Raw genomic sequence first — 71,454 nt, forward strand, 5'->3', positions numbered from 1 at the left:
GATTGGAACATTTCTCGGTTACGCAGACGGAATAATTGCTCAATTACGGTGTTTTTATTTTAAATTCGTGGCATAAAAAAACGGTGCTAAAACGGCTTCGTACATGTATTTATGTTCACTGTCGAACACTGTTAGCACCAACACGGCGTCGGCGCTTTCCAGCAGGGGGGATATACGGACCAAACGAACGAAGGACATGGCAAAACCAAGAGAAACGTAAAAAACTACGCAGTAACACTGGATAAGTAACTTCTTCTGCATGCATACGATCAAAATTAATTGAAAGTCACGTAATAAAGTTCGATTTGCAATAAATTTGATTGCTTTATTCAGTTCCGTAGCAACTTGTTTTTGAATGGGAGGGGGCGGGGCAAACCAGATTAACTCCCCCCCCCCCCCCCGGGCCGGGGGACGGTACCCTTCGTATCCCTCGGGCGCCGCCGGGAAGTGCCTGCCCAATAACGGCTGTTTCAGCGGGGGGAGGCAAGACACATGCCTTGCCCCCCCCCCCCCCGGTTGGTACACCCATGGCTTTATTCTTTCTGCTCATGAATATGTGCGAAGATGCTTGTTCTGCGTTCAACGTCACCCGCATGCCCGATATTCTTGAAAATAGAGAGAAGCCAGGGAACAGGTGCCCGATAAAAGCTGCCCGACATAAGGAATAAAAAGACACACCTTTCATAGCCAGCGTACTTTATTCTTTACGTTTCGAATGTTTAAACCGCTCGTAAAGATGCACGACGGAGTCATTTTCATATAGTGACAGGACGGGCATATTAGCAGTATAGAAGCACGACCGGAATGCTGACGAACCTTGAACACATTCTATGTACAGTGCTAATCACACTTGTCTATAACGCGCGAGCGTGCGGCTTTCTCCGGGGAGCGCTGGACTGGTGGCATTCGCGGAAACTAAGCTAGTCACGTGGCGCAACATGGAACGGCCCGCTCGAGGGGTGTCCCGCCCACTCTATCAGCTTGATAAGCGATAAAAGTAAAGTGCTTTATGATATATTTTTGCTTTTTGATGACGACATACGTTTTCATGCTTTAGTGTGTTTATTGTTCGAGCAATGATGTTTGTAAATAGCGTGCGAGCAGCCTTCCGCGTTCGCCGCCAGCTGATAGAGTCGGGTGGACACCCCTCGAGCTGGCCGTTCCATGTTGCGCCACGTGACTAGCTTAGTTTCCGCGAATGCCACCAGTCTAGCGCTCCCCGGAGAAAGCCGCACGCTCGCGCGTTATAGACAAGTGTGATTAGCACTGTACATTGCTTTTGGTTGTTATTTTGCTTAGAATCGTCGCTCATTTTTACATACCTGCCATGGAACAAAGGTTTGGGCCATGAAATATAGCGAAGTGGAACATCGTTCAGTGGTAAAGAAAAATGCTATAACTAAATATATTACACTTATACAATGTTATTAAAAATACATTCTATACGGTACGACCCAAAATTAAGTGACAAAAGTAAACTCGTTGCTGCCTGATTCAACTCGCCTCCCGGAAGTCGCATAGACACTAGCACTATTATGATAACTCTTAGTCACGGGCCTCAGGTTTCGTGGGGTTGCAGTGCAGCACCAGCGGGACGCATACAAGGCTTGAAAATTAGAGCGAACTCTCGAGCCCGTAGCGCCATCGTGCTGTACGTTCTCGAACTAGTGAACAGGACGCCTGTGCCGCTACCTTTTGACTGAGATTCATGCAGCTCGCGTCGCGGGCATTTGCAAGCGTGATAAGGATTAGGGATGTCGCGAATCACCCTAGGTTCGATTTCGGAAGGTTTCGACATTTGCGAAGCGAACTGAGGTTTGATTCCGAAAAATTTGGATATTTTCGTACCGACCGAGGTTCGAATTTAAAAAATTCGCAACTTTCGATCACAGTGGAGTTTCGATTTCGAAAAGTTCGAAGCTTTCACGGTTTCTAAAATTTTGGGTTCGAATATTTCGAATATTTATTTACTTGAGGTTCGATCAATTCGAAGATTTTTAACTTTCCTAACTTGAAATTTGAGATATTCGAAAAATTTGAATTTCTTGGGATCTGAAGTTCGAAAAAGTGGAAGATTTTGAAATTATTTGGAAATAAAATCGAAAACCTCGAACGCTTCGAATATTTATGGACATGAAGTTCGAACAATTCGAAGATTTCGAATTTCTTTCTGCATGAAGTTCGAAAAGTTCGAAGATTTCGATTTTTTTTTAACGCTAAATTCGAAAAAAAAAACTTTGAATATTTTAAATTTCTTTAAAGTCGAAGTTTTCAAAGTTTGAAGTCCGGTTTTCAAGTTCTTCCACAGTTTTAGTTTCAAATAACGTTTTCACGACTCACTGGCTTTTACGAAATCAGGTTTAGAAAAGTTAGGGTATGATATCTAGACTTTGCGAAGTTGGTCAGGCAATTAAATGAGACGACGAGTGTCCCGAATGTGCTGGCCTCCACCCCCTTCCAAATATTTCGGACTGTTAAAGAAAACAATACGGGGATAGAGGGCGTGGTCGAGCTTTTTTTAATTTGAAATTATTTATCCATATGTATAGCTACTGTCGCTCTTCACTGCATAAAAGATCGCATAGATGGTCATTGTTTGAAACTCGTTGTCAGAAGGCACTACTCGTCACATGCTTAGTGGTTCGGAAGTTCACAGGTATGTCTTTTCGATTTAAATAACTGTGCCAATGGTAAAAAAAAAAACATCAATATTTGCGGGAACTAAGAAGCTGGAAAAAAAAAACCTATCAAGAATTCACCGGAAGTGCTGTATTCTTGCATATTCAGAGGTTCAGAACTTCGAAACAAGTTTCTCCTACCAAAATGTGTACAGGTTAAAAGAAACACGTCCCAGGAACGTAAAGAGCAAAAAAATAAAAGTTTCCTTTTGATGACGTGCTGAACCTGAACAATATTAGAAATCTTCTCCCATGAGTTAATTTTTTCCTTACCGTCAAAAAGCAATAAATACATTATTTTGTATTCTGCAGATGGCAATGATATGTACTGTCTGTGGTGTTAATTTAAACGCAATACCTCAAACAACTTAGATGAAAATAAATACCAAGTTTAGGGCATAATTGCATGTAGATACATGTTTCGACATTTCTTCGAAACTCACCTTGAATAACAATAATCACATCTTAAGAGGACACTTACCTAGGCTATACATAGATCATTCTTAAAAGTATAACATCTCTACCATAAATAGCTTCATCTACAGCACGCTTCAAACCTGGCACAAACGACAATCGTCAAAAAGCTGTCGTCCTTCGCCCCTTCGGGAATTTATTTCTTTAAAACAAAGCATGCCAGAACATTGAAATAAACGGCATTGTCTTTCGTAAGGAACGCAGCACAGCATGCGAAAGTTCAAGAAAAAAGATTACGAATGTACCTCACTACTTGAATTCAAATGAAACCGTCCGCCGGTTTTTCGAAGTTCGACGAACGTCGAAATTTAGCCTAAAAGTTCGAAGCTCGTCGAACTTCTGGCTGTCAAGAGGTTTAAAGTTCGAAACTTTTCGAATTTTCTTGTTAAATAAGTTCGAAAGTTCGAAAATTATCGATTTCCTTAGCATAGGAAACTAAAATTCGAAAAGCTTCGAGCTTTTTAGTGCAAGAAGTTCGAAAGTTCGAAAATCATCGATTTTTTGGTCAGTCAAGTTTGGAAGTTCGACAAGCGTCACATTTTGCAGCGTAATAAGGTCGAAAGTTCGAAAAGGATCACATTTTTTCGCGTCATAAGTTCGACGGTTCGAAAGCGTCAATCTTTATAGCTTAACAAGTTCGAAAATTCGAGTTCCGGCGAATTTTACGATATAGAAAATAGGGATGTCGCGAACCACCCTAGGTTCGCTTTCGAAATGTTTCGATATTTGCGAAGCGAACTGAGGTTCGATTTCGACGATATTTTCGTACCGACCAAGGTTCGAATTCGAAAAATTCGCAACTTTCGATCACAGTAAAGTTTCGAAATCGAAAAGTTCGAAGCTTTCACGGTTTCTAAAATTTCGAATTCGAATCGTTCTAATATTTTTTTACTTCAGGTTCGATAAATTCGAAGATTTCGAAATTCTTTGGAAATAAAATTCGAAAACCTCGAACGCTTCGGAATTTTATAGACATGAAGTTCGAACAATTCGAAGATTTCGGATTTCTTTCTGCATAAAGTTCGAAAAGGTCGAAGGTTTCGATTCTCTTTTAACGCTAACTTTAAAAAAAATAAGTTTGAAGATTTTGAATATGTTTCTAGTCCAAGTTTTCAAAGTTCGAAGTCCGGTTTCCAAGTTCCTCCACAGTTTCAGTTTCAAATAACGTTTTCACGACTCACTGGTTTTCACAAACGGCGAAGATGGTCAGGCAATTAAATGAGACGACGAGTGTCCCGGATGTGCTGGAATATTTGCCAGTGCAGAGTGACGTGTGACCATAGAGGCTCAGAAAAACCTTGAAGCGACCTGGCAAACTACCTCCCCACCCCTTGCACGCTGGTAGATCGAACGCCGCCCGAGTGACGCTGACATAGAGTAAGGAATCGCCTCGCAAAAAGCCGACACAACTCGAGGTCGAGGAGCGTTCTATCATACAAGTGGCGTCGGAAGAGGAAAAACGGGGGAAAAGAGGGCAGCGGGGGGGGGGGGGGGGGGGGATGGAAGGTGTTTGATGTGGGAAAAGGGCAAGCTTTCAACATGGAGTCAGGCACGCAAAAAGCCCTTTATTTACTTCTTCCTTTTCCCTCGTGTCGGCCAAACCGATACGAGAGGTGAATTACCTCACACATCTCCCCTACTAAGTCTCACACCAACAACCAATCACACATCTCCCCTCCTAAGTCTCACAACAAACACTCACACCTTTCTCCCTCTAAGTCACACCTGCATCGTTCATTGTTCTTGATACCTCTTTGGTGCTCGAACACATCTTCCACTTTTTGTGTGAGCGTGGCCGCCATCGGCGCAATGAGGCCCAGCCTCTGGTGAATCAGCACCGTCTTCTTGCACATTCTCGGGTACCTGTAGTTCTGATCCAGAAGCCTGACTGGGTAAGGGAATCAGGTGTGTTCTGTTTCTGCGGATAGAGTCTCCGGCGTCAATGTCGATCCAGTATGATCTGGGTTCATTTGCACTGCTTTGGACGACTCCTTGTCGTTGCAGGTCGACTACCCACACGTCAGTTCCCTCGTCCAAGTCGACTAAGTCTCGGACGCCATGCCGGCGGTCGAAGTCTTCTTTTTGTTTTCGTCGCTGAGACTTTTCAAATTTTCTTGCGTTGTTGAGATCTGGAAGGCAGGGAACGAGGCGGCTAGACGAGACTGGGAGATTTGTTCGTAACCTCCTGCCCATCAGAAGTTCTGCCGGACTGTATCCATTTTTCAATGGACTCGTTCTATAAGCGAGTAGGGTCTTGTACGGGTCTTCTGTTTTCTTCAGAGACGACTTTATTATTTTGACCGCGGCTCCTGCCATTCCATTGCTTTGAGGGTACCTTGGACTGGAAGTGATGTGGTGAAAACCATAATCCTTTGCGAATTCATCAAATTCGCGATTAGCGAACTGGGGTCCGTTGTCGGGTACCACCACGTCCGGTATCCCATGCCTCGCAAAAATAGACTTGCAATGGGTGATCACAGTTCCCGATGAGAGACCACCAAGGCGGACCAGTTCTGGGTACCGTGAAAAATAGTCAGTTATGATTAGCCACCAGGCTCCGTCCCAGAAGAACAAATCCATCGCTATTCTTTCCCAGGGACGCTGTGGGAATTCTGTTTACAGAAGAGGCATTTTGCGGTTGACACTCTGTTTGAGGCATATGTGACAGTTTTTGATGAGCCGCTCAATATCAGAGTCAATTCCAGGCCACCAAACAGAATCAATTGCTCGTCCTTTGCATTTGTCTATGCCGAAATGACCTTCATGAAGTTGGCGAAGGACGGTGTCGCGCATTTTCTCAGGGATTCTCACTCTAGAGGTACGAACTATTACGTCGTCAACGAGAGAGATGCTGTCTTTATCTTCCCAATAGGGTTTGAGCTCCTGCTCGAGATCTCTTCTTCTTGGCCACCCTGCTAGAATGAGTTGACGAAGCCGCGCGAATACTCCGTCTTTCTGTTGTTCACTGGCGACCTGCTGAACAGTGTATGATGTCAGCGGCATAGAGGAGACGATGTGTTTGATGTAGCCATCGATCTCATTTTCGAGGTCGAAAGGAGACCTTGGCAGAGCGTCGGCTGCCGTTAGATCCTTGCCCGGGACATAGACAATGGCATACGTGAAACGCATGAGTCGCATGCGCATTCTTTGTAACCTTGGTGTCAAGTCATCGAGTGCTTTGGACCCAAAAAGTGAGATGAGAGGCTTCTGATCAGTTTCGAGAGTGAAGACTCTTCCTACGAGGTAGTCTCGAAACTTTTCACTGGCCCACACGAGTGATAAGCCTTCTTTTTCTATTTGTGCATATCGACGTTCGGTCTCTGTCATAAGCCTTGACGCGTAGGCAATTACCTTGAACCGTTGTCCCTCCTTCTGGCGCAAGACAGCACCTAGTCCGTATGCTGATGCGTCTGCACTTACAACGGTTTCTTTCATGGGATCGTAGATACCCAAAACTGGGTCTGAAGAAAACATAGCTTTCCACTGGTCAAATGCAAGCTGTTGGGGTTGGTTCCACACAAATTCATGTTTTGTGCTTAACATCGATGACAGTGGTTCCAAGACCTGTGCACCATTGGGGACAAAACGTGCAAGATACGTAGCCATTCCCATGATGCGGCGTAACTCCTTTTTTGATGTGGGACTTGGCATCTGCAGAATAGCAGACAGCTTTGCTGGATCCGGACGAACCAGATTGTTCTCGATCAGGTGTCCTAAAAAGGAAATCTTCGTAACGCTGAAGAGACATTTCTCTTTGTTTAGCGTGATCCCAGCTTGAGTGAGGCGCTCCAGTACTGTTCTTAGACGACCATCGTGTTGATCTTGTGTGGACCCCCAGATTAGGACGTCGTCCATATGGCATGCAACTCCTTCTAGTCCTAAAAGAACATCGGCCATCCTCCTTTGAAATTGTTCTGGCGCCGAAGAAATTCCAAACGGCAGCCTGTTAAAACAGAACCTGCCAAAAGGTGTTATAAAGGTCGTCAGGGTTTTACTGTCCTCGCTTAAAGGTATTTGCCAAAACCCTGAGTTGGCGTCAATCTTCGAGAAAACGGTTGCTTTCTGGAGCATTCCCAAAGTGTGTTCTACAGATGGAATCGGATGCCATTCCCTCTGGACGTACTTGTTCAGTTGCGTAAAGTCAACGCAGATACGTATGGCTCCTGAGGGCTTAGGAACCACTACCATCGGTGCACACCACGCCACTGGTTTTGTCACTGGTGAAATTACTCCGAGTTGTTGCATCCTCTCCAGCTCCATCTTTGTCTTGTTGAAAAGAGGCAGGGGCACCCTGCGAGGCGATGTCAGGGCAAAGGCCGTTGCATCAGGTGCTAGCTTTATCTCGTAGTCTCCTTTCATAGTGCCGAGCCCTTCAAAAAGAGAGGGAAACTCCACCTCGGGGCAGAGGCTCCGCACCTGGCAAATCTCTGGGAGAACCTTGAGCTTTTCTATAGCTGGCCTTCCAAGAAGCGGTGTTTTGAGGCCCCGGAGGACGTAAACTTCCTCTTCGTTCGTGTAGTTTTTGAATGAGAGGTTCAGGTTTACGACGCCCAAGACGTGAAGTCGTCTTCCGTCGGGCCCCTGAAGCTGGCGCCTCGGCGGGTTTAGAGTAAGGTCTTTGAAGAGACTCCTAAAAAGGTCTTCGGGGACTACTGTTTCGTCTGCCCCGGTGTCTACCTTGAATAGTACTGGGTGGTTCTCAACCAGTATCATTAGTTCCCACTTTAAAGTTTGGGTGTTTGACGTTGTACCGAGGAATCCTGGCTCTTGACCGTCGTTTCTTGTTTGGGTAGCTGGACCTGAGGCCGTCATCAAATGTCCTTTTGAGAAAAATCCTTCTTGCTCGGTGACATTTCTGAGAGAAGACGTCGACCGACAAACTGTCATAAAGTGCCCTCTTTTTCCACAACCTCTGCACACCGCGTCTTTTGCTGGACAACTTGCCCGAGAGTGTGTTGCGTGTCCGCACCAGGTGCAGGATCGTTCTGGATTTTTGGCGTCATGCTGGTGACGTTTTGACAAAGTCCTATCCCAAACGACCGCAGCCTTTTGTGGCACTGTAAATGATCTGCTAGTGCGAACCTGGTGTACTGTCTCTGGGCTTTCTGTGGGACGTAGCTCTTTCTGTTGTATTCGGACTGTTTCATGCTGACGGGCGATCATGAGCGCCTTCATCAAGTCTAACGAAGAGTCCAACTGTAGTTTTTCTGAAACTTTCTTGTCCTGCAGGCCTTCTACCAAGCGGTCTCTGATTAGTTCTTCTCTGAGTTCGCCGAAGTTGCACGTGTCGGCTAACGTGTGCAGGGCCGTTGAAACTTCCTCCACTGATTCACTCTCCCCTTGAGTTCAGGTGTTGAATCGTGCTCTTTCATAGATTATGTTGCGTTTTGGAAAAAAGTAGGCTTCGTAGTTGGCTAGCACATCGAACTTCTTGGCGTTTTCTGTACTTAGCTTGAAAGTGTTGAAGATATCTTCTGCTTGAGTGCCCATCAAATAGACGAGCGTGTCAACTTGTCTTTCTTCAGCTGCATCTTGCAATCCAAAGGCTGTGCGGTACCGAAGAAAACGTTTCTTCCATGAGGGCCATTCATTAGGAGTGGCGTAGGAAAAAGGCTCAGGCGGATCTATCTGGAACGATGCCATGGCGTACCAGGGGGGCTATGTTGCGCTTTTTGCACTCCCAGGAGACTAGGGAGAGGGAAGTGACGTCAACGACACAGCAAACGCAGATTGGGTGTTGATTTCGTTTTCTTCTGTCAACATCCAATCTGCGTTTGCTGTGTCGTTAACGTCACTTCCCTCTCCCAAGTCTCCTGGGAGTGCAAAAAGCGCAACATAGCACTCCTGGGGTGCTATGTTGCGCTTTTTGCACTCCCAGGAGACTAGGGAGAGGGAAGTGACGTCAACGACACAGCAAACGCAGATTGGGTGTTGATTTCGTTTTCTTCTGTCAACATCCAATCTGCGTTTGCTGTGTCGTTAACGTCACTTCCCTCTCCCAAGTCTCCTGGGAGTGCAAAAAGCGCAACATAGCACTCCTGGGGTGCTATGTTGCGCTTTTTGCACTCCCAGGAGACTAGGGAGAGGGAAGTGACGTCAACGACACAGCAAACGCAGATTGGGTGTTGATTTCGTTTTCTTCTGTCAACATCCAATCTGCGTTTGCTGTGTCGTTGACGTCACTTCCCTCTTCCAAGTCTCCTGGGAGTCCAAAAAGCGCAACATAGCACCCCTGGTGTCCGATTTCGTACCTTGAGCTTGACCCGAGATATCGCCCGTAGCAGCTGCTTTAGCGGTCGCTTCGGCGTCTGAAGAGGAGCCGGTTGCTTCGCGAGCTGACGGGTTAAAACAGGTAGTATTCCGATCCCACTTCTGACACCATGTTCGATGTGGGACAAGCTTTCAACATGGTCAGGCACGCAAAAAGCCCTTTATTTACTTCTTCCTCTTCCCTCGTGTCGGCCAAACCGATACGAGAGGTGAATTACCTCACACAGAAGGGGGCTTCAGACCCCCCCCCCTCCAGATATTTCGGACTGTTTCGGAGTGTCAGAAGGCACTACTCGTCACATGCTTAGTGGTTCGGAAGTTCAGAGCTATGTCTTTTAGACCTAAATACCTGTGCCAATAATAAAAAAAAAAAAGATGAATCAACGCGGGGATAAAAAGCTGGAGAAAAAAAAAGACTATCAAGAATTCGCCGGAAGTGTTGTATTCTTGCATATTCAGAGGTTCAGAACTTCGAAACAAGTTTCGTTTACCAAAATGTCTACAGGCTAAAAAAAACACGTCCCAGGAACGTGAAGCGGAAAAAAAATGTTTTGTTTTAATGACGTGCTGAACTTGAACGCTATTAGAAATCTTCTGCCATGAGTTAATTTATTCCTTAACGTGAAAAAAGAGTAAATACATTATTTTGTATTCTGCAGACGGCAATGAAATGTACTGTCTGTGGTGTTAATTTAAATGCGATACCTCAAACAACTTCGACGAAAATAAATATCAAGTTTAGGGCATAATTGAATGTAGATACATGTTTGGACATTTCTTATAAACTCACATTGAATAACAATAATCACATCTTAAGACGGCCCTTACCTAGGCTATACATAGATCATTCTTAAAAGTATAACATCTCTACCATAAATAGCTTCGGCTACAGCGCGCTGCAAATCTGGCACAAACGATAATCGTCAAAAACCCGTCGTACGTCCTTCCTCGCCCCTTCGGGAATTTATTTCTTTAAAACTAAGCATGCCAGAACAATGAAATAAACGGCATTGTTTTTCGAAGGAACGCAGCACCGCGTGTAAAAGTTCGAGATAAAAAAAAATTCGAATGTACTTGAATTCAAATGAGTACAAATACTTGAATTCAAATGAAACCGTCCGCCGGTCTTTCGAAGTTCGACGAACGTCGAACTTTTACCCTAAAAGTTCGAAGTTCGTCGACCTTCTGACTTTTCAGGATTCGAAAGTTCGAAACTTTTCGATTCTCTTGATAAATAAGTTCGAAAGTTCGAAATTCATCGAATTTTTTGGTCAGTCAAGTTCGGAAGTTCGAGAAGCATCGAACTTTGCAGCGCAATAAGTTCGAAAGTTCGAAAAAGATCGAACTTTTTAACGTAATATGTTCGACGGTTCGAAAAGCGTCGAACTTCTTAGCTTAACAAGTTCGAAAATTCGACTTCCGTCGAATTTTACGATATAGACAATTCGAAAAATCGAAATCTTTCGAACCTTTCGAACCGCTTGATTCGATCATCGAAACTTCGATCGAAAAAAGTTCGCGGCATCCCTAATAGAAAATAAGAAAATTCGAAATCCATCGAACCTTTTGAACCGCTTGATTCGATCATCGAAACTTCGGTTCGAAAAAAGTTCGCGGCATCCCTAAGGCCAGGGTAGTGCACAGTAAAGGCCTCTTCACACATGCAGCGGAGCGCTACAAGCATAGTGCTGACCTCGCGCTAAGCACGTGTTGACGGGAGCGTTCACCAGCTTTGTATCGCACCGCCAAAGCCGTTGCTCATGGCAGAAGATAAGTAGCTGACAAAACGTGAGCAGCGCTACAGGCTTCGCTGCATGTGAGAACCGGCCTTTGCCGAGGCGGCCATTGTTTGGGCACGGTTTTATTGAAAGAGGGCAATAATAATAATAGTAATAATAATAATAATTTTTATTTGCACGAGAAAGTTTGCCCACTCAGCGGCGTGCAAGGCTAGACAGAAAGGTTTGTACCCTTACGCATGTGCGCCTGCTAGCCCGCCGCTGAGTAGGTGTAAACATAAACAGTAGTCGTAAACAAGATAACATATATACATGTATAAAAACAACGAATAATCATAACCCAGAGGGGAAGATATGAAACCTCGCTGTGCCCCACCCCACCCCCACGCAAACCACGGCGGAGGCCCCAGCCACAAGCCCAAACACGCGAGCGCACCGCTGTGTGCGGTGCACCCCGCGCAGCCGAGCCCGCAACCGCGGCCCCCGCCACGCCCCGCCCCAGGGTGACACGGAGCACGCGCGAAGACCCTTGGGCGAACCTCTTACGGGCCATCAACTTGTGAACAGATGCTGGCCGTATCGTTTGCATAGCTCATGGGATTCCTCCCTGCCCCGCGGAAGAGGCTTGCGCTCCCTCAGCGGAACAGAGAGAAGCTCACTTACGCCTGCAGGGATCGCGGACAGACCATGTCTTACAGTCCTGGCATGCAGTGGCTCAGGCTGGCCAGTACGTCTATTCACACGCACTGCCGTTGATAGGTACGACCCGGTCAGTGAGCCGTCCAGCGTGCGGGGCAAACCAGGCGCACGCGAGCCATTCGCCGACGTTGCTCAAGTGGCCGCCACCCCGCAAGTTTAAGCCTGGTTGAATAATCTGCGTCCGTGGAGCCCGAAGCGCGTGCGCAAAGAATCCGGGAACCGCGTCTCTGCACGCTCTCAATGCGGTCCACGAGATGCCGCTGAGACGGGGACCACACTGAGCCACAATATTCCAATGACGGCAGCACGATCGATGTATACAAGGTGCGGAAGGCCGAGGGTCCACATGGCCTGGACACCCGAGACACAAACCCCATGGATCGTCGAGCCTTGGCCACGACACTGGCTATGTGGACAGAAAAATCCATTGTTCTCGTAAATGTGACCCCTAAGATGGTGAGAGAGTCGCATGTGGCTAGTGGCACACCGAGCAGATGGTAGCAGGGTTTTAAGGGGTATTCACACGAGGGAGAAATCCCGGGGATTTCTCCCCGACACGCGCGTATCACGAGATGAAAACGCGAGGCCTTTGCACATCGCAAAGCCTGACGTTTTCGTCCTGGGATGCGCGTGCCGGGGAGAAATCCCTGGGATTTCTCCCTCGTGTGAATACCCCTTAGCGCATCACGGCACTTTTCGCGGGGCTAAGCCGCAGGCAATTGTCAGTCGCCCAGCCCTTAATGTTGTTGATGTAGTCTTGGAGGAGGAGGCAGGTGTCGGGGGAAGTAAGTGGGGCCAATATCGACGTGTCGTCCGCGTACTGGACGAGGGGGAACCTGTCGTCCCGGGGCATGTCATTGACGTAGATTAAAAATACTGTAGGACCCAGGACCGACCCTTGTGGCACACCGGAGGGAACGTTCATCGCAGCCGAGCGCGCACCTCGGTAAACGACTTGTTGGCTTCTTCCGCTCAGAAAGTTCGACAGCCACTTCAACAGGAAGCCTTGGATGCCGGCGCCCGACACCTTGCGCAGCAGGAGACCGATGTCGAGGGTGTCCAACGCGTTGCTGAGATCAAGCTGAACGAGATCTGTCTCTGTGCGATTGTCGATGCAGTTGCTTACGAAATAGCTCAGGGTCGCCAGGGCCGTCTCACAGCTACGGTTGTGTCTGAAACCATGCTGTGACTGCGATAGGTAGCCAGTGCCCTCGAGGAAGTCGAGAAGTTGGCCGTTCACCACGCGTTCGAATGTGCGGCAGATGATCGATGTTATTGAAACCGGTCGATAATGCGTGACGTCGTCTGTAGGCTTTCCTTTTCCCTTGTGGATAGGGGTAACCAAGGCGTGTTGCCAGGAAGCAGGAACAGCTCCCACGTCGAAAAGTCTCTGAAGCACACGGGCGAGCGAGGGCAAAGTGTGTTGCGTGATCATCTTGAAAAAGGCAGGTTCCACACCGTCTGGGCCAGGACATTGCGAATGCTTGATCTTGGACACCGCAATGCTCAGTGCTTCGGTTGAGAAAGTGATCTCCTCCAGGCTCGATGCGTCGGTGCCAGATGATGATGGTGCGAAAGCAGCGGAATGCGCAGACAGCCGCTGTCCGTCGGTGTTGTAGACAGACGAGAAGTGGTCTGCGAAGAGTGCAGCAATCTCACCGGGGGCATCGATCATTCTTCCGTTGGCGCTGAAGCTGGGACGTCGGCAAGGCCTTCTGAGGCGACTTACGTACGACCAGAAGACCTTAGGGTCGTCCTTTGCTTTTTGTGCTATCGTGGAGGTGTAGCGCTGGTGTGCGACATGTATGGCAGCCTTTAGAGCGCGCTGGTGGTCTTTTGCTGCGCGTAAAGCCACGGGACAGTTGGAGCGGGAGGCCTTCCTGAAGAGTCCCTTCTTTATTCTCGCTGCCTTCATTATGTCGGGGGTGATCCATGGGCAATAATTTCGTCCCGAGGAGCGGGTGCGGAAGGGCACGCACTCCTTCTGAATTGCTCCCGCCAGGTCGCACCACAGATCGAAATTACCAAGGGGGTCATTGCCAGTCGTCGTCATGCACCAAGGTGCGAGGTGTGCCAGGCGTGCTAGGTGGCCGTGGTCGGTCTGGTCTAACTTCCTTAGTGTGCGTGCATGGTGCCCCCTACGTGGCAGCACAGCGGCGTACGTCACCTCGATCGCCAGGTGATCGCTACCGGGCAGTCCCTCAGAAGTCTCACAGGAAACTATTCAGGTCGGGTCTACCACGAAGAGAAGGTCTAGAAAGCTGGAAGTTCCGTCGCGAGTTGAGTCCGTCGATCCAGTGCACGCCTGCGTGAGGCCAGCTGATGACGCAATGTCGAGTAAGAAGTCATCCGAACGATCGCGGGGAACAGGCTCCTCGTGTGTGAACCAGTCAATGTGCGAGTTGAAGTCGCCGAATACCAGTATGTTCTCATAGTTCCTGAGAGAAGCGGCCCGTAACGATACCTCCAGGAGCCTGTATGACTCCTCCCGTATCGACGGCGGGCAGTAGACACAGCCCACTAGGACTGTGCTGTGAGGCAGGCAGAGCTCCACGAAGAGTGCTTCGAGATAGTGGTGCTCAAGGTCCGTGCGACGAAAAACGCGTGCCGACGCCGGGAAAGCCAATAGGACACCTCCCCCCCTGCCACGCCTGTCTTTCCGGAACACGGTGTAAGCATTCGTGTCGAAAAGTTCGCTGTCTGCTACACCTACGTCGAGCCAAGTCTCCGTGAGCAACACAACAGAACCTGAGGGCAACGAAGACACGTGTGCCTGGAGGTCTACCACCTTGTTTCGAATGCTTCGGCAGTTGCCGTACCAGAACGTTGTCGCTTTCCTCCCTCCGCCGGACGATCTCCCGGTTGCAACAGGCGTAGGTACCGTAGGAGGCTGTATCGTGGAGGCCACGGGAAGGTCAAACAAGTCGTCCGCGAAAGGGGGCAGGGAGCAACAGGCAATACCACAAATCGTTGCTGGAGCTCAACTTCCTGTACTCCGGCAGAGAGACATACACGCATGCACGGTGGGACCAGCGGTCACATGCATCACAGCACAGCGCGGCCTGGCAATCCAGAACACGCTTGGTACAACGGGTGCAGGTGGGGTGCTGAGGTCCTGGGTTTGAAGCGACGTCGCCGGAGAGAAGAACCGTCGCGTCGACCAGCCACTCGGTGCTGAGGCAGAACAACAAGCAGGCAGCAGAGTGTCTCCATCGCGGGGTCGTAAGTCCTTTAAGCCTAACGGCAGCACCGGGCCCGTTCAAGCACCTCGCGTAGGACGCGTCGGACGCGGTGGCGGCACACAAACCGAGACCGCGAAGGCCCACGCTGTTCGGAGGAGAGATACAGGTGGAGGCACGGTAGGTGACGAGCGACAGCAGCAAGAAAACGGCAAAAATGCTGTGAGACGAGCGGCAACCTGTACGTACGGCCATTTCGTTGGAACGAAAAGGGGAAAAGGCGGTCAATGCTCTCCTTCGCACACTAGCTTGGTTCGACCGTTCGACTTATCTGCACCTCCTGCACCGGTGAAGAAAAGTGTAGGGCAGTGTAATTCCGGTATGTGTATTCAGATACGACCGGAAGTAGACGGCCCTACAATTTTCTGTGCCGGTGCAGGAAGTGCAAGTAAATCGAACGAAGCTGTTGAGTGGCTAGGAACGAGCGAAAGACCCGGATGAACGCTTTGGACGCGTGCGCTTTTCCCAAGTTCGGTTGTTTTCTTTGCGGTTTCCTCTATTTTATTTTACTTCCAGATGTAATTAGAACCAGCGGAACCAGTGACGAAAATCCCTTGGTCATCGGGACATCATTATTCGGTAATAGGCTGCAGTAAGAACAACCGAAAGCGCGGAATAATAGGGACCTTTAGCAAACCGTTGTCGTGCTCCGCGTATCGCACTACGGGAGCCTTTGAAGCAAGGCGCCCCGCGGTCACGGAGCCACCTGAGCGCGCGCTTAAAAGCGTGCTTCAAAGGCTCCGGTAGTGCGGTACGCGGAGCACGGCAACGGCTTGCTAAAGGTTTTAGTAGACCGGATTTCCCCCTTCGCTAAGCCCCTCCGCTACCCGGAACTCTACAGCCAAGGCCATCGGCGCGCAGGCGCAGTGGCGGATTCTTCGTAGCGGAGGGCTAGCGGTGGGGGAAACACGGTCTACTAAAACTCCCTATTGAAGGACATCTGTATCGCGCACGGGATCCGACAAGGCAACTGCGGCTGCAATGTCTTCAAACACTATCGCTTTCCAAATGACCAAAATCTACGGCGGCACATGGGTTGCGCCCGTAAACCGAAAAGATTTTTCCCCGGCGGCATCCTCTCAAGTGTGCTGGGAACATTTCGTGACTATAGAGCGCGCACCGAACTAGCCGCTGTTCCGTCGATGGACATGGACTACGCTCGCAAGGCGGGTGCAAGTTTTCTCGTGATAATCTCTATTTCAGCTTGTAACTTTCCGCAACTTAATTTATCTTAATGGCAGTGTTGGGTAAAGTACATCTAAAAGGTGCTTCAAGTAAAGTACAAAGTAAATGAGGCGTGATGGAAATGAGACGTGACGTGACGTGAGTATTAAGTACACAGAATAGAACGTAGTTAAAGTAAAGTACTATAAATACAATGTACTTTCAAAGTAAAGTACGAGTATTTTAACACAAGCTTTCATTCCCTATACAGTAATTTTTTAACTGGTATGCATTGCCCAGGGGTACTAGGGTGCATGACCTATTTTCAAAAAACAGCGGCGAATATTTGATAAAGTCAACTTGCCACAGAGTAGCTATCTTTAGAAATGGAGCAAAATTCAGAAGTCCCTCTTCTGAATTCGGTGCCCCTTACACTAGATTATTGCACACAAGGGGGTTAAATGCGCTAGGAGAGAGCCTGACGTCAGCCCCCTAGTTGGAGGAATGTCCTCTCCTTAATGTAAAAAGAAAAAAAAAAACAGTGAGCGTGCAAGCAAGCTGGTGATAATTAATCACAATGTGACACCCGATCGATTGGAGTGCGAAAAAATTAAGGAACTTTCAAATAGAAGTAAAAGACAGTCTCAAAACATTGTGACGTTCTCCTTTGTTGTCTTTTACTTAGACTTGAAAATTTAATTTTTCCCCACCACAGTCTCAGATGCTACATTATTATTAATTTTGCTCTCCTAATATTGTAAACCTCCTCTCTCGCGCTGACTGATCGAGAAGTAGCGAGAGTTCAAAAAGCTATGGGAAAGCCGCCCCCAGAACAAATGGAGCGACGCGTCGTCTGCTCACGTTTCTTGTGAGAGTAGAGTATCCCTCCCAGTGTTTCTTCGGAGTTGGCAAAGCCATCATTTCGTGATACAAATTTAACAAAACCAAATTTGGGGAATGTAAGTACCAGAAAAACATCTGAGTACCAGAAAAAAAAAATTTAAGTAAAGTACAAGTACATACTTAGTGAATGTACTTCAAGTAAAGTACAAGTTTCCTAAACACTCAAGCAGTACTTTAAGTACAATGTACTTAAAGTACTTCCCAACACTGCTTAATGGTCATATCTTGCAGTGGTGACATTGACTCGATTTTATCATGTACAATGTTTATTTAAAGGCTCACTTCCACCGCCACGTGTGGCTGGAAATTGTCAAAAAGTTAGTCATATTGGTTTTTGCTTAACCGCGATCTGCGCGATGGCAAGGACCCGTGGACTTATGTTAACTAAATTAGGGTGGTGATGGTTGAAAAAAAAACCGAGAGTGCGGGTAAGCGACACAACACTAAAAAGTCTCTAGTGGTGATGCGGGCTATAGTGTGTTCATGCTTAATGGATTCAACACAGCACTCAAAAAACCAAGACAAAGTAGAAGGGTATGCACAGGACAAGCGCTTACTCTCAGCTGAAGTTTTCATTAAAAAGAAACCCCGAAGTAAACAACAGCATTCCGCACCATCATGGCCAATTCACCACGTGTCGATAACATATCTCTTTGCTACGTAGAATGACCGATGTTTGACTTAGACATTGCCCTGTTCCTTCTTTTTTAATTGTGTAGGCCTCTAAAATTTCCCTAAAGGGGGATGTTTTCGCATGGTGCTCCTAGGAGCTTAGATTCACGCACTAACTTCGGGATGGTCGCTTTTTACAATTTCTAGACCTTCGGTTAGAATTCACAGGCAGTCGTGTCTGTCACAATTGAAAACGAGCGTGTTGGTTAGTAGACACAAAACTTGAAAGAATAAAACAGAGAGGACGAGGACGGGAACAGGACATCTTTCAACTAGCAACAACATAGAATGGCACAACGAAAAAACCGCCCCCCAAGGGTCCCACCGTTCTCAAAGAGAGAAAGGAGATACTAGTTATAAAGGAAAGGGAATACACTAAATATAAAAGTTAAAAAACGCATCATTAATCTAGTTATATCTGATTACTAGAATTCGATCTTTGTCATTGTCAGTGATAATGCAAATTTATTCTTGTTAGCGGTCCAATAGGAAAATATATTATAAATATAAGAGTTTAAAAAGCTGTAGCGTCACGACGAGGTGTTGATAATCTAGCCATCTCTGGTGTTAAGAATTCGACCTCTGTCTTTGTCAATGATAATGAAGGTGCAGAAATGTTGTTTACAGTCCCCATGGCAAATGATTCAATGATTTCTCTCCCAAATCTGTTGTTGTGCCCGCCCAGTATTTTAGTATCAGAAAAATGAGGAGTACAGTCATCGCAAGTGTTGCTGTGAACGACAATGGGGTGATACGACTCATTTGAAGCCTTTGATGCTTCCACGTTGTGTTCTCTGAGTCGATGGTTGACACATCTCCCAGTCTGTCCAATGTACTGACTGCCACAGCCTAGTGGAATTGAATAAACCTTTCTTTCTTCGCATTCTACAAACTTTTTGGCATGTTTCATAGGAAAAACCACACTCGTGTCAACCTTGGGCGCGATAGACCTTAAACGGTGCGCGGAATTGTGCATGTAGGGAATCACAGCGAAACGTCCTTTCTTTTTTGAAACAACTTGCGGAAGTTGTGGTTTGATTATGAACCTCTCAAGGGTGGAGCGAAGTAGGTCAGCAGGATAGCCTGCTTTTTCTAACCTCTGCTGCTGCAACTTGAGGCTACTTTTGGAGAAATGCGTGTACGACTTGGAGAATGAGGACCTGCGAAAAGTGACCTTACTATGCCATGCTTAACAGACTTGGAGTGAGCACTGGTGAAAGGGAGAACTGGCTTTTCCGACCTCTGCTGGAAGGCCCAACAAACACCTGAGGAATGAGGATGCAATCGTAAATCCAGAAATTGTAACCCTTCAACTGAAGGATTTTCCCGCGTAAAAGTTAGCACTGCCGCACAGTCTTTGAAAACTTCAAAGATGCTGTCAGCAGACGCAGCGTCTGGATCAGGGTCTGGATAAATGACCAAGTAATCGTCAACATACCTAAAAACTAGGCAACCCTGGAAGGACTTTTTCACCTGATCGTTGATAGCCCTGTCAACAAAAAGAAGAAGTATTTCACTAAGGACAAGTGCAAGGCAAGAGCCTATACAAACTCCCTTCTTCTGTCTCTAAATATTTCGTTCGTATTCTACCAAAGTGGACTGTAAATAATTATCTATGAGGTCGATGAAGCCCTCAACCGAAACACCGGAGAAACAACATTTCTGCACCTTCATTATCATTGACAAAGACAGAGGTCGTAACACCAGAGATGGCTAGATTATTGACACCTCGTCGTGACGCTACAGCTTTTTAAACTCTTATATTTATAGTATATTTTCCTTTTGGACCGCAAACAATAATAATTCTGCATTATCACTGACAATGACAAAGATCGAATTCTAAGTAATCAGATATAACTAGATTAAGGATGCGCTTTTTAACTTTTATATTTATTGTATTCCCTTTCCTTTATAACTAGTATCTCCTTTTCCTCTTTGAGAACGGTGGGACCCTTGGGGGGCGGTTTTTTCGTTGTGCCATTCTTCTATGTTGTTGCTAGTTGAAAGATGTCCTGTTCCCGTCCTCGTCCTCTCTGTTTTATTCTTTCAAGTTTTGTAGTCGTATCCCTTGGTCGTATAGCCCACGATTGAAGAAGGGTCTCCTCCCTCGACTCCTCGCATTCTAAACTTGTAAAAAGAAGCATTGCTTCATCTTGCCCACATGCGGCTTCGGAGAAATCGTGCCACCATGCATTGCATGCCAGTTTCGGCCGACAGGTGGAGCGACTGGTTGCGGCCGGATTCCTCACATCGTTGTTGGTATCTGTTCCAGAATCGCTGCTTATAGACCGACGACCAGTTCGCGCTTTCCACTTTTCCCGGGCTTCCTCCTCTCCCCCTTCTACCATGTACACCGTTGCCTGTTTCCTTCTCCCCCAGGGTGAGGAGGATGTTCTGCCTTGCAGAATGTCGCCTCTGCTCGTCGGCCTTTAAGAAAGTGAGGGGAGGGCCACAAAGTAAAAAAGATAGGTCGACAGACAGTCATTTTCTACCTTTATCAAATATCCCGCAATCTAAAAAAAGTGGCGTAGAGATACGACGTGCTATGGTGTTTTCTGCACCTAACAAACTCGCTGAATTGTGATCCGCATCTTCAGACCCTGCTATCCGCATTCGATCCGCAATCCGCCAAATCTGATTCATCTTTATCCTAATCCGCCAGTTTACTGCGGATATGCAGGGCTCTAACAATATGCTTGACGTTTGTTTAGTAATTGTAAGTCGGCACGGCCACGGTCAGTTCCTTACTCAACACTCGGACTCTCGAACAAGAAAGTTCGGGAGTGAACAAGGGAGAGACTGACTAAGCAATGTTATTCTGGCCTTCTTATCTTTTGCACTCAGGGTAAGAATAAACACGAATATTCTAGATGTACGGAAAAGAATTCCTTGTCGGTCATGCACGCGGCAGTATGGTCACGCTAAACCTTTAAACTGCAGTAAAATTTTAAAAAAAATTGTAATAATAATGGCGTTTTTATTTTACACGTTCTAATTTGAAGAAACAATGTTGAAAGAGACCGCTGGGAAATTAATGCGTAAGATAATGTTGAAAACGCGAAATGCAGAGGTTCGTTCAGGTACTTCTAGGTCACGACCACACCAAATGATCCGTTTTCCAGTTTGCAGCATACAATTTGTGCTTCATAGAGGGAGGAGGGGCTGTGGTCGCTATGAACCAGTAGATTTCATAAGAAAGGGGAGGGTAAGCTGAAGCCCTCCCTTGCATTCCCAGCGACTACGGTCAGGTGTTTGTTGACTCTTGTTGTTTTTTCCGTCTTTTTTTTTTTTTTTTTCGTGTTTCCGGTTTTGCCGTGTCTCCGGTGTTTAGTTATATAGTTTAGTTATTTGAAAGTATGAACCCTAATTGAAGCAACGCAATACTTTTCTTTTTTTTTTTTTTTTTGCAAGATTTGTTGTGGGGCAAGTGCGCCAATGCCAAATTCAGCTTGAATTTGGCATTTACTGTGTGTTTGTGTCCCGCTATTATATTTCTAATACTGAAACTTTTGATGCAGTAAAATGGATCTCTACATTTAGGAAAATGTGGAATATAAAATAATGAAGCCTGATAAACCCAAATCTTCATTAAAAAAAAAAGGAAAAAAATATCCGAAAAACACTTTTTGAATGTAACGGAAAAAGAATTCCGAAGCCATGGAATCTTAATTATGTATACAAGAAATCCCCCCTGAAACGTCAAACAGAACTATGTAAAAAAGAAGGTCGAAAAGAAATATTATTTAACTGAAGGGTAAAAGAAAGTGTGAAATAAGGTACGAGTAATATTTTCAGATGCCAACAAAACCCCGAAAGAGTGACCCTCAAATCAAGAATAGATCCAATAAGGAAAAAAAAAAAAAAAGAGGTCTCACCGAGATTTGAACTCGGATCGCTGGATTCAGAGTCCAGAGTGCTAACCGTTACACCATGAGACCAAACACTTCCGACGCCGGGAATCGAACCCGGGCCTCCTGGGTGAGAGCCAGGTATCCTAGCCACTAGACCACGCCGGAACGATCTTTGGAGGAGCTAGGCAGCGTAGAAATCTCTCATTCACAGAGTAGGACACCTTTGTCGTTTTCAACGTCTTTACTTTTAATTTTTAGATATTAAATCACGCGCTAGCAACTACGTCAAGCTGTGGAGCACCCACGGCGTTCAAAGTCAACGTCGAACAACGGAAACAATTTTCCGTCTCCCTCTGGTTTCTTCACATCTTTACGGCCTTACTGCCACAGTAAAATCAGTCGGCTTATTTTGAGCGAAATGCTAACATTCTACGTTAAACCGATATCGGTAGTAGCTGTGATAGCAGAACCGTAGCGGCGGTTAGCTTTTGCAGAACGTAAAAAACTTTCAAGACGCAATCGTGCTCACGCTCACGGCTACCCGTTACATATATGACGTCACCCACTTCAAACGTCATCAGCCGCGTCTTCTCTCGTTGAACGTGATTTCACGTGATCATCCCCAGCTCCGCCTGGTTTTCGCTTTTCGCGGTAGTCGCTGTTGTTTCTTCTTGACGGTGCCGCCATTATTCCAGTGTAAGTAAGATTTCTTCTTGATTATAAGCCCGCATTAAGCCGGCATTAAGCCGGCAAACGCTTCGTTCGTCTCGGAAGCGGTCGATTTGCGTTCTAAAGCGTAAGCGATAAATCTGCGTCCCAGCGGCACTCGATCACAGCGAGAGCTAGGTCAGCGTTCGTTGCTAGGCCTAGATCCACAAGGTGTGCGGCGCAGGGTGGATTAAATGTTACAAACTTGCGATGAAGCGATCGCTGATGCAGCGCGTATCTTCCGCGAAACCCCGCGATAGATTCGAGCGAGGCGCCGAGTTATACCCGTCCTTATTTCGGGGAAGCGTACGATTACGAGGAAGGCGCGACAGACTCTTTGTTCATTGGTCCCGGGGTTGCAAATGGCGAAGCGTGGGTCTACCGGCAGGGTGGCGAGGGTGGCCTACACGATTTTGCCACGGTGCGTTCAATAGCCTACAGTGTCCGCACGGACCGGTCGTGCTTGACTTTTTTTTTTTTCTTACTGTTTTGGTTGTTTCAAAATATCTTGAAACTTTCTAAACTCTCTGGAGTAAGTATCATAGCTTCGCAAAGTGGCGGCCTGCCGACTCCGGCATCGGAGTCAATTTTACGGGATTTTGGCGTGGCAGCTTACGAGGTCGTAATCTTTGAAGAATGGTTGCCCGGGGCCGTGTAGTCGCCGGATCGCCTTGCAATACTCGTCTCACGGAATAAATGTAATATTCGTTGCCTATCGCGCTCCCCCCCCCCCCCCCCCCCTTTTTTTTTATTGCGTTTGTGCGCGCGCATTGAGATCTCCCGATCCATTCCTGTGTGTCTTACCAAAGTCGGACTTGCGCATGATTGAAGACCATCGCTCGGCCTTCGAGCAGTCACCTCGCATCTGCTCGAGCTCTCGTATCGAGAGAAGGCTGTTGTATGTGCAGTCGCGTCTTCGTCGAATTTGGCGGAGCAGTTAGCTTCGCACAGTGTGCAATCATACGTACCCTGGACCTCTTGCAGAGTAGCATGGCTACGCCAGTGGACGACGAGGGGTTCGTGCTCCGTATCCGGGGCCTTCCGTGGTCCACGACCAAGGAGGAGATTTTGAACTTTTTCACCAGTAAAGGTAGGGTGTCCCTTTCTTTGTGGCATCTTCACGTTATGCATGGCTTGCACGTGACGTCATCAAACCATTGCTGGTGGTCATTCCCTCTACTCCGTTTCACATCAAGTTCGACCACAGCCAATGTTACAACCCGGTGGAGGCAATCAAGCAGCGCCAAAAGTGCATGTCTTGGTGCGTTTGCTGTCACCATCTAAAACAGCTGTGCACGGTAGGCGTGGCGCAATTGGTTTAGCAGGCGATAGGGCACGCACAAAGACAAGCACTGTGATTGTCCTCATTGGGTCGTAACATTGGCTGCGGTCTAACTTAATGTGAAACGGTCTAGTTGTTCTTGCTGAGAAAAACAAATTCGGGAAGATGAAATGTCGGCTGCAGAAGGTACGCTGTCGGTGAAAAGGTCGCCACGATGGCGGCTGTTGTGGTGTCAGAGCAGGTCATCTATAGCCCAAGTGTCATATTCCCCGAGGTTTGTGTCCTGGAAAGAAGGGCAAGGACACCAGCCTCGTGGGGGCCGTTACGTGAATGATAATAAAACGAGGGTGGAGCGATGTGGGTGTTTTTGCTTTGTTCTTTCCGCCTGGCGGTTATGTCGTAACATGGTGGTCTCGTGAATCTGGAGCAATTTTGTGTGCTGGGTCTGCTTTGGAAGGATTGAATTCAATTAGTATTTTGGGCGTCTGATAAGGCTCTGGGGTATCGGCATTCATATTGGGCCGATTTGAGTTCATTTGCATGCTGCTTATGGACCTTAATAGCAAACACTGACCATGAAACTGTGCTTTCTGAAGCTGTTTGTATGTGCATGAAGCCCTTGCCAAATTTCTTCGAGTCTAGGGTAAAGAGCAGGAGTGACATCTGCCGTGTAGAAAAGTGCTATCATTGATCGGAGCATGTTCTCAATGCTTGCCTGAGCTGTCGGAAGCAGTTTTTGTAAAGCTTGGGTGTTTGAGTGTAGGCTGTTTTAAATTGAATTCAGTGCTACAAGTACTTTAGTCAATCTTTTCCATTGTAGCATATCCGTTTTTATGAGTTCTTTGGCTATAGAGCTACAACTTATGCCACCTCAGTAACATAACCAGAATTGTTGGGTGCTACAGTGCCTAAGGGCTGATAATTGGGAAGAGAGGGAACACCAGCCAAGAAATGGCATCCCCCTATCGATTTAGGCTAAAGGATTTCTGCCTCAGCACATTTCCAATGAGTCTGCGTGCAACGTCGAAGGAGAATAGACTCGAGGATTGCCTGTACGTGTGTTGCAGAGGTGAACATCAAGGGAGGCATAAGCGGCGTCCACATGACGCTCTCTCGAGAGGGCAGGCCGAGCGGCGAGGCCTACATTGAGCTTGAGAGTGAGCAGGACGTGGAGGTGGGCCTGCAGCGCCACAACGAGCACATCGGCCACAGGTACATTGAGGGTGAGTCGGATCTGCACACTTCGCTAGCGCGTCTTGGACCGGGGAGGGTTCTACTCTCGGCCCACACTTGGAGGCTGACTGGGACTAGCGGGAGGGATCGAACTGCATCTTTTTGCCTCAGCCGCATTGCCATGGGCTCAGCCTGGAATCTTAACCCCGTGCGCTTTGGGGACTCATTCGTGTACGTTTGACCCCGCTTTCGGGGCAGTCGAGACAAGGGACCCGGTTCGAGCGGCAAACACTGGGCACGGGTCGGAGTGGGGGGACATCTGACCCTTGCCCAACGTTTCTCCTCTTTGAGACCGGGTACCTGGTAAGTCGGCTCTTGCAGCCTTTCAGTAGGACAGGGAGAGCTTGCAGGTGCCATGTTTTAGTACTGTTGCAGCTTTTGCGTGCTTTCTTGAGCTTTGGGTGTAAGCTTTGTGGGGGTAGTGTTTCTCTGTGGGAGTAACCAGTGAGGGGGGGGACTTGCTCTGTGCAGTGTTTAAGTCGAAACGGAGTGAAATGGATTGGGTGGTGAAGCGCAGTGGAGCACACCAACAGGACTCCCTCAACGACGGCTGCGTTAGATTGAGGGGCTTGCCCTTTGGCTGCTCCAAGGAGGAAATTGCACAGTTCTTCTCGGGTAAGCCGTCCGGGCCCTTGCTTCCTTCTGGGACGAGACTTGTAGCCGCGCTCCCCTAGGCGTCCTAAACGCACTGGCCTCTCGTTGCCGAAGCCCCGTGTGATGGACAGGACAGGCAGGGACTTAGCGAGGGCAGGTTTGGTTGGACCGAAGAAGGCCTTTCTCGGTACCGGGAGCGCGTTGCCGGTTTTTAATGCTGAGACGAGAGCTGTAGCTCAGGCTGTGTAGCGGGACACGGGCGTCAGGCTTAATCGCGCTATCAGCGGCGGTGTTGCCCACTCTTCTTGCTTAGCGAGGTGTAGAGAGAGCTGTCGGAGAGTGCCCGTTGACGTCCCAAGCAAGGCTTGTCAGGGACCGAGAGTGGATTGCAGGGTTAAGCAGATGGCAAGCTTAAAAGGCGCACGAGGAGAAAGCCTAGTTCATGCATGGCAGTCTTGGGCAGGGTGCGAGAAGCGAGCGAGCGAGGTGTGCAGTGTGACCTCTTGTTTGATTGTGCAGTGAGCGGGACCTGATGTGTTTTTTTCCCCCTCTGTTGGGCTGGCCTCTGATTGAAGGGTTGGAGATTGTCCCCAATGGGATTACACTTCCTACCGACTACCAGGGGAGGAGCACGGGGGAAGCGTTTGTGCAGTTTGCCACACGGGATATAGCTGAAAAGGCGATGGGGAAACACAAGGAAAAAATTGGGCACAGGTGGGAGCAGAGTGCCAAACAGGCGGTCGACTGGTTTGGGCCTCCATTTCTCTCTTCCTCTCTTGTTGTGCGTGCGCGGGCAGAGGGAGCGGTGTGTTGCCGCCCCTCTGGCGCGCCCTGCTGGTGGGCGCTGCTTGCACCGTCCGGGAGGGGGGCTCCCCTTGCCGCGAGTTGCACGCAGCAGTGCAAAGGACACAGATCTGTCAGTTTTGGACAGCATACCAGTTGCACATACTGTTGTGCCACCGGAAGGAAGTGCCACATTCTCGCATCTTCGCCTTCTGCAATGCTGCGCTGGACTTGTGGGACGGATCGGGCTCGGCTATGAATCATCTTCGGCTAAAGTTTTTTTGGGGGGAGGAGCCCGGCGATGTCTCTTGCCTTGCCCGACGGCGATCGCAAGCAGCGTGCATGCAGCAAAGAAGTGCTTCTCTGAATTTCCGTACAAAACTTCTTTGACAAAGTAAGTGTAACGTTGGCTTCGTGCTGTTCTTGGCACAACCCTTGATGCTTCGTTTCATGTGTAAAAAAAATCAATCGTTCAGATATGACTCAAAAGCATTTTTTTATATGGAAAGATATGGTTAAAATGAAGGAAAAAAGAATTTCCATAAGATGAGTCATTCAGACGTTCCACGGTACAAAGGCAAGCTACAAAAACTTTCATGAAGCTGATTGTGTTGCACCAGGCAGTGTAGTAATTAAAATCTGTCGTCCTCTTAGGTATGGCGGTATAAGTCAATCTGTTTAACTTTCTCAGTCTAAGCAGATGTGCAACTTTTTATTTGCAATAATGGGCAATTATGTGACAGCAGTGATTACCTATTTCACAGAGTAAATCCATATAGTTAATTTTACTGTATAATTTGTCTTGGTCCTGTAATTGTCATACACCAAAGAAAGTAGCTGTTTGGATGCTTCTATTCTAACATTTCTTGCATGTTGTACTTTCAACTGAGTTATGTATTGTGTAATGTGTTGCAGTTGCTTGCATCTAGGCAAGATAACTCTACTTCATCAGTATTTAATGACAGGGCAGTGACTATTTCGAGCTCACCAAAGATAAGCGGGTTTACTTTGTATGCTCTACCTTTATGTAAGCAAAGCTTTGCATTCCCCAGTTTGCAGAATCTTGTTTCAATGTTCTTACATATCTAATAACTACCATGTATTTGATTGCTCAATTCGATTGGAGCCCACATCTTTCTAGAGCATAAATATCTTGTAGTTTATGGCTGCGCTTTGCTTGTGTGCATTGTCCAGACTGGGTCTGGTAAGTTTGTATTGTTATTGTGTCCGACATCTGTCTCTGCAAAAACAAAAATGTTAGAGTTGACGGTGGCCTGCCGTAGCCAGTTGCACAGACTACTCGCGATGCAGTTGGGTCCATGAGCGTCCTACAACCTTTGCCGTGGAGTTTTCTAACTTTCAAACAAGGTTTAAACTCTCGGTATCTAGATGCGCAGTCTTCGCCCTTTGCTGTTCAAAACAGCTGTGACACTCCTATCCCACAAAACCTGGGGGGACCCCTAAATTGCGCCGAAAAATATAATTGCAGGAATGTACTGCATCTTGGTGAATTCTGCTCTGTCAGGGATGCCATACGCATTAACTAGAGTAAAAATATATCTAACCCAAAAATGTAAATTGAATGGACTAAAACATTGTGCTTTAGCCAAGGACAAATCAAAGTGTAGCAGTCACAGTTGGTCAGCAGCCTGAGCAAGGGAAATGGCATGTCTCGTGGTGTCCCAGTGAAGCCCAACCTCACTTAGATCTAGAGTTGCTGGCACAATGAAAACTGCAGGGAGATCTTTCGGTTGTCTCGCCTCCAGCGTGTGGATCATGCACACGTGCTAAAGCATGGCAGAAGACGGCGAGCGCATGCTGGAGGCCAGGCACCTGAAAAAGGTTCCCTCCTAATCTGCCAAGTCTCCCGTATTACCTGGGAGACTCCCATTTTAACCACTTGACACAATGTAGCAAAAATTGTGACAAAAAAAAAATTCAAATTACTTCCCCCTTCCCCTCTGCACTTTACGGAGTTTTTGCCGTCACGACAGACTGGTGCAATGATAGCGATACCCAGCTGTATCTTGCTAGCATGGGCAGTGCAATATGAATTTAATGTAGTTGTTTTCAAGTAAATTCATTGTCAATATTTCTTCTTAAAAACAAAACGATACACTACCCCTTTTCCTTTTCCTCCATTCTTAGAAATTCTCTCGGATTTGGTTTCTTTGAACTTGGTGGGTAAGCCCGTCATCAACTAAATTGGAAGTAATGTGAATAAATAGTTTGTGCATAACTCTACAAGTGGCTTGTTAGAACAGACTGTGAGGAATAGAATGGAATGTGAGGAATAGCTTTGTAAGAAAGTTTTATTTCTTTATTTAGACGGGCCAACTCCCGAATATGAAGAGTATTATGACCCGGGCTAGTCACATTACTGGGAGTAGTTCTACTGTTTCAGCCCGCTAGTGGTACTCTCGAGTACCATTAGTGGGCTTTGCAATTTTTCCTTGGCACGGCCGTCTAGAAAATCAAAGTAGCTTTAGACCATGAAACCTCTAGAGGCAACAGGGCGCCCCCAAAGGTGAAGCCAGAAGCGTGGAGGGACACGCCCCCAACAATGATCAAAACCAAAAGACACCATTGGACAAAAAATAGAGCTGACTTGGCGCCAAGTCTGCTCTCCTTTGCGTCCAGTGGCGACTCTTGGTTTTGGTCATTGTTGGGGCCGTGTCCCTCCACACTTCTGACTTTACCCCTGGTAACGTCACGTCGCCTCCAGAAGCTTCCTGCCTCCATGCTTTGGACCCAGCCGCGTTTCCGGGGACGCATCAACCGCCCCGTGAGCACTCTGTGCAGCTGAAGAACGGTCTGAGCCATTGCAACGGCACAAAGCGGGACCTGCCGCCGCCAAGCGCGCCGCCTAGTAGAAGCGAGCAAAGGGGACTGAATGCAACGGGGAGTGTGACTGACGGGCGGCCGTCTGTGGGTGCTGTTTCCCCCGCTTGCCTCCCTTAGGTACATAGAGATCTTCAAGAGCAGCCTGCAGGAAATTCGCTCAGCCGTGGGCATGGGTGTGCCCAAGATGATGCGACCCCTGGGCACAGCACGACCCGGCCCCTACGACCGCGGGGACCGCTTCGGGGGTCCCTCGCGCTACGGTATGGGACGCGGAGGCCGCAACTTTCGCGGTGAGCACTCTGCCTCACTCAATCTCTCTCTGTGTCTGTCACTTCCTCTCCGTCTGTTTCTCCACCGGTCTCTTATCTCCATCCTTTCTCTCGCCTTTGTCTTGAAAGGCCGGTTTGGGGGTTCTTGAACTCTTCAGTCCCGGGGAACCTTTACCTCAGTGTTCGATAGCCGAGGAATTGCTCCCGGTCTTACCAAGAGGGTTGGTAAACAATAATGGACATACCAGAGAGTGTTTGGCTCATAGTTATGCATCGACGGGCGGTTTCGCTAAAATAGTGCTTCAACTGGGAAGACACCTTCCTTGGGTTTCATTGAGGAAGTCTGGGAGCTGGGGAAACTGTTTTTCCAGGAACCCAGTTTGGGAACCCACGTGCTAGTAAATGAGTTTTGGCGGTATCTCGGAGGCAGGTCTTTGTAATTTTTGAGCGACCTTGGCATGTGCTCGTGGTTTTAGATGTAGCAGATATGGGAACTTTGTAGGTGATGCGCAAGAAACGAAGAGCAAAGATACCAACTTGTATTTTGTGCATTTTCCAGTTACTGCAGCCTACCTGCTGGATTAACTCCCTAGCCTTTTGAAAGAAACCTTTTCATTGTACTTGGCGTTCTAAAACCCTGTCCTTCCAGGGCAACAACTTCTCTAGGGCATCATAAAGGCATTTTAACAATGTATGAATATTTTCTAACAAAGAATTCTGTAAAGCCTGTAGCAGCTGCTGTTGATGTCCAAGGGTAGCCGCTGACCCCTAACTCCTTTAGCATAAGTAGGCCATAGATTTTCCGGTTTTAGCAGCTCCTGTTGTGAAGAGTACAAAATCGCGCCAATTTCTGGAAGATTTTTGCTGTTTTGTCTGAAACCTCCCTTCTGACATACCCGTGGAGTGCATAATCTTACCTAGAATCAAGCACCCTGCCAGTCAGTCCATTACCGAATCGTTGAAATTTCCAACCTTGATGGTCAGTGTAATGAAGTTTAGGTCAATTGGTTGGTTACCCAGCTTCTCCGGTTTTTACCAAACAACACCGACAAACGTCCACCCATGCCAAAAAAGCGCACAGTCTCTCCGATTTTTAGTATATTTTCGCCATTTTTGTTGAAAGCCTTCCTTGGATGCTTGTCGGATGCATAAGATGAGCACCCTTCCCGTCCCAAATCGGTTGGATTGCCATCTTTGGAGGACAGTGGAATGCAAGTTTGTTCACTTATCATAGAATGCGGGGCATCCACCTAGTCCACATTAAGCGCCCATTCCCAAATTTGTAAGATCTGAGGAAATATGCGCAGTACATTTATATGTGATATTGATGACCGGACAAGCGCCCATCCCCCATTCTCTCACTATTATTTCTAAATTTTGAGTGGGCTGTTGCCCGGTATTTTACGGTATGTTCACTTAGTCTTTCCTGTTCAGGTCAGAGGTGAACAACGGTGTTTGAAACTACACTGGTAGTCGCTATTGGTTGAACCTTGCGTTAAAATCAAGGTGAACTTGCCTTTTTCGTGGCAGAAACATTTTGCTTGAGGAAATCAATTTTGCCATTGCGTGGAGCAGAAGAGCAGCAGGATGTAAGGAAAACAAAAAGCTCAGGTTAACTTGTTCCGTACCGCGCCCATAGGCCATCGATCACTTGTGATCGATGCTTTCCATGCGCCACCAGAATTCGAATTTCGCGCAGGCACATTGTGACGTTGGTACTTGTCAAACATCTCGTCTTACTGACATTGGGAATTGTTACGAAGACAGCCTCAATAGTGCGATATAACTGCTTTTGTTTATTTTTTTTATGACAGCAGCAGCCAGGACTCTGGATGATGTTTGATCATTTTATTTGAGCTTCAACGACTGTTTTTTGATGGCAGCAGCAGTGAGGACTGTGGATATGGATCATTTGATTTGAGCTCCTACAATGTTTCATATGAAAGGCGCAGAATATAGACAGGTGCTCATTGGAGACCGTCATCTTAGCTTTCTAGGCTGTTCCGAACTGGGGCACATGTTTTGTGTGTGCCACAAGCCATAAAGGCACTGTGCGAGAAGTTAGAGCAGTGCTATGACAAACGAATGTTTTGTGCAAAACGAAAACGTTCTGGAAGGCATGCACCTCTGCATGCAAAAGTAAAGCTCAGCACTACAAAAACACACTTGCCAATGGACAAGAAAAAAGAATCAGTATTAGTTAGAGTTTTCTAATGACAAATTCGAGCGTTCAACTGCCGACGAGCCCTTGCCGGCAGCACTGGCAAGCACAGGACCCTCTCCACCTGAACACAAAGTGCCGGGAACTGGCGTTTTCATTTGTTTGGGTCGCGCTTGAGCTTTGTCAACTTCTTCGATTAATTTATGGTACAATAGGTGTGCTGTATGCATCACCAACATATACGTAAACGACTTAATGTTTGCGAGGACCTAATTTTCGCGAATTGCTTACAATTTGCGAAAAATAGGTCCCATGAACGATTCCGGTAAAATGTAAGCACATTGAAATCTATATTGAGATCTCACCGTGTCGCAAAAATTGGAACCCGCGAATCATTCCAAAACTTCAGATTTGACCTAAATTGCAAAATATTGAGCCCGCGAAAAATAAGTCGTTTACAGTATCAGACTGAGATGTCGGTAAACGCAAGACTTCACCATCTCTTTTTTTTTTTTTTTATATTTGAGATTACCACAGTTTGCTCAGCTTACAAGATTTGAAATCGTAAACTTATTAGGAGGGCAGATAAATGAGTGTGTAATGCACATGCGTCCAATTTTAACACATTTTGTTTGGATTTCCGAAGAATGTTGCCATTTTACAAAGCTCCTAGAAGGCTTACCAGCTTAGCTGTTTATTTTCTATTTCCTTCATATTGCCCTTTTCTGGAATCCTCAGTCTTTTTAATGCACCCGCCCCTTTGAAATTGCAATGCGTGTTCAAGTATCAAACTGCAGCACCATCAATACTTTTTTTTTTTTTACAGTTGTGTAATAACACGTAAAAAGCAAAGCAAACTGACCTTGCGCAAGATTCCTTTAAAATATTTTATCTTTATCTTCATTGTTTTTGCTATCTTTTCTCAGGGTTGTCTGTCTCAATGGCTTCGTTTTCTACTCAAACCTGCCACTGGCGAGCGTTGTTTCGTTTGGTTTCCTTTCCCGATTGGAATATAAAGATAGTCTGGCAGGACAAGCAGTTGGATCTCTTGAAGCTCTGACGAAAATTGTGCCAGTAAATTGCACACGCCTGAGAAGCACCACCCAAACGGCGCGCGCTCGCCAGCCTTTGACCATGCGAACGCTTTTGCCGAAGATATGGCAAAATATTTTGCTGAGAAATGACCACCCGAATTAGCCATAACATACAGAAGTGGTGTGTATGGGGTGCACTTCGTATGTTTAGGATTTTTAAAAATCAAAATGATGTTTGGACTTTGTTCTCATTTCTGCACCAATTCGAAGCTAAACGTTTAAGTTTTTTTTTTTTCAGACATGTAAACCCTTTTTTTTTTTTTTTTTTTAAGAGCATTCTATTGGCTACATTTTGATGCATTATCACCAATATGCTAAGTAGTTCTTTGAAAACCTTTAGCGTTCATGGTGCTGGGAGGCAATTCGCCATGATGTCGCTTTTATTTATGAGCTTGTAATCGGTCATTTGAAGAACCTAAAAAAGCAAATTTTAAAAAGTTGCACAAGGATATATATGTTTACATAGATAAAATAAGGGTATGTTTTTATAGATATACCTGTAACTCATTGAATCATGATAGTGCATAAAACCCATCTTGTTGATTGCATTGAGATGGATCCACTTTGACCGATAGCAACAGCTCGTTTCAAATGATTACCACTTGATTCTCGCACGAGCACTGTATATTCAATTTGTTAGCATTTCATGGAGATGTCGATTAGCTTGACCGTCTCAAATCTCGCCCCCTAGCAAACCGGATCTGATTTGAAGCCTTGGTTACCGAATCAAATACTTTACATGGACCGATATAATGTGCCATGGTCTCATCCATGCAGATGCAGCCACAGTTAACTACAAAAACAAAACATGCAGGATTTGCTTTCTTAGAGCCATTTAGATATAAATTGAGGTTTTCCTGTTGGTCCCTTGCTGGCTATGCTACTCTCTGGTCAGGAGTGGAAAATAGTTGTTGCCTAGCCTTTGCTGCTTCTCTTGCTACAATCAAAAGTTTTGTTCGTGCTGCTGGTAACAATTGAATCAACCTGACTTATGGTCTCAGTTCGCAACTGAGGGCGTCCTCCCTTCCCTTTTGATGCCCTTTCGCAACCTTCACTTCACTTGTGGCCTTTGTTTTTTCCGTGCTGGCCTCTTTCACACCCTCTCCCTTCATGCTATTCTTTCCCTCATGTGGTGTCACTTGGTTTATGGCTCTTTAGAACAACATATTTGAGCTGTTCTTATTTATGTCTCAACTGCAAGTGTCGCCTTTTTCTGCGCATCTTCTATAATCGGCAGTTTATCTGAGCGTTAAATTTTAAGCTGCACTGGTCAGCAGATGGAGGAATGGGCGACTTGCATCCAATCCAGGGTTTCTGTATTTTCAAAAGTGTGAAATTGCCTTACTAGATTGAACCCACGCAGTTCAGGTTACTCGGATTTGGCATCTGTGTTGATTTACCTGAAAGGGTTGCCCACCTGCTTAGAACCAACAATGTTTTTCTGAAAATTTGTAGCTTCTTCAGCTGGCAGGTTTCGAGGATATTATTGGTCAGGACTTTTCTGAAGGTGATCTTTCCTACCACCAAAAGACAGCTTGCTTAGTTTTGTTGGTTAATCGTTGCAATAAGCAGAATGTGATTTTTATTTCGCCAAACGCGGTTGCTATTTGTAGCACCGAAGCACAAATCGCTGTGTTAACTTTTTGTAGCGATCTCTGTTCGGCAGTGTTGCCACTGAAGCGATGTGATAACGTTGGATGCATGGCCATTAGTTCCAGAGCGTGGGGCATTCGGTTTTGCAAGACTAGGTGCAATTGACAACGCCACTTTGGCATGCTCGAGAGAATGGGAAGGGTTGCACGGCGAGGAACTAGGCAGGTCCAACCCTAGCGAGAGAACAATGCAAAATTTCCCACAGTCTCGGCAATGTAGAAATCAGCTTAGCGAGCGTCCGAGATATGCCAGTTAATCAGGCTGCTTTTCCACGACAGGTACCATATTCAGTTTCGTAATTCCGTTAAGGGGGGTGAGAGGTTGCCTTATTGGTCGATTGGAAGGTGCTAGAATTCAAAAAGCTGTCATTCCTAGTTCTATTTGTTGATGGATATGCTTTTTGTTTTAGCTTTGTAGAAACTCTTCACTTTCGTTTGTCATTGCCAATGCCAATCACGTCATGATTCAACATGTTGACCGTCGCTAGTAAAGCTGTTGGTGGATCATTGCAGTCAAGTTGCATTTTTGGCTACCAGATACGATTGCCTACGCAGTACAATAGTATCTGGGATCCGCTGAGGGTGTTCCCACGCTCTCTTGCAGGCTTTGTGGAAGAAGACGGCTATGGAGATTTTGGTGCGTATGGTTTGTGCAGTGGAGACGGCTCGTCGGGGCAGTGCCAGGCTCCTAGCCTATCAAAGGGGATTCATTTTTACTAGGCCTTTCTTTTGACAGCAGAAATGTTTCATTGTGAGCCTAGAAAAGCATGACCTTTTATTGCATACACCGGGGAAAACTGGTTTCTCTTAGGCATAGCTTAATAAGCATGTGCACTTTTTGAATTGGACATTGCATGTGGCTAAAAACATTTTGTTTTTAGCTGGTCGGCTACTTTGTTTTGTTTGCTTCCTCGGTAGTGAGTTTTATTTGTAACTATACTCATGTTCACCTCAAAAATTTAGTTTAAAACATTTGGCTTTTTGCGGAGCATTACTAATAGCCCCTTCCCCTGGCGGATATCGAGCGCTTCGTGCTAGGGGTCATCGAGCAGTCGGCCTTCGTGAGCGATCAATCACGTGATTGGTCATGTGATCCACCCCAGTGGCACGAACTGCGGAGTGCCACCACTTTCTGAGCATCTGTTCTAGAGTTTTAACAGTTTCGGTTCCCATTGCCATCTTGCTGAAAGCGTAAACTTCAGATCGGAAGCACTCCAGATTGTTTACTACTTGATTATTGGTGACCCCAGTGTTAAGACAATTTAGATTTCCTTACAGTTATATAAACCCGATGAAGACAACTAGAAGTTCCTGTACTAGCCGTAGGATGCAGTTAAACAATACCAAACACGTATGCTGTAAAGCGATCATCATCTCCAAAGGCGACTTCTATCTGCGGAGTATTTGGCGTATTGTTTTCTAATTATTCCAATTGCTTTACAGAGACCCCACAACGAACAAACGACATACCTAGGAGCGCATAACGCATTGACATAATGCAATATCTTGGGCCTCTTCGCTGATGAGGCAAACGACTCGGCAAGCTAGCATCTTCGCTGCAGCATGCTCGGTCGAGTCGCTCATAACGAGAAAAACGAAAGCAAGCACAGCAAGAGAGCCTACCGAGTAATCGAAACCAAAAAGCTGCGAAACTCCTTCACTTCCTCACGGGAACAATGATAATGAAACTGAAATGTTGCGAGGGACTGCAGATCATATTCCTCCGAAAAAGGCAGCGCAGAGAACTATTCCGGACCGCTGAGCGCGCTACGCCACTTCCCCGCGGGTCGGTTGGGACCGCTTGGCGAGCGCTATTTGCCATGGGGAAGGGGCTTTTAGTTCCCCACTGTAGCGATAAAATAAGAAACTGTTTCTGACTATTTTCATGGAGACCAATTTTTTTGCAAAATGTGGGCTTCTAAAATATTTCATGGTTAGAAAATTGTGTAATTGGGAGTGGTGTGTTATTTATCTGTTACTATAACATAACTTAATTTTTTTCAAAATTCATTTTTAAATTTAAGTTAAAGTTGTTTTATGGGGGCTTGTTTTCATCATAGATTTGCCACCGACCATAGTGGCACCGTTTCAAACATGGTGTGCAAGTACAACACCGTTGTATCTATTGGCATGGGGGACAAGTCCTGCTTCCTTCCGAATTGCAGTGGCTTACTCTTTCCAGTTTGAATGAGAATTTCCGTTCTCGGTGACTTTTGTGTTGCTTCCCTAGAACATGTGTTACCTCGCAAGAGATTCATTCTTGCGTAGCCATACTCCCTCGCTAACTGGCGGCGATCGCTCTGCCCACTTCGAAGGTGGTTCTGGTGGAGCACGCTACTCGGCCACGGGCCACTTCGTCCACATGCGGGGGCTGCCCTTTCGTGCCACCGAGAGAGATATCTTTGAGGTGAGTGTGGCCTCGGCGGCTGTTACACCCGGTGAGAGCTTGCTTAACGGGGTAATGTTTAGTGGCCCGAAGCGGAAAAACCGGTTCCCGTCTGCGGCTTCCGCACGGAGTGTCGTCGGGCATTGTTGTTGAGCTGTGTTGCACCTTCAGACTCTTCTCCAGTTTGTTGTGGCTGGAGAAGTTCGCTACCGGTGCCAAATGATTATTGTGCATCTGCCATTTTCTGACAAGCCCAATTTTTAAATGTTTCGGTTGTTCTGGCCTAATGCACAACATTCACTTTGCCAATCACTATAGATACTGTGTTTTGAAACTTTTTGATGTTTCAAAACAGACAATCAGATTAATTACTTGCCTCTCTATTTCTGTATGAAGGCTTGTTCACACATATACCACCTCGGTGCCATTGGTCAGTGCTGGAAATGGTGCCAACCTTGCCAGTGCAGTGCCGGTTTTGCACTGCACCGGCACGGTTGTTACTATATTAGTAATACAGCGTCACATCGGTGCTAAGTTAGGTTTGATTCATCGCTGCACAGCGCTCTTCGTAGTGTCGATTGAGTCCTATGGCATGTGTGTGAACCAAACTTGAGTGCAAGCAAAGGAGGAGGTATGAGAGCGGGTGTGACGCTTTGAGCAAACTTGCTCTGCACACATGTTCGCGAAACAGGAGACTCGTTAGAGACAACGTGCTCGTAACTTCGGCTTTGCTCCCACCTGCGGTAAAACAGAGTATCGGTCGAAATTGTATAGCCTATTGCGATTGAAGACTTATCCTGCATAGAGCCCATGCTACCGCACATTTAGTTTGTTGCTGTCCGAGAGACTAAGGGTGGGTCTGTGTGCCTTCAGTTTTTCCAGCCCATGAACCCGATGAACGTGCACCTGATCTACGAGGACAGTGGCCGCCCATCTGGCGAGTGCGATGTGGAGTTTGCCACCCACGAGGAGGCCGTCAAGGCCATGAGCAAGGACAAGGCACACATGCGTGAGTGCTGGCTGACCATTTTCGGGGTGGGGAACTAAATGGCGGGAACGTTCAGGTTAAAATTGGTGGGGCCTGTTTGGTGGACATCATAATAGAGTTCTTATAGTGTGCACTATAGGTTCAGCTGGCGCTAGTGCACCGTCGCAAATTGAAGCGGACGGCAACCGGTCGAAAATTTACTTCCGGTATGCATTTCTATGGGGAAAAGCAGGTGCATTTTTCCTCTGCGCTCTCTTATGAGAGCAAATATTACAAATGATTATAAAGTAATAAATACAGTAAACTCTCACTTGAGAAGGGGTGGTCCAGCTGCACCAATTGTGCCATTTTGATAAATTCCCCTTTGCCTGCGCCTTGCGGCACATAAAGACACAAATTGCGCCAAAAAGAGCTAATCGGTCCGTAAACGAATCCTTTTCTTGGAAGAATGGCGTTTTCAACTGGAAACCCGGTGGAAAATGGCCATCACAATCCAATCCAGGCTTCCGGCTCAGTGATATTATTGGGCATTATTGTTTTGTCGTGACCCTTGTGATATGCGGTGTTGTGGCTGCTCATTTCTGCATTGCCACTGCAAAGTCCTCTTAAAAATAAGCAAACATGAGTGTTTCTTCTTTTTCTTCGTGCGTGTAGTAAGTTAGAGGCCCCGTAGTAGAAATCTGCTCGGACAGTCGTTCACCGGCAGTTTAGCGGCACCAATACCGAGCGTGGGTATTTTTTCGTTCGCGTGGTCCTTGCCTAATTTCCTTGTTGCGGATTGTTGCATGTTCTTTTTGTTGCCACATGCCGTAAGCAATTGGTCACCCTCTTGTTTGTCATACTGTCGCACTGTGTGTGAACTCAGAATGGAGCCTACAAACGTGTTTAATAGATTGCTATAGTTTTGGATTCTTGGGCGCCTTGAGTAGATTTATCACGATTGAACGGAAACAGACCAAGAAACAGACGGTGAGAGGTCGGTGTGACTTAAGGGGGAACACTGGTCTTGGAGCTTTTTTTTCTTATTTTATGACCAAACCCAATGAAACTGCACAAGCTTGTTCAGCTTTCTGTGCTGATTTCATATATCTGGTAATTTCTTCATTCAGTAGACTTGTCCTGAAGATAATTAAAACTTGCCTGGCTTTGTTTGGAGGAATGATAGGGAAAATACTGCTCAACAAAATATCCTTTTTAACACGTGGCCAGATACTACGAAGTGTAAAGAATACAATGTTGGGAGTACTTTTAAGATAAACCCATTATTAGTGATTTTACAACATATTGAAGTTCAGTGCTCAATGCATGGCTAACAAGTAATAAAACTAAAGATCAAATAAAAAATTTTCTATACTTATATTAAAAGATCTGCTCTCAACATTGTATGCTTCACACATTTAGCAACACATTTCAAGAAAGGTTATATTTCTGGCTGCTGTAGATGCCGAGATATCCCTCCCGCAAAATTTCAACGAGTCCAAAAATTGTGTTATGTGAAAACAATGTTTTAGAGTCAACTTTAATGCACATTCAGCCTGCATAGACATAATAAATTGATTTATAGCTTGAATATTCATCCACGAAATTAGAAGCGTGGTAGATTCAGAAGAACAACAGCCATCGCCGTTTTCAAAAGAATGCAGTTTTAGGAAGTTTTTGGCTCCAGAGACCCATGTCCCCCCTTAAGTTATATCGACCGTGGTTCAGGCTGTAGATAAATTTAGACTGTACTTTTGTTGCTAGTGGTTACACAACCACGTGCCAATACTATGCTTACCAAATTTGAAAAGGCTGCAGTGTGTGTTGAGCCCAATATTCCTGGGTCCGAATCGCAGCTGCGGATTACCGCTGCAAGTGAGGAACAGTATTTACACGATTGTGAGTCAACTCAAATTTGGGTCGACCCTCTCTCCCCCCCTCGCAACCAGAAAAAAAAAAAATTATATAGGGGCGCATAGATGTCAAACTTGCAGCCTGCTGCACAAGCTATGGGGGGGTACTTTGTCAGGGCAGTAGTACTGCTGACCCGCAAAAATTTAATCAAAAAAATGTAAAAAAAAAAAATGTTTTTAGAAATTTGATGTTTTGGCATCCTCGCAAACTTTCTTATCTAAGAACAAATTACATATATCCTTAATGATCGTTAGCAGAGGTATCACAAAGAAAACTTGTCTCTTTTATAGCATAAGCATTGCCACTATGTGTGCAAAGTTTCTAAAAATCCACACACAAATAAAAAAGTTATTGCCCATCCCCACCTCCTGCCTTCAAGCGCATGAAGTAACAAAGCTGTCAAGAAAGTATGTTTTTTCTGCACTTCCTCTGGCACAGCCTTTTGCTGTGACGAAGCCATACCACCACGGCATCATCCACTAGCTTAAAATATCCTGTGCAGGGTCGTTTCGTGTTGGGAATGAACACAGTTTCTCCTTTCAGGTTCGACTTTTGCTTCACTGTCGAGAAGCACAAAAAGAAAACAGACACATCACGTGGTTCGTTTTTGTCTGCCGCACCGCCGCTTTGCCTCCGCTGCGCTGTAAACGCCAGCGATGATACGCCGCCGCTGCAGAGGCGGTGGCAGACATGGGCTACGCCAGCACTGCAGAGCACAAAACTTTGTTGAACTATTGTAAAGTTCCGAAAAAACGCCCACCCAAAATGAAGAGATAAATGGTCAAAAACATGGGGTGGGCTATCTGTGGGGACGCCACAGCAAAACTTCATCAAAAACTGGCTACAAACCACGTGATATGGGAACTGATACCGCAGATTGCGCGCACCGCATATTAGCGTGTAATGATGCGATAAACACGCGGGATTTCGCTACGAACTCCTGTGTCACGGGAAAGAATACCGCAGTTTCCGGACGCAGCAGATTTGTGTTTCACAGGGCTAAGGACCCGCGGAAATCCACCAAGAATTCTCATCTCACGGGAAAAAATATGTTAAATCGCGGACGCAGCAGATGCAAGTTTTATGGTACAATAAACACGCGGGAACCCACTACAAACTTGCCTGTCACAGGAACCAATATCGCGCACGCATATCTTGAGCAAAAAGACAGGAATCCGCCACAAGCTCGTTTGTTACGGGAACAAATACCGCAGATCGCGAAGGCAGCAGAATCGTATTTCACAATGCGATACACACGCGGTACCAGCTCGCATGGAATCAAGATTGCGCACGCAAATTGCGGACAAAAACTCGAGAATATGCTAAAATCTTTGTCACAGGAACGGATACCACAGATTGTGGACACAGCAGATTCGCATTTCACACTGCAACATACACGTGGGAACAACTCGCGTGTTAGAGGAGCCAATATTTTGTGCGCAGATCGTGGACAAAAATGCGGGAACCCGCTATAAACTCGCTTGTCAGACGTGCCGGTGCAGCAAATTGAACAGTTGATGCGATTCCCGTCGGACATTGCGTGATGTCCGGTGGGAATCAGGGGGGGGGGGGGGTGATGATGATGTTTCGGAATTTTAGGGGCAAAGCTCTTTAGGGTCTATCTAGCCTTTTCCGTCCAGCGTCCGTGCTCACATCGATCAACATCGTTCACCACGTGAAGATTCAGCCATTTTTTTATGTTACAGACATTTAGCCAGAAAAACGGGATGTGCGATTTCTTGGGGGCGGGTTGTCTCGGAACTTTACGGTCATTCCAAAAAGTAATCCCGGGTCCAGCAATCAAGTTCGTTGAACTGAAATATTTGCTATTCCGAAATTCGTTTTTCATTTAACTGAAACATTTTTGCATAGAATGCATAGGAAAACCGCTGGGGATTTTTCAGATTTCCTTATTCTGAAATATTCATCAAACCAAAGTTTGTTCAAGTGAGAGTTTACTGTAGCGCAGAACGTTGCTCAATCATGTAAATGAACATGTTGATTGGTTAGTGTTTTTCTTCCGAATTCGTTGAATTAAACACTTGGCTCACGTTGCACGGCACCACGGCAGAAAAGAGCTTCACACATTCATGTGCACTGTCAGACACTGTTAGCACAGACACGGCATCGGCGCTTTTCCGCGTGGGAAATTTATGTGCCAAATGAACGAGAAACACCCGGAAAACCAACAAGAGGGACGACAGAAGCTATGCAGAAACATTGGATCACTAACTGCCTCTGCATGCAGAAGATAACATAAAGTGAAGGCCAAGTAATATAGTCCAATTTGCAACTAGTAACTAAGCATTGTTTTATTTTTTCTGCTCATGCAAATGTGCGAAGCTGCTTATTCTGAGTTCAACACGTCACCTGCACACTCAAATTCTTTGAAAATTGCTAGAAGCCAGAGCATGGGTGCCCGATAAAAGCTGCCCGGCATAGGAAGTAATAAAAAGAAACACCTTTCACAACCCACATACTTCAAACTTTATGGTTTTAATGTTCTTGACCGCCTGATCGCAAAGATGCACGATGGGGTTGTTTTCATATAGTGACGCTGGAATGCTGACGAACCTTGAACACACTACATTTCTTTTGATTGTTATTTTGCTTTGAACCTTCACTGATTTTTGCACAACTGCTATGGAACAGGGGTTTGGTCCCGAAATATAGCGAAGTTTAACATTGGTCACTTATTTAGTTGCTGTAGTTACAAATACTGTAACTCAGGCAATTATTCTTTTAGAGCGCAGCTCTTAGGGGCCCGTTCCCGGCTTGAGCGGCGTCGCCGTCGGCGTAACCAAGGTCACGTGACCCCTCCCAAGGTCATCTCAAGGTCACGCGACTCCACGTGACCCCTGAAGGTCACGTGACCCCTCCCAAGGTCATCTCAAGGTCACGTGACCCCCAAGGTCACGTGACCCCTCTGAGGTCACGTGACCCCCGATGTCGCGTGGTCTCCTCCCCAAGGTCACGTGACCGCTCCCAAGGTCACGTGGGGGGGTCACGTGACCTTGAGGTGACCCCCATGTGACACCCAAGGTCACGTGACCCCCAGGTCACGCCTCCCCGAGGTCACGTGACCCCCCTCCCCGAAGTCACGTGACCCCCCCCCCCCCCCCGGACCATATTAAAGAATGAGGGGAGGAGGAGGAGAAGGAGGAGTGGTCTACCCTCCCCTCAGTACCCTTCACTCCTCCTCCTCAAGAGCTGCGCTCCAATTCGGCGTTACAGGGGTTTGTAAACGGCTTTCACTTTTTTAAATGTGAATAAAGTAATAAAGTTACCTACTATTCGTTATAACCCAAGTAACAAAGGTGATTCCTGTTATTCTCTGGGCAAGAGACAAAATGAACACGCGTTTTACTATACAGGAACTTGACCAAACAGCAGGGTGCATGTGGTGCCCACTTCTTTGGACGTTAAATAAATATGTGTCAATGAATGAATATACAGTAAACTTTCGTTAGTTGGACTTCACATAATTCGACTTTTTGTTTAATTCGATAGTGTCCAAAAGTCCTGGCGAGTGCCCATACATTTCTATGGGGCAAAGTTTGATAGTTTGAACTCGGGAGGACTTTGCATCGGATAATTTGTCCCGAGCGAACGCGCGGGGGCTCACGTTGCACAGCACCACGGCAGAAAAACCACCAACGTACAGCAAAACGCAGTCCCTTTGCTGCAAAGCTGAATGTGTGCAAATACGCTCCTGCTCCTCTATGATGGTGAGATGGACTGTAGCGAATGACACGAGCCAGTGCAACCAATCTGGCTTGAGATAGCACGGAGAACATAGCACATGGTCGGGCACGCAGACAGACGGAGACAGTCTGTGCTCTCAAAGCGCTTTTCTATAGCATCGTGTATGGTCCATCTTGTGCGCCAAAAAAAACGCAAATTCGCTTTTTTTTTTTCTTTTTCTTTTTTTAGTGCGCGGTTTTTTGGGGGACGTGACATTTAGTTAGGTTGTGCAAACGACCATTTTCGCTTTTATTGCACACGGCACAGTTGATGTCGAGTTGCTGAGTGGCTTAGTTCGGAACAAAGGCTGAGTTTGGTTGTTGCGTTGCGGCAGGAGCGGTAGTTTCATTTAGCGGAGAAACCAATGCTTGTTTGATTGAGATGGCATCACGCGGGAAGTACACATTCTTGAAGGAGTTGCGAAGGGTTATCGAGGAAGGAGATCGCAAACAAGTATGGTTTGAAGAAAAGCACGCTTGTCACCTTGATTGCTTACAAGAAAAGGATCATCAAGGCTCAACAAAGCGAACACTTTGACCAAGAAAGAAAACTGCTGTGAACGTCGGCGCACTTGAACGTCAAAAAGGCTGTGCTCTAGTGGATCCAAATGGCTAGGGTATTAGCAAGCATGCTCGACGCCCCTGACTTCATTTGTTCAGATAGTTGGTTGTCAAGGTTCAAGAGTCAGCACCAGCTCGCATTCCATACAGTCTGCGCCGAGCGGGCAGATGTCAACCCTGCACTGTGCGAGCGTTAGAAAAATGACCGGCTGCAAGACATTTTGAGGACATATCACTTAGATGACATCTCAATGCAGATGAAGTTGCTTTTTACTACAAAATGCTTCCAGACAAAACGCTAGCATCAAAGGATGACGTGTGCGCCGGTGGAAAACGCAGCAAAGAGCGACTAACTCTAAAGCCTGGATAATGGCAGAACTTTTCAGGGAATGGATTGTCAAGCTGGATCAGAAGTTTGCGTCAAGGGATCGTCGTGTTGTCCTCATTAGGGACAATTGCAGTGCACATGTTGAAGCCCAAGGGCTGCGGGTGCACCTTGAATTTTTGCCGCCAAATATGACAGCGACCATGCAGGCACTCAACCAGGGTGTCATAAAAAACTTGAAGGTCCTGTTCAGGAAAATGCTGCTGCAACGGATGATCATCTGCTTTGAAAGTGGCAAGGGCTACCATATCACCATACATGGTGAAATGCACATGCTTGCTCGTGCGTGGGAGCTATTTAGACAGGAAAACACTGCCAATAGTTTCAAGACATGCAGGTTCATCGTGCCCACGGATGCCATGACAACACTGGTGACAATGCGGATGCTGCTGGCGGGTAGATTTGCTCCCTATCCTCGGTGACGTCTCGTTTGAAGACTTCGTGAATGTGGACAATGGTGTCACAATATGCGGGCATTGTACGGATGACGACGTCGTGGCAAACGTGATCGGTCGTGGGGTGGACAAGGAAGATGAAAGCGAGGAGGATACCGCCGAAAGTACCTTATTTGAGCGCCCAAGTGTGTTTGACGTGGAGTAGGGACTTCAGGCTGCTGGGCTGTACTTTTCCCATGAGGAAAATGACGAGTGCGCGCTGAAGTACACCGCTGCTCTCCTTAGCATGCTTTTGGACATGCGTTTTAAGCGCAGACGGCAGCAGACCATCCGTGAGTACTTTGGGCAATAAAAGGAAGTTTAATTTTAACATTTTTTTTTGTCCTTTTAGTTTGATCATTCGGATAATTCAACCAAACTTTAAGGTCCCTTTGAGGTTGAGTTAATGAAAGTTTGTTATAGTAATGCGCAGGAGCACCGCCAAAGTAGACTGGTTGCTGTCTGCTTCGATTTGCATCTCGGAATTGACATAGACACTATAGTCCGTTGCAACTCAAGAAGGTAGGGCAAGGGTAAGACCGGCCAGGGAGGAGGAAGCAGACGGAACGCTGGAGAAGAGTGGGGGAAACCTCCTTCCCTCCTTAGCGTTCGTGAGTCCCTGTTCTCTTTTTCGTGTTGGAATTTTTGATTCTACATCTTCTTAGCAATGTCTTGCCACTTAGTGGCCTGAGCGAGATTGGCGAGGCTCGTTAGACTGCAGAACTTCACGGAAGTAATGTGACATGCGGCGCTTCCTTCACGTGAGCGGCACACAATGGACGCTGAAACAATGATGAGATCCTGCTCGCTATTTTCAGTTGCGACGTGTCTCAGGCTTGCAAAAGCTTGGACGGGAGCTGCGATGCTGAACGTCGACACTGAAAATTGCAACCAGAATTGGACCAAGTGAATCGGGCATAAGTCGGTGATGGCCACTGGTAACAGTGATCAGCACCTCCTTGTATCTACTGTCTGCAGGAGCATACTTACCCCAAGCAGCCTTCAAATTTATAAGTCTTTTGAGGCCTGCACTTACATCTTATTGCAATCGTCAACATTTGGTCTACATGCCACTGTCGTTTGAACGAGCAAACAACAGAGCGATCAGGCGGTCGTTTTAACTTGAAGGTGCACCAAATGTAGTCCGCCGGCAGCCTGGACAACTTGGCAGTTTTCCCGTGTTCATGTTGGAACAAAACAAATACGACAACCCCAAATATCCATGAATTCAACCCAAAAAAATTAGTTTGCTCTTTATGTTTATACAGCCTTGATGGAGATGCGCCTCAACGGGTAATCGGTCTCTTAGCTGTAGATGAGAAATTTTGCCAGTGCAGCCACTAACCTGGGGTTTTTAACGTGCATCACGCAGTAGTGATCACACGAACGCCTGCCGGTACGAAACCCATCCAGATCGAAACGGGCGGGGGCGGCAGGGATCGAACCCAGAAGGTTCCCAGCGCAAGCTTTCGCTCCACGCTCCGAGCTGAGACGCGTTAGCCCACTCGGCCACTTCCTCCCCTGAATTCAACCCAAAGTGCTTCCCCCACAAGCAATTGTAGGCCGACGGCATCTGTTTTTTTCTTTTCACAGCACCTATCCACGTTCTCGGACGAACCGAGCAGGCGGAAATTGTATGAAAACTGATCTTCAAACCTTTCCCGGCTCTTTTGGTACAGCCCAAATGAATTGTTTTAACAGGAAGCAGGTTTTCGTCTGGTTTCTTCCGAAATGCCTGTCCTGCATGGAAACTTCCACTCTCAGCCCCAGACCGGAAGTGTAGCCACATACCACCACTGCAGCACGACGTAACAGAGCTGAGTTCTTGTATGCAGTAAAATCCAGTAAGGGCACCCTTCCCCAAAATATCGCCCATCTCGTTTTTGTGGCTACATATCCGTAAGATAAAAATTATGGAACATCGCCCATCGGGCGGGCGGGCAAACTTTTGTCCACAGCAATAAACGAAACTCAAACTATACTTGCAATCTATCCACGTCAAAAGCAGTCCAACTGTACGTGAGGTAGCAGTAGTACAAGACAACCCAACCGCAACCTGTCTTTCGATGTAAAACGCATTCCTTTTCTTTTTTGGGGCAAGTGCTCGTGTGACCGGGAGGGAGGCGGGAGAGTTGGGGAAGGGGGGAAGCCACACTATAAAATTTTTTATAAATTATTTTTTGCCTACCGAAGCTAAATAAAAGGTAGGGTTTGGAGCACCTTGAACGCATAGTTCTTCGTTCCACTTTTTGGTATAAATTCCATTTTAGTCAATCTATCGTTTGATAATGGCAATACAGAGAAGGCTCGTTCTTCCCTTTTCCTGACTGAAATTTAATAAGGAATGCGGCTGTGGAACTTTTTTGTCACTTTACGGATGTCTTTTATAAAAAATGTTGACATTTTGTCGAAGACAAAAAAGTTGACCAATTTTGCAGAAGAGAAAATTTATAGAAAGACTTTTCAGGAAAAACGTTCCATAGCCGCACTCTCTAGGCATTCTGCTACATATCTAGCAAATAAAAATCTTGAATATAGTGATAGTTTTCTGATGACAGATTAACTAAACAATGTAGGCTTGTTGCTGATAGAAGCTACTCTAATTTCCTTCTCATTTAACCGACAGACCTGAAATTTTGTTATACAACCTCTAGCCTACCCTGTAAATCTCATTAATTTTAAGACAAGGGTTCAAAAGTTGACCCCCCAGGGGGTGTGTCCCCTTAACATGTGAGAAAAACATGAAGGAAGAAATGGGAGGAAGAATCAAAGGAAGAGTTAAACTTTTTGCCGAGCAGAATTAATTTTTGCACATTGGGCTTTAAAAATAGTGTGATCCTAGAAATTGTTTCTTCGCTGTCGTTGACATGGCTCCTCGTCCCCTTTTGCAGAGCACCGCTACATTGAGCTGTTCCTCAACTCAACCCCGAGCGGCATGAGCGCCGGAGGCAGCAATGGCGGCGGGGCGGGCTTTGGCAACGGCGTGGGACCCATTGGCTCGGGGGCCGGCACCACGGCCTTCGGGGGCACCATGGCCGGCGGCGGCAGCGGCTTCGGCTCCAGCAGCTTCGGTAGTGGCCGCTACGGGGGCAAGTGGCCATCCCCTCGCCCTCCTTTGCCCTTTTTGCGTGTTGTGGCGTTGCAGTGCATGCCTCGGGAGGGGTTCACATGCCTGTCGGTTCACTCGCCGTTTTAAAAAGATGGTTTTGTATGCTTTGTCCAATAAGGAACCACTAAGGGTTCCATAGTGGACTTTTATTTCTTGCATCTGTCCATCCGCATAATGTTGCAACGTCCCACGATGTCGTGGGTATCACACAACCTCATCGTGACGACATCGCTGGACATCTTATTGTCGTCGTCATGTGACAGACATCATGTTATCACAGATGTCTCAAGTTCCCCACTAAATTTAGCTGGGAAATATATCCACCAAACTTCATTGGCAAGGGCTGCTGTTCAGAAACCCCATCGAAGGTTATGACATCTAAGTTAGATTTGATGAAACGTTTAAACCAGACTAATTTTTTACTTTCCGGATAACAGCATGGAAGGCGAGCAAACTGCATCCAGGGACCCTCCCATTGGGTGGCCTTGGGACGTTGCTTTGTGGACTGTTTTGTCTGCCAGAGTTCCTGCAAAGCAGTTGCCAAGGGAGAAGGGGGAGATGCGACAACAGAGCTCAGATTGGAAGGATTAGTGGGTAGACACAAAGGCTGGCTGCCTTTGTCTCTACTGTTTCTTTAATCAGTGAGCAAGACCTTCGTCTGCTCCTCACTAAGCATCTGACGTTCGATTGCTGAACACTGGCGTCCGGCGTTGGAATGCTAGACACTGCGAGGAGCAGACTGCGTAGAGACAAAGGCCTTTGCGTCTACCCATGGAGTTTGACATAGACATCGCCACGGACTCTTGTCTCCTCCTCTCCCTCAGTTTCTCTCCGTAGTCTGACAGGTTTAGATTAGTTTGACAGGCCCTCCACTCTTTCCACTTTAGCAGAATATGTCAAAGAGGAGGGACCCCTTCAATTGTAGACAGTTTGAGGGAGGAGCTTGTCTTGTCATTTTAAACCTGCAACAGGCTATAGTGGAAGATAGTTGCAACCAGCCAAAATGCTTGGTTGCTGGTTTCTAAGTGTCAAGCGTGCATGCGATTGAATTCAACAAACAACTGGCAGGTTGGGAAGCATTATTATTGTTTTTTCTTTATTTCTTTTCCAACTTGTCACAACTCCTTCAGACTGACGGAATTTATAGAGGCAGATTTGGCATTTTCATATATTGAATTTAGTGTTTGTTTCGGCAGGTAGCTAAATTTGCCTGTGCAGAAGCTTAATAACCAATCATTGTGGTTAGTTGCGTTAAAGCCTATGGTTAGTGGGAAGGAGAGTTTTTATATACAGGCTATTTCACAAAATGCTAGCCAAAGTTTTCTCGTGAAAACTGCATTGCAGAGAAAAAAAGCTTAGTGTGCTATTAGTGTATCTCTGACTGGCCTAGCAGTGCCGCAATACAGAAAACCTCTATTCGGTTTGATGCTTGTGGGTTAATGTGGCCTTCACTTTCTGTGTGCAGGAGGAAGCTACGGGGGTGGGTCCATGGGTGGAAACATGATTGGTGGAAACAACTACACTTCATTCTGAGGCACTGGATGGGCTGGCACTGCTCACAAGATCACCCGTTTTTTTTTTTTTTTTTTTTTTTTCCTTGTGTTGTATAAAGATTTTTTTTTTTTTAACATGTACCTCATGTGCTGTAACTTGTAAAGTTGTCAACTTGCAAATCATTTTCTCATTCTGGAGTGCCGTTCGGTAAGGTGGCGCAACAGTACAATAAAAGTCTCTCAAAGAATTTGTCTTTGTGGTTTGTGCGAGATTTTGCTACTATAGTCGGATGAAAATTAAATATGCATCCAAAGGCTCTGTTTTACTCTTAGTGCAGAACGCACGGATACGAATTGGTCGTAGAAATCAATGTCGTGCTCGCCGGCCGAGAAACACTCGTTCTGCGCTACGTTGCACTTGATGTTGGAGTATAACAGATTCTTAAGCTCCACCTGGAGCACTCGTTGGCAGAAAGCTTGCTCCGGAGGCAGAAGTTCAGGCGCATTCTTGGCTCGTACCCCCTGTGTGTACTAAAATTAAAAACCGGGAATCTGCAGTTGGAAAAGGTCGGGGAATTTTCGCTACAATAGACCTTTAGCATAAAGCCGCTTGCAGATAGCATCAAATGTATCGGTGCCCGTGCCTCGTGCCGCCCTTGGAAGCAAATGGCGGCGGAGCCCTTGCGCGTTTGCACTGCAATGTTTGTCGATCCTTGTAGGAAATGTGAAGCGTGAATTTTACCTAGGAAATATCTTTGCACGGCGCCGAAAGGAATATCGGGAACTCTCCGTACAGCTTGTAGCAGACGACAGAGGCTACCCTAGTGGCCATGGAGAGTGGGCAAAGGCAGGCGGGAAACTGCGATACCCCATCATTGTTGCGTGGACTTCATGCATGACCTTTGGGGATTCTTGCAAAAGGTTTACTATTGGGCAGGGAAACATCTTTCCTTCTGGGCAACAGCAATGGACGCCTTGTGATGTGGCTTGATACATGTTGCAGGCGATTCTGCCGGCGTGCAGACACGAAGTTTGCCCATTGTTCATACGTAGGGCTCTTCGTTTTCGGGTTTTATATTTTTCAAAAATCTGCCACCATTTATTCAGGCTGATTATTGGGGAGAAATTGGGTTTCCTCGGGTCTTATTTCTGAAGAGCAAGTACCTGAAATGTGTTCTTGACACAAACAAAAGTCAACAAAGCATATAATAAGCAATGGTGCTCAATCTAGCATCATATTTCCGTCTTCTGACTGACTCGCTCTGAAGCGAATATATGCAGAGGTAATCCAAATCAAAGAAGTTTGTTACCATCAAACGAGTGACCGAGGAAGAAGTTCTGTAACAGATCCGGAATTGTTCTTATTTTCCATGAATTCAGCTGATTTCAAGACTGGTGTTTGGGGCGAGATTGGGTTTAACCCGATTCTCGTTAAAACTGTTCAAGGTACAAATATTGGGTTTCATCCGAGAACGAAGAACCCTATTGATATGCCAGGCAAGTTTTCGGGCATCTTTTCACACCGGAAAAATAAACATCAGGGAGAGCTCAAACCTCGTTTCAAATGTAGACCCAGCCGTTCGAGCAAGAAGCCAAAGTTTCAGCACCAACCGTTATCTTATTCGAAAGTTGTGAGTGATTTTCTGAAATTTTCAATGGGTATTCCTGGTGTCATGGAGCTGCCTCCGTATATTCGAGAGCTCCGTCGGCCGTCGTTTTTCTATTGGAATTTTCACAAGATCGCCTATAATGTTTGAACAAGACAGCGGTTGGTGCTGAAACTTTGGCATCTTGCTCGAACGGCTGGGGCTACATTCTGACGGAGTTCGAGCTCTCCGCGATGTCTAGTTTATTTTTGCGGTGTGAAAAACTGCTTTGTTTTCTCGTGCACGCCTGGTAGTACAAGATTTGGTTGTCGGAGGAAGAAGCGATGCACCTGGTGTTTGCAACATGTGCGTCTTATTAAGATAACATATATAAAATTCACCTACATATACCTTAATTCTCTACATAAAGGGCAAATGGGTCCTGTTAAATCCTGTTACGTTGCACCTCTGCTGTGAGCACGTGTAGCGAAAGCTCTCGCTGCAGAACCCAGGGATCCTGGGCTCGATCCCCACCTTCGTCTGTTTCGATTTGGATGAGTATCGTACCGGTGGTGTGCAGTTGTGGTGCCTCATTACTGCGTTGTGCGCGTTAAGGACGCCAGGCTAACGGTTGTACTGCACTGGCTAAATTTCTCATCTACATGTGGAAGACATTGCGCCAAAAGCTCATTTCACTTTGTAAATACGGGAACTAATGGTTCAGATGTTATGACACTGCCGGATCGTTATGCTAAGCTCGCGATAATTTTAATAAAAACATGAGCCATTCCACTCTGAAGATGGATGACCAGCAAAGTTCTTTAGCACATGACACAGACCCGCCCCGAGGAGCCGGACGAAACTAGACATGAGCGACGGGACCGCCACCTGGCGGAAAGTAGACACGCGCTACAGGGCCGCCACCCCGGGAGAGCGGGAGAAAAGGAAACTAGGCACGCAAGCGCTTGGAACGACGACAGAGAGAGGGCGGTGCGAGCGTAGACATGGCCAACGCGGGTCGAGGCAAATCTTTGAGAAACCTTTATTACCTACCTGAGAGTCTACCGATCTTGAAAATGGTGCCTATTGATAACTAATCTACTGAATATGCACAATGCTAAATTACCCAATGAGGTTGTGCTCGCAACTGAATTGTTTTATTTGAAAAGGAAAAGAAAACATAAGTCAGCACCAGATAACAGTGTAATCAAACAATACGCCACACACAAGGCACGCGTCATCAAAACAGGTTCACAAGACTCAACTTATGCCAGTCATGGTCTGGCGCAAAAAGGATAGCTCCTTATCACATAAGGCAACGGACGGCTCATCCCCACATCTTTTTCCGAGGCACGAAATATAAAAATCCTAAAAAATTTCGCGAGTGACCCTCTCTGTGCTTCCCTTCAACCGTCACCTCGTCAAAGGCCGGCTGACACGTGCAGTCTCTGCAATGCAAAGGGAGGAGTCCCCCCACTGTGGCCCTCGGCGAGTAAGCATGCTCCCAGAGCCTATCATTAAATTAAGGCACCTCCCTGTCTGGCCTATGTAGAATTTACCACATGACAGGGGTATCTTGTACACTACAGTCGAGACACATGACACGAAAGGTTTTGCGTGTCTTTTGGTACACTGCGCCCTCACCCGATTTTCGGCTCTGGCACCCACCCTTGCACAAATCTGGCTCATTTTTTAGGGGGGCCAAGAACACTACTGGGACTCCAGACCGGCCTCCAACTCGTTTAAAATTGTGGGAGACACGGTGGATGTAGGGGACCTCCACCTTTCATTTTTCGTGCGTTGGTGAGAGGGCTATGCGAGTACATGTAGCTGCTGTCCTGTCGCGTCTGTTCTTCTCTTCGTCCTTGTTTTTTGAAGCTGTTACACTTACCATGTCAAACTTTTACCAACTCGCCTAGTTCGACACCTTGTTACTGTCTAGTGGTAAAAAATTTTACAACATGGCGGCAGCCAAGTGGGCTGAGGGGAATCCGAGTCAAGAGGTCCAACGAGTCAAAAGATCCAACGCGTCAAAAGTTCCATTATTGGACCTTCTGACTTGTTGGACCTTTTGACTCGTTGGACCTCTTGACTCGCCGTGGATCTTTTGACTCGTTGGACCTCTTGACTTGTTGGACCTCTTGACCCACATTGGATCTCTTGACTCGTGTCGGGCGAGTCAAAGATCCAACGAGTCAAAAGATCCATTATTGGACCTTTTGACTTGTTGGACCTCTTGATTTCTTGTCCGATAACGGGGAAAGGGGGAGGGGGGGGGGGGGGTGAAGGGCTTCGAAGAAAGTTGGCACAAAAACAGCAGGAAAAGAAAGAAAAGCCAAACAACGATGAATGACGGCTTTCGGGTGGCTAGGATGGGGTGACGGTCACTGCACTGCAACGGGCGGTGGGATCCCGCAAATAATAATAAGGCGAAAAAAAAAAAGTTGATGGGAGAAGATGATGCAGTGGCCTCGGGAACGATAGGTTTTGGGATCCTGAATGGGTGGCAATGTCACGGCGTTATGCGTTTTTCATTTCAATCGGCTGGTGACCAACGTAATTTCTTCGTGCTCTATGCTTGAGTACCGCAGGAATTTCCCAAGAGTTTTCCGCGCCGTACTAGCTTGAAAGTCATTACACAAATGCACACGCGCGCACTAAAAGTGCAAAGCCGTGAGGCACTCTGCGATTGATTGGACTAGCCGGTAATAACATGCAGAAAAAAGTCGACGCACGCCATGAATACGTTTTGTTTTCACCATTGCTTATGGGTCCTGTCAGCTCGTAGCGTCGGCTGCACTGTAGCTTTAGTAGAACGTAGATTAAACGCGGGAAGAAAAAAAAATTCTGATATTTTTTATAATTTCGAATTAGCGCCATGGCGGTGCAAGAAAACATATCCACATGATGAATCAGACATTATCATAAACATACAACATATTTGCAGTGGCGTGCGTGCAGTCATGTATGGCTACTGCGTGATGCACGTTAAAGACCAGAGACGAGCAGTGGTACTGCACTGTCAAAATTTCTCGTCTACAGCGTAAACCAGTGTCGCCGCTCCTCAAAGGCGAACCGACCTGACACTGAATAAACAGAAGCCTCAAATATATTTTTCGGGATTCCGTGTTATGCAACAGCGTCTTTGTGTGTCACCATATTTAATTCTAACGTAGACAGGATAGAGGAAATGCGACCTTCTTTTTTCAATTATCGTTCTATCGACATTTGTTCTGTCTTTTTTTTAATTAGCCTTTTATCGGAATTATTTATTTTATTTTCGTCGGGCAACGCCTACCGTGTTACACGATGTTATAATATTTTCAAAATATGTTCTGCTAGTGAAGGGCAGAATGACCGCATGTGAATAAGCCATCCCAGCATACTTCAGTTGAGTGAGCGTATTTCACTTGAGTCGACGCTCGATTCTTAGATTCGTAGTTGAGCTTTTCTCAGCATCGGACAGTTTGGCGGTGAGCCTTTCTCCGATGAGCTTTCCTCCGGTGAGCTTATCTCCGGTGAGCTTATCTCCGGTGAGCTTATCTCCGGTGAGCTTTTCTCCGGTGGGGTTTGCTCCACCGCCTTGGAGGCGGTGGAGCAAACCTCACCGTGACTCCAGGAAGATCGAAGTTACCTAAAGACAAAGGTGTTTTGAAAGCAGGTCCTCTCGCCGTGGTTGTATGCTCGTTCAGCTTCGTCTTCGCGGACAATATTGCTTTACGGAAAAAAAAAAAAAAAAAAAGTCTCGGTTCAGCGACACCGCAACAAAATGAGGAGAATCCCCTCCGGCCCTCCCCTAGCCTCGGAGAAATCGCGAAGAAGAAAGGGGACTATTCCCTTTTCCTCCTGCAGCCGCTCGTGCCGGGCAAGAAAACACGCGCGTGACGTGAACTACTGGGTGAAAGACTTCGCAAGCTTAATAAGTACCTGCTCAATGGGCCTTTTCCGGGGTTTCCACGGCGCATGCGTGGCAGCAGCAGACAGGAGCACGCCATTTTTGGTGGCGTGTTACGTCCGGCTCGGGGCTGCAGGAGGCAGCGGTGCCCGCGCGTTTCGAAGCTCTCCGACAGGCCCTAGCGCTGTTTCGTTGTTGGCTGCAGCAACGACAGAAAGCGTTGTCGCGGTTTAAGCTTCTTTGGGTTTCCTTCTACTAGCCTGCACTAGCCGTCCGCATCCAGCGAAACACAGCGGACGGCTCGTAAAGGCAGCCTTCAAAGCACTCCCGCGTTTGCAGTTGCCACTTCAAGGAAGGTTCATGTTTTGTTCCTTCGTTTTTTTTATTTTTAAGTATGCTGTCGGGTGTCGCTTACGTGCAACGCAGAGCGAGCGCCTTGGAGTTGGCGTTTCCAGGATAGTGCGTTTCACTGGCACACTTTTTTGTTTACCAATGTGGCGGTCTCGCGCTGCTACGCAAGCTGCCTGTCTGCTTTTTGGTTGTTGTAAACATTGGAAAAACCCGCAGTTTTGAAATATTTATAAATCACTGAGGTGAATAGGCTACGCTGCACAGTTTGTTGCTACGTGCACACCCAAAAAGTGAAATGAGTGCAGATCTATCGCTACCACTCCTTACAAAAATGATCAATGAGTTCAATTGACTTTCTATTGTGTTCCTATAGAGTCAATTGAAACTCGATATAAACTCAATGTCTAATGAGTTTGACTATTAGAAACGCAATTTTGATTCTATTGAATTTACTCATTAGGAATGCAATTGAGACTGATCATAAGAAACTCAATATCGATTCTATTGACTTTACTCACTAGGAATGCAATTGAGTTCGATCATTAGAAACTCAATATCAATTCTATTGAATTTACTCAATAGGAATGCGATTGAGTTTGGTCATAAGAAACTCAATTTCGATTCTATTGAATTAACTCAATAGGAATGCAATTGAGACTGATCATAAGAAACTCAATATCGATTCTGTTGACTTTACTCACTAGGAATGCAATTGAGTTTGATCATTAGAAACTCAATATCAATTCCATTGAATTTACTCAATAGGAATGCGATTGAGTTTGGTCATAAGAAATTCAATTTAGATTCTATTGAATTTACTCATTAGGAATGCAATTGAGACTGCTCATAAAAAACTCAATATCGATTCTATTGACTTTACTCACTAGGAATGCAATGAAATTTGATCATTAGAAACTCCATATAAATTCTATTGAATTTACTCATTAGGAATGCAATTGAGTTTGGTCGTTTGTGGATTACTGCACCCGTGTGCACCGAACGATTATTGCTTGTACCAATGTTTTTCTATTAAGGGATAGAGTCCAATGACGTCGAAACACTGTTTATCATTTATGAGACTTTCAAGGAGGAAATTGGAAACTGGGAACCTTAGTAGATGCTGAGGTGGTCACCGGCCAAATGAATACCTTTCTTATGTAGGGTATATAAGGCGGTGGGATAGTCAAGGGAGTACGATTAGTGGGTTGTGAGTGCTTAGTTACGATGTTTGTGTTCGTTTCCTCTATGTGCTTTGTTTCCTTCATGTTGCATGCTTTAAAGAATTGTGAAAAAAAATTCTCAACCAGAGCAATTTTTTTTAAATGCAGTTGCAATAAATTTTATTGAAGCACGTTGCAATATTTCAATTGAAAGTCAATTGCAATATTTTTATTAAAACTCAAAAGCAAAAGTTCTATTGAAACACTATTGCCAAAATTCAATTGAAATGCAATTGCTAAAAATTCAATTAAGACTCAGTGGCCAATAGTCTGGGACGGATCAATAGCGACTCAATAGAAAAAGTCAATTAAGTTTCAATTGAGACTGAATGAGGTCTATTGAGAGAGTCCTTTACACTTTCAATTGAAAGTCAGTTAATTTTTTTGTAAGGGACGACCGCATCTGCTGGTCTTGTGGTTAAATAAGAAAGAGGAAACAATCATCTTGATGTGTTGTCCTCGTGTATGTATTAAGTAAACAAAAATAAGTTAGCAATATTTTCTACAGGCGCTAGACTAAAAAACAACAAAAAAAAAAAAAAACAGGTGTGGCCTATTTTGTGTTTTTTCTTCTGTAGCCTGACGTGGGGGGTTACATCAATGACGAGGCTCGCTCAGAAATCGGTGGCTGCACGTATTAATCTTAGATACTTACTAAACATGTATTTTAGTGGTAAATTTGACCTTGTGAAATTTCAGTAAAAGACGAGACCAACAGACTCACCAGGGTCAGAGGCGCTCACAAACGACATTTAGTATAGTCGCTGAACAAGTCCGCCGTTGACCCGGCCAAGTTTGTTGGTCTCATTTTATAATAGAAATGGAACTACGTGTTGAAATTTCACAAGGTAAAATCCACCACTAAAATACACCTTTGATGAGAATTACATTGGTACGTTCAGGCGCCGGTGTTTTTTGAACGGTTTAGAGTAAGCTTTCACATTTATGAGAATACATCTTGCCAATTAAAATTTTCGAGCAAATTAAACAAATAGCTTGCAATTAAAAAAAAAAGGCTTTCCTTAACTGTAACTTGGTCTCTAATATTTTCTGAATTTACTGCCGGTACTGCGTATGACATGAAATTTAGTTTAATGTAACCGTTTGTACTTTCTCATAGGTCTGAAGCGCCGTTCACACTCTTGCGACCGAGTAAGGCCAGACCGGTGTTTAAGCTTTTTGCGACTTCTTAGGACCGGATCCGCTGCATCGTAGCTGGTCCTAAGAGATCGCAAGAGGCTTAAAAACCCGTCTGGTCTCTCGCAAAAGTGTGAACGGGCCAGAAGAGAGCTTCAACTGTGCCGCCAGTCACAACGGGCGCCACGGCGAAGTCAGTTGCCCATTCATTCGGGAAAAAAATGTACAAACGGACGAAGTCGTCCGTAGTTAACACATTAATTGAAAACAAATCTGCTCGTCGATTGTGTTGGATAGAGGAAGAACAAACGCTGAGCAGTGAGCGCATTTCCCGACCGCGTTCAGACAGCCAACATAGCTTGGAGAGGGCAGAACCGGAAGCAAGGCAGGCCAGGCAGGCCATCAAAAACGCCTCCCCTGCTTGCCGATAGATGGCGCCCAACATTTGCGGAAAATAGAGTAACTGAATGTGCTCCGCTTGCGGAGCAGAGTACCGCAATGGTGCCATTCTGGAGCCAAGCACTGCGGGAAGCCACGGTCGCTTTTTGCAGGGGACGCGAAGGCGCGGACGCGAGGCGGCGTGCTCTGGCGTGCTGCGGCGCGCTGGGTAAGGAAAATAGTGCGGCGTGCGGCGAGAGCCGCGCGGGCGCCGTCATCGTTGTCCCGTCGTTTCCTGTTTCCCTCTCGATTGCAAAAATCGCACCCGCGGATCCTGCGGGTCGCATATGAAGTGAAGTCGTCAATTCATTGCGGTAAACGACGCAGCGGCTGACGAAAACGCCATCCCCTCGCTTTCGCACGGGAGCTCGCCGACTCGCCAAGATGGCCGGATGTGCCGGTCACGTATCGCGTATCACTCCGCGAGCGCCGCAGACGCGAGCAACGCGATCGTCGTCCGTGTCGTCTGCTTCCCATACCATGGAAACGGATGTCCTAAAACATCGCTCGCGTTATAAAAAAACAGGATTATATTGTACCCAGTTGACGCACATAATGTTCAATGACTTAGGAAGCTTTCGGTTCGTTCAATTTTAGTCTAGGATCTATATTTGGCGAACTCAAACTGGAAAATATGTTCCCCCGAAACTCGGCGCTCTGGAAGACCGCTTTCCCGCACGAAGGTCGGATCCAGTTCTGCCCACGTGACTACTCCTCCGCCAATACGGAGATGGCGGCGAAAGGAAAAGGAACGCGATACTCTGGCTCTGCAAGCAGAGCCTATATAGTTACTCTAGCGGAAAAGGCCCATTTGAGGCTACATTGTTTTTTTTAAATGTTGTCGTGAAAACGTGAACAGACGCGTCAAAAACTCATATTCTTGACTTTTGTCACGCAAATTGGCCCTTTTGACCCGCATTGGATCTTTTGATTCGCGTCTGCCGAGTCAAGAAATACAAGGCGTCAAAAGGTTCATTATTGGACCTTCTGACTCGTTGGACCTCTTGACTCGCCGTGGATCTTTTGACTCGTTGGATCTTTTGACTCGTTGGACCTCTTGACTCGCCGTGGATCGTTTGACTCGATGAATCTCTTGACTCGTTGGACCTCTTGACCCACATTGGATCTCTTGAATCTTGTCTGGCGAGTCAAAAGATCCAACGAGTCAAAAGATCCATTATTGGACCTTTTGACTCGTTGGATCTTTTGACTCGTTGGATCTCTTGACCAGAAGCGGGCTGAAAGGGGGGGGGGAGGGGTCACTGTTGCCTGGTGAACGGGATACTGTTTAGCGCTCAAAACCCCTCTACCTCGTGGAAATTACCCAAGTATCAAGGAGAATGCAGGGAATGGTGTTCCAAGCGCCGCACGTGCCGACGTCTGCAGCATTAACTGTTCTATAGCAAAGGCCTAAAACAAATGGCATCTTGCACTCGCGTTCGTCAGCGCTTTATTTTGGTAATTTACTTCGAATCTTTTATCCGGGGAAGGCGTGCGCGTGCGGCGGTGCGAGCGTGGAGGTTTTGGTCTCACACACGAAAAATCCGCAGAACCTTAGCCATAAACAGCTTCGCTGTAATAACTGGCTGTGTTAATAACGTGTGATTTGATTTGATCTTTGTATCGAACATGACCCAGTACTCGGCTGTTCTGTGGTATATCTCAGTGCAACCCGTTCGGGCTGTTTAATTAGCTCAATTGAGTGCGCTTTTCACTGCATATAGGTGCACTGCAGAGAAGCTAATCCCACAAGGTAAACATCGCGATTTTGCGCGTGTCGCTTCGCCGGTAGGTGTGATCCAGTTCACTGATCTTTACTGTAGTAGGCTGGATCGCATATCGAGGCTTGTCTTGCTGGGGCCGAGCGGCACAACCGGCAGCCATCTCTGGACACCAGCCAATGCATGGGACTCAATGGGAGAAACGAGGAAACCTGCAATTTCTTACCTTTTTGGGTTGTTCTCGACGATGAAACTTTTGTCCTGTTTCCGGGAATGACCTGTAATATTTTTAGTGCAAATATCAAAAACGTTAAAATGCCAATCTTCTTTTTTTTTTTTTTAATAAGTGTTTTCCGGTTGAGGGTTACGACATTGTTGGGCGTAAACTGTGATGCGGTTCAATGAGACAAGGGTTGCTGAGAGTCGATGTGGAGTCGTTCGTGGTAAGTTAGAAGACCTTTACAGGGGACATATTCGCATCGTTTCAAGCGCCTGTACAGAGTACTTCTGGTGCAAGAGTTTGCTTTGAACTGCAGTGAGGGCTTCTGTGACGAACTAAAACTCGGAGCGTGTCATTTATTTGTTGAACGTGTAATTTAGCAACTCAAGCAAACGACACCGCCACAATCGGTGGTAACCTGATCGACACATTTATTTATTTATTTTTTTAAATTGGAGTTCGACCGTTTGACAAATGCCTATTCAATCTCCAAACACCCGATATAATAATCGCAGTATATCACAAAAAAAAGAAGAAAAAGAAAACGCCTTTGTGCACTGCGTAAAATTTTCAATATTCTTAACTTTTATGTGTTTGTCCCATAGACTTGCGTGTAATGCCTGGTGTCAAGCAATGGCTGCCGTCATGGTGCATACACCAAGTACCCATACAAACCCCTTTCCCTTTCTGTCCACCTTTTACCGTGACACATCCTCTCTTGTTTACTCTCCTCTCTTCCTCCTCTCTCTCGTTCCTCGAGCGCATTTCAACGGCCAAGGCTACGGCTGCGTAAAGGCTGTTTCACTTGCGTGAGTCGGACCGAGTATGACTGCAACGGCTGGCGACGTTAATCCTTTTACGGATTGCTATGGCAACCGGGAGGCTGCAGGCGGCTTAAGACCCAGTCGCCATAGAAACCCGTAAAAGGATTAACGTCGCAAGCCATTGCAGTCGCACACGGTCGGACTCGCGCAAGTGTGTGAGCCAACCTTTATTCGGCGTGAAAACGGTCGCAATCTTCGTTTGTTTTCGTCTGCTCGGCTGTGAGAAGTAATAAGCTCCGTCCTATATCAAACGCCCGTGAAAAAGCATGACTTGCGCGAGGGGCAGAAGCTTATATTGAAAGCGCAAATGCCGTTTTGGGTGGTCAATTACATAATCTAGTTTTATTTTTATTGTTTTCGTTTTGTTGTTATAGAGGAATAGGTGTCTATCTCATTTTACATACCAGTATTGAGAAAGCGAAGTCTGTGTATGCGATATGCGATGTTTTCCTTCCCACTTTAGTGTCAAAGCTCTTAATTTTTTTTTTTTTCATCTGTACATTTTGCAGGCTTCTAAATACCTAGTTTTTGTTCTGGTGTTAATAATATTTCTTGTCTAAACCATAGGTTAATGAAAGCGATCTTTTCTTGATTTCTGCATTCTTCCAAAGCTACCAGGAAATGTCTGAATTGATCTCATCTATTGAGCATGCATCAGGAAAATAAACACCAAGACTGGCAAGATAAATGGAGCAACTTCAACTGCTGTCTTTACTGAAGAGCAATCCTACTTGGACAAATTTGTTTTCACCACGAAACACCACCACTCTGCCTTTTTCTTCGCCGTATTAGAAGTCATTGTGAGTCCCTTGTCTCTTCGGCACAGATAGCAGCCACACACTATTGTATCTCTTCACACACAACGCAAAGTAAGAATAAATAATCACATCAACACGCCCCAATTCAGCTTCGCTAAACGCTGCCTGACCGGTATCCTTGCCCCGCTGCACTACCCCATGCGCCACCCCCGGCCCCTGTTGCAGAATTTGTGTGCCCACACACCACCCACCTCATGGCGTCCTACATTTTTCTCGTGCTGGCTGCACTAGCTGCGCTCCTCATGCACGGTGGAAGAAACACATTTAGGTGACGACTCCCCGGCCGACGCGGCGGCCATATTCGTAGATTCATAGATGGCACTACCTCCTTATCGAGGCTGCTCGCGACCACCGTGGTTTATTCAAATGAAGATAATATTTTTGTAATGCACCTTGGTTAAAAAATAAATGCGAATAGTAAAAGCAAACCTTGAAGGAAAAAAAAACGCGTTTGGATAACGACGGCGCTTTTGCTACCAACGGATTTCTTCTGCGTGTCGTTGCTTTCTTTGCTGGTCGGCTACATCTTTGGACGCTGCTCCTGACGCCATCTATCAATACGCGCGCCAACGCGCCCCGCAACTTGACTTGCTCTGCGTCGCCGCCCGCCGTTGACCTTGGCAAGTTTCTTGGCCCTATTTTTTATTGAAAGGGAGCTTCGCTTTCCAATTTTATAAGAAAAACACCGACCCGTGAAATACACCTTTGACAAAAAGTTTAGATCGCTACGTGCAAGCGTCGATTGTTACGGTTCATTTTAGATCGAGCCTGGTGATTTGGGACACCCTATATAGATTAGACCTAGTGATAGTGATCTATTACGGCCCGGGAGAGCTGCGGCGCCGCAGGAGGGCAAGTCGCCCATACTGTGAAGGCTACGGCGCCGCATCCAACGATGATGAGTTGGTACTGCGGAGAAGGATTTTTAAAATAAATGGCTATTAAAGTTTAAATGGAGTTTGTGTACGGGGGTGAGGAATTGATGTTGCGGTTGATGAGTGAAAACACCGGCGATGCGATCTAGTCGCGCGATAACTTTCATCGCGAAAGCGACCATCGCGGGAAAAAAGCGACGCGATTTGAGCAGTCGCTACTCGACCCGACTTTTTTGCGATGCGATCTAGTCGCGGAGCGGCTGAGCCAATCAACGGCGTTCGAAGCGAGTTTTTGAGAAACGACTCGCCAACGAAGGCGTTGGACTCGCTCATCGCGCACGCCGGTGTGACCATCTAGCTTTTTTTTGCGATGCGATCTAGTCGCATCGCGCGACTGCTTACATCGCCGGTGGGAATGCGCCTTTATACTTGCAGCGGTCGTCGCGGCGGTGATTTTCATGAGGCCGCCATGGGCTGCTGACTTCTAGTAAGCCGGTCTAGAGCGCCTGGCGAGGGCTCCCTGCGTGTTCGGCTTGCGGACGAGCCGCCTGTATTTCCGGCGACGCAGGGAGCCCAGCACCCCAGTGGTGGGGCTACAGGGGTTGGCGCCGGTATTAGCCTGGCGACGGTCTTCGCGAACGCTAGCTCTGAAGTCTCCCAGCTTGCGGTCGAGCTTGTAACCGAGCAGTCTGACCCAGCTGGCTTCCACTTCTTCCGATCTTGCATTCTGAGGTATCATCCAGTGAAACAGCGCAAAGACCGGAACACGGTATAAAAATTACGAATCAACGAAGATCGACTTACCTTCCTGATGATAAGAACAATGGAGATGCAAGCTTCATACCGCGGGCTCACACTTGACTGAGTGGTTTGAGCCGATTCTGTCTCCGTTTCTGGTTTAGTTCTATGCGCCGCATGCGGAGATCTAGAGAGCTGACACGGCTCGCTTTTTCTGCTGGGTAGCCAAGCGTTTGAAAAGGCCAGAGCAGAGCGCGCGAAAAATCTCGGAGGGCCGGCCCCCGTCGCGGCGGCCGCCTATTGTTCGCCGCCACCTAGCGCTAGCCGGCGCAGAATTATCAGGAAGCAAAGGCGACGAACAGCTTAGCGGACAGTGTCCCCGTCGGGATTACGACAGGATTTAAGGCAGTTACGAATTCGGAAAGTTTCTTCGGTAGCCGGTGCCACCAGCGCAGAATCCTTGGGAGGTGATGGTGACAAACAACACAGCGAACAGTGTCCCTCTCGGGATTACGAATCCGGCAAGCCTCTTCGGTAGCCAATGCAGAATCATCAAGAAAGGGAGGGGGTCATAAAGATCGTGTTAAAATGACGATTAAAAGAACTTTGCAACCACCAAGCCAAACATGAAGGTGCAATGGAATTCATTCATTCACTCATTTGTTTATTTTCTGTGCTCATGAACAGCTTGACGCCTTGGTAATGATGCACAACAAAATGTTCACAGGTTAGTTAAAACAGTCTTGAAAGCTACGAAATTTGGGTTAAAAACATAAATATCTGCTCCCCTGAGGGTATTGTAGAAGTGTTGAATACGGGTCATGGGACTGGTTTGGAATGCGTATAAAATACACAAATACACTGTTCATCTCAAAATAAAGAATATTTGCTTGAAGATACAATAGTGCGTGAGGTACAGAAAGACATCATAAACCTTTTAATTAAAAATAAGTTAGCAAGTTGCTAAAAAATATGTACCCGTATTTTTTCTCTTTACTTTTGGAGTAGAATGCAACGCGTTCAAACACCAATCCACGAGAGCACTTGGGAAAAGGGTAATTCTATATAAGATTTCTAAAATTAAGTTGGGTTAGCACAGTTTTCATCAGCTGTAAATCTGAATGCCTCCCCTCAACAACAGTAATATTTTCATGGTTAAAAAAAAAAAAAAAACTTTTCAGCCCTATATAAAATTTCTTCGCAATAGAATAAATTAAAGACGTTTTCACCACTTTTTCTGCAAAGAATATTGCACGCCAACCATTTAACAAACCAGGCAAGGCTCTATCCTATTTTAATGGAGCTCAACACCTGCTCCATAAACCTCTGTAATAGCAGACAGGAATAGCAATATGTCGAAAGTCATGTCGAAATTCAGTCTTGAACTTTGTTTAGACGTTTCACTTCTCGTCTTCAACATATCGGCCGCGTGAGTGGAACTTCGGGAGTAGCCCGAGCTAGATTCGACGTCCGAAACAAATATAGTGTTTATAAAAAACAAATAAAAAAATAAAAAATCACTGAACCAATTGTGAATAACAAATGTGACTGTGCAAAATGTCGACTATAGTGCTAGATCGTGTACTATATTTCTCGATATTATTAGCGCCCTTCTTTAGACGGGTGTCGTAATGGTCACAGCCGGCTTGAGTTTGCGCTTGCCGCTCTTGAAGCTGTTCCAGCTGCTGAAGGAAACTCAGCTCGCAGCACGCGGCTATAAAGTATTCCGAGCAAAAGTGAAAATGTTTCACGTGACACTAGTTTTCTCGGCACATAGCTCGCGCAAAAGCACCTTGACGCGGCTGGCTTCTATTGCTGCCGGGGAACGCATTTTGTTTTCTTCCACGAAAACAAGGGTAAAAAAAGAAGCTTTTTCCCGGCACTGTTTCTACAATCTATCGCGGAGCACATATTGCTACCCATTGCAAAGGAACTTTCAACCTTGAAGCTGCGGAAAAATTATCTCGATCGGTGGCGTCCGGAAAGCCACTTCGCGGGCCGCGACTGCCCGAGTCGCTCGTCTGCCTGCACGTCCGTGACGTACGCGGGTAGGGAAAAGTAGGGATTTTTCATTGTTGTCAGTAGAGAGTCGCCTCCTGGAACCCTCGCGGCCGGGGTAACTTGAAAATTCAATGACTTCACAGAAAATTTTTCTTTTCTTAAAATAGTTTGGTTATCATTTGAGAAAGGGTTATTGACGCGGTCTGCAAATTTCCAGCCAAATCGAAGTCCACCAAAAAATCGGCGGAGTCCCCCTTTAAAAGCTCCATCGGCACGCCCAAGTGTTACATGTGTCTGTGTCTTCGCAGGTTGGATACCGATCAAAAATCGACGCCGTGTGGGTGTGCTTTGCGAGTGCAATATGCGTGAAGCCGTATGTGCGTCTGGATCAGCTCTTTCCCCTCTCCCTCTTCCCCCGTGGTCAGGAAGCAGCAGCGAGCTCAGCTATGACGGCCAGTGAATACACCCTATACTTGCGGCCCTCGCGGTCCAGGAACGAGCTTATTCCAGCGTCCACTAGCGACGGAAGAAGGGGCTAAGGGGGGGGGGAGGTACGCCTTTCTTTTGTCCTTAGACGATTTACAGAATACCGCGCACAACAGCTCCTCATCACTGATCAGTGCTGGCTCATTATCAACCTACTTAATTGCACTTGACGTTTGAGCGCGGCTCGCCTAATCGTAATTGGTCAACAGATTGCACACGATCACATCGGCCGCACTTCAAAGATTTTCATTCTCGCCCGTCTTGTACTTTTGCCTTCAAAAACCCTCCTTGCTCCCCAGCGTTGCTCTATTCGTGCTCCCACGTAATCCATTAGAGTAGATTTGGAATATAGCCATGGTTAATAGTACATAACCCTCCCTTCTACCCCTCTTCCGTCGCGACTGGCTCATTTCTGGACCGCGAGTGCCGCAAGTTACCAGTACAGTCAGAGTAAAAGTTAAACGCAGCCCAGAGGTACTATCGGGGAGAAATGAAATGCCAACAGAGGGGCGCGTGACTCGCAGTACATAAAGCCCCTCGATATGTTTGCGTTTGTCGTGCAAGTAGCGTCAAATGCGCGAGTGCACGAGACAAGGGTCTCGAGCGGCCCTTGGAAGCGAATGGCGGCGCAGCACTGAAATGAGCGGCCCTAGGAAGCGAATGGCGGCGGAGCACCCGCTCGTGGCACGTGTCTCGCGCGGTTCCACAACAATGGTTGGCGGTACTTGTAAAAAACGGCTATATCAAGAGGCTTTAGCAGTACAGGCGGCGCAGCCTGTACCGCGAGCCACGCGCTCCTCTGTTCGCATTTCATTTTTCCCCGATATTGCATACGGATTCACGCACATTGCACTCGCAAAACACATCCACGCCGCGTCAATTCTTGATCGGTATTCAATTGAGTGCAAAGACATAGAGACGCAGCACTTCGTCGTGCCAAGGAAGCTTTGATTCCGCCGCGAGACCGGCGAAACTTGCTTTCGATGAATTGTGCCTTTTTTCCTGCGATGCTGCGCTTTTGTAAAAGTTTCCACGTGTTTACAATGGCAAGTCTCAACGGTTACACAGGGTATTAAAAAATTGTTCGGCGAATGACGACGAACGAGTAGAAAACGTGTCTTCAGCACTCTGCCGCCAGCCACTGCAACGGTATCGAAACCGCAAATCGTCTACGAGCAAGATGACCGTCCGGTGGCTTCACTTGCGCTGCAGAGAACAAGCGGGGAAGCGCGATCCAGCAATTGTCGTAGAGGTCAGTGAACAGAATGCTGGAATTATCGCCGATGTGACTGTGTGTTCGCGTATGAGTAGTGTCACAAGAAGATGAGCTGTCGGGCATTGATGCTGCTGGTCGGTCCGTGATCGGAGGGGGCAGGGTGTAGCAGGTTGACATTCCGCTTTACATTAAGGAGTTTAAGACCACTTGAGGGACTAGGTGCAATCGATCGACGTGCGGATAGTCATGTTGGAACGCTGGTCTGAGCAGTAGCTCCTATCGTACAGTGATTACTGTGTCTCTCAGTTGTCTCCTCCCCGAGAGCGATTGCGCTCTGTGGAAAGAACTGTACAGTATGAAAACATGACGGAAATTACGTATATTTACAGTTTGGAATTTTAGAATTAAGAAAATATAGTAGGTAATAGTGAAAAAAAAAGCCCCATATAGCATGGCCCATGTTGGATTTTGCGCCATTTTGCCTCACATATGGTGGAAATCTCAAAACCCCTAAAAGTCGCTTATTCACCGCCATTCACGAATCTTTCCGTTGGTATCTCCTTGCTCCTGATAGCATGGTCCGCTTTAGCAAGCAGGTTTAGACGCAGCCGCTGGTTCCAGAGGTTGCTCGCAATGTTTGCGGGGCGCCCTTGTTTTTCTTATTCTTTTTTCTTTTCTTTTTTCCGAAGGAAGGCTCGACATTGGCCGTTATCTGGACGCATTGCGTCAACACTGCTGGAGGAGGATGCGGGTACAAACGCCGATCGGAAAAGCCCCGAGTACCTCTGTCCCCGGAAAACTTCGCCACCTGAGCACTCAATTAACCGAACCCCTTTCCGGTCATTGTAGCGGGCTGCTAAAGGACACCAAAGGAGCGCTGTCGCCACAACTTCGAGCATGCCCTTCATGCAGGGTTCTAAGAACAAAACAAGGGCATTCTTTATTGGGAAGAGGGGGGGAGGGGGCACAAGCCCCCATTCCCACCTTCCCTCCATGTCCTTGGTTGTACATAATAATAATAATAATAATAATAATTTTCAACAAAAATACAGTGTTAATGGAGGTCACGGGAGAAACCGCTGTTAAAACAGCGTGACTAAACCGAAACTCCCAAACAAAAGAGCAAAGCATCAGAAATAAAACTTAGACGTCAACAAATTGCCACAACATGAATGTCTAGACTTATACAAATACAGAAACACACAGAAAAAAAAAAAACACTCACAAAATAGACGTATAAAATGTGCCAAAATAAAAAAAATGCATTATACAAGAAAGATGGTGAATGAACCATACAGAAAGTAATTAGGTAGCAAACAATGAACAAAGCAAACAACTATGAAATACAAAAAGAAAACTTACAAAATCGTCGTATAAAATTCGCCAAAAAAAAAATGCATTATACAAGAAAGGTTGTGAATGTACCATAAAAAAGTAACTAGGAAGCAAACAATTGTCGGCGATCTTTATATTCGAATCCCTATAATGCGTGAAAAGCAGCATCTAGGAGCGATCGTTACAATAGGCCGATCTCACCAATCGTTCGGCGCATGGGTAACGCCGCCGTAACATAAGTTCACAGGAGGCAGGCGGCAGTGCACGAGACTGCTCGGGCTGTCTCGTGCTCTGCACGCGCAGAGATCCAGCGAGGTTGTGGCACGCGCAGAAAGACTAAAGTTCCCCGATGCAGGTTTCCGAGAGGGTGTCGGAAACCAAATTAAGATTGATTTATTAAGGCGAAAGCCTTATATGTCGCATCGTGTAATCGACCTTCAGAGTCCTTGGGCGAAAACACGTCGACGACACGAAAAGTACGAAAACACGTCGGCGACAGGAAAGGTACGAAAACACGTCGATGGCACGGAAGGTACCAGGTTCGCCATTAACCACGAGATGGCGTTACTTGCGCCAGAATCGCTGGCGCGCCGCAAACCCAGCGGGAGAGGAAGACACTCTCGCTCGGGCAGCGGTGAAGGGCGGACGTGCGACCGGCGCCAAAAGTGCGTCGTCAGGGAGCGCGCTGCCTTCGGAGCTTCACTATCACCGGGATCTGCGCTTGGGCTTTCACCTTCAAGTCGTCAACATAAGAGACCCTGTGAATTTTTACGCTATGATGATCTGCAAATGCTGTCAAATGTTCCCAGGCCCTTGTTGAACACTGCCAAGATTAGGCTATACACGCATATATGTGTGTGTGTGTGTGTGTCATTCGCTTGGGGAAACACGCCATTTAGCAAGCAGAATTTGAAAATACGCGTCAAGCAAGGGGAAATCATATCTATGTCTAAGGGCTTAGATTATTATGTTTCCTAACTAGCTCGCCCGCATATACTTTCGCTCCTTTCAATGACGTACTTTACGGGGTTCTCTGTATGTCATCAAAACCGTAACTTTTCCTGTTTTTTTTTTTTTTTTTTTTTTTTTTTTTTTTTTTTTTTTTTTATGAAGTAAATTTGGATAAAACTGCATAGCAATAACTGGGGTAAGGAGCATCGAAGTGCAATTTAGGGAGTTTACGAAGTTGCGAGAGTCTGACGCGGAACTTTCCTTATACTTCAGCTAACAAAATATTCATTGCACGTGTTGGCTAATGGATTGTTCGGTAAACTACTTCACAAACGTGGAGTTATTATTATTATGTTCACACTTCCTTCTACATGATTAATTCTTCAGCATCGTTATCGGCTGGTGCCGCAATTTCGTTGGCTGCAGAGCGTCATAAGGCCTAGGTTCGGGAGTCATTACGCCCCGATTTCTTGAGCTGTCAATGACTACATATAGTTACAAGCATAGTTACAACTAGGGAGCCTTCATGTGCGCTTCAAGGCACTCTAGTTACAACTATAATAATAACTCTTGTCCAATTAAACTAACCTTTGATAAAGCTTATGCGTTCAGCGAATCATGATCCTTCCCCGTGCCACCTCTGAAGGGAATTAGCTGCCATCCTCCTTCGCTAGCGTCGCTGATTCGGCAATGTATTTTTATTCTTCTACTAGCCCATTTAAATTGAATACATGTATAACTTCCGCTGTTTTTATTCTTGTATGTTAACGTGAAACATTCTTTGGAGGTGCGAAAATTTTGTGAATCCTGATAATGGAAGCTTGATAAACGTGGACGCGAAGCTCGATACTGATTGGTTAACGGGGAAGGTCACGCGATCAGAGGGGTATAGGCGAAAAGCAGTGAGGTAGGCAAGGGCGAGATCGACTGCCTTTTGCGCACTGATGGAAAGGAGCTCGAGCGAGCATGGAAGGCTCTGGAAGATCGCCAGGTTTATCAGCCCTGTCTACGTGAAACTCAGAGTATCGCGAGACATCTGTGATGCAAGAACGTTTCACGTATGCAGCAATATTGCCTAGGGAATTAGCCATAATTTTTTTTTTTTTTTTGCTATTTCATATTGGCGGCTCTAGAGTCCCGGATTGTTGAAGGAGGCTACCGCCAAACTCTTGTAAGACTGTTGGTTTACTCGAGGGCCATTTTTCGGGGATGTGTTTCATCGCATGCTACTCTAGAATTTTTTTTTTTTTTTGCAATTCTATTCTTTGTTTTGTCTTGCTCAGGTTGAATGGCTGTCCAAGATTGGAGGCAATACGACGCGTGAAGCCGCTGTCCGCGTTCTACGTGCCACCCTGACGGACGAATTGGCGTCCCAGTATAGCTGGTTTGGAGCCAAAGGAAAGGTGCAGTTTGGCACACTGCAACTTGCTAGCGTCTTATATGGTGGGTAACACTGCTGATTTTATTGTCCGATTTTTCATTCATTTTATGTTCTTTTTTCAGACGCTGTCACCGCCACTGGAGCCATAACAAAGAAGGACTTCCAAGTCACCACGATGGGCTGGATGAAGCGTGCGCGTCAGCGAGTGGAGCAGAAGCAAAAAAAGGTAGGGACCTCGTTGCACTGGCCTCGCATACAGTTATTTATTCTTTAGGTTTCACCGTAATATGATAACTTTCCAATCGAACTTAACTTTGCCCCATACGCCTTATAATTTGATATGTCCGATCGGCTTTTTGCGACGCCTTGCATCATTATACTTCCTCAAATTTTTCTTTCATCCCTTTTTTTCAGGCTGGGACTGCGATGGATCGAGGGCTCCAGAGCTCCCTCTCCCCTGGAAGGCGATCGCTGATTTTGTAACAAAGCAATGTTTTTGTACAGAGCAATAAAATGCTGATCAATTGGAACCACTGTTTAGATCCTTCGTTTATTTTTTTTCATTGCTCCTCCGGTACAGCTTCCTTATTTGTAGTGAAAGAGGTAATCTAATGAAGACATGTAGCATAATTAAGATGTCCTAAACCTGTCGAACAGATGCTGTTTCAGAAGTTTTGTAGGCCTAGAGTGTACGTTCTGCATGCAAGAAGGTGAAATAATATAACGTAAATAATATAACGTAAAGAAGGTGAAATAATATAATATAAATATACGTTTTCGAAGCGTTGACTTAACGCCATTAATTGAGATCTCGTGTAATTCGCCATTAATTGAGATCTCGTGTAATTCAGACGTGCACTTGACGTTTCATAGAAGTCATATGGAACGCCGTGCAGACGTTAAATCGACCCTTTTGGTCGATATTCGGCCTCCAATTTTACGTCGATTGGACTTGACGTC

The 71,454-nt window shown here is 46.4% G+C and overlaps 1 protein-coding gene and 2 non-coding genes across 11 annotated transcripts; 1 reads left to right on the forward strand and 2 right to left on the reverse strand.

Annotated features, from left to right (window-relative positions):
- Positions 1 to 21,704: 21,704 nt before the first annotated feature.
- Positions 21,705 to 21,776, reverse strand: Trnaq-cug. The gene has a single exon. It is a non-coding gene; the product is annotated as a tRNA-Gln (tRNA).
- A 6-nt stretch (positions 21,777 to 21,782) lies between these two features.
- Trnae-cuc lies at positions 21,783 to 21,854 on the reverse strand. Its single transcript has one exon. It is a non-coding gene; the product is annotated as a tRNA-Glu (tRNA).
- Positions 21,855 to 22,283: 429 nt separating this feature from the next.
- LOC8029992 (heterogeneous nuclear ribonucleoprotein H2) lies at positions 22,284 to 49,549 on the forward strand. 9 transcript variants are annotated; one of them, XM_029974403.3, is made up of 11 exons: positions 22,284 to 22,385; positions 23,382 to 23,487; positions 24,747 to 24,902; positions 25,384 to 25,527; positions 26,082 to 26,220; positions 29,251 to 29,423; positions 34,914 to 34,946; positions 36,625 to 36,716; positions 37,569 to 37,704; positions 47,591 to 47,788; positions 49,274 to 49,549. In XM_029974403.3, the coding sequence occupies exons 2-11, from the start codon at positions 23,388 to 23,390 to the stop codon at positions 49,339 to 49,341; spliced, it is 1,239 nt and encodes a 412-aa protein (XP_029830263.1). In that variant the 5' UTR covers positions 22,284 to 22,385; positions 23,382 to 23,387; the 3' UTR covers positions 49,342 to 49,549. The 9 variants fall into 9 exon arrangements, with proteins under 9 accessions (XP_029830263.1, XP_029830265.1, XP_029830266.1 ...); XM_029974405.3 differs by having other exon boundaries at positions 47,591 to 47,770; XM_029974406.3 differs by having other exon boundaries at positions 29,251 to 29,393.
- Positions 49,550 to 71,454: the final 21,905 nt, after the last annotated feature.

Source organism: Ixodes scapularis, unplaced genomic scaffold (assembly GCF_016920785.2).
Source record: "Ixodes scapularis isolate PalLabHiFi unplaced genomic scaffold, ASM1692078v2 PGA_scaffold3__209_contigs__length_174095766, whole genome shotgun sequence".
NCBI classification, from domain to species: Eukaryota; Metazoa; Arthropoda; class Arachnida; order Ixodida; family Ixodidae; genus Ixodes; species Ixodes scapularis.

Bases quoted from the DNA above. Each gene is read 5' to 3' on its own strand.
- LOC8029992 (XM_029974403.3), top strand. From the start codon at position 23,388: ATGGCTACGCCAGTGGACGACGAGGGGTTCGTGCTCCGTATCCGGGGC. The intron at 26,221-29,250 runs GTGGGAGCAGAG...TGCCTCCCTTAG, and splicing joins AAGGAAAAAATTGGGCACAG to GTACATAGAGATCTTCAAGA. The intron at 37,705-47,590 runs GTGAGTGCTGGC...CCCCTTTTGCAG, and splicing joins CAAGGACAAGGCACACATGC to AGCACCGCTACATTGAGCTG.